The sequence below is a fragment of the Glycine soja genome, chromosome 18 (genome assembly GCF_004193775.1).
Source record: "Glycine soja cultivar W05 chromosome 18, ASM419377v2, whole genome shotgun sequence".
Lineage (NCBI taxonomy): Eukaryota > Viridiplantae > Streptophyta > Magnoliopsida > Fabales > Fabaceae > Glycine > Glycine soja.
Window position 1 is genome coordinate 47,170,175 of NC_041019.1, and position 72,089 is coordinate 47,242,263.

At 32.5% G+C, this 72,089-nt stretch overlaps 2 protein-coding genes and 1 long non-coding RNA gene across 4 annotated transcripts; 1 reads left to right on the top strand and 2 right to left on the bottom strand.

The window, feature by feature from the left end:
• Positions 1 to 13,458: 13,458 nt before the first annotated feature.
• LOC114397337 (sulfated surface glycoprotein 185-like) lies at positions 13,459 to 13,971 on the bottom strand. Its single transcript, XM_028359404.1, has one exon. The coding sequence runs from the start codon at positions 13,969 to 13,971 to the stop codon at positions 13,459 to 13,461; it is 513 nt and encodes a 170-aa protein (XP_028215205.1).
• A 3,394-nt stretch (positions 13,972 to 17,365) lies between these two features.
• LOC114397709 (glycerol-3-phosphate 2-O-acyltransferase 6-like) lies at positions 17,366 to 21,017 on the bottom strand. The gene is made up of 2 exons (XM_028359884.1): positions 20,236 to 21,017; positions 17,366 to 18,429 (listed from the first exon to the last, which is right to left on the bottom strand). The coding sequence occupies exons 1-2, from the start codon at positions 20,857 to 20,859 to the stop codon at positions 17,563 to 17,565; spliced, it is 1,491 nt and encodes a 496-aa protein (XP_028215685.1). The 5' UTR covers positions 20,860 to 21,017; the 3' UTR covers positions 17,366 to 17,562.
• Positions 21,018 to 26,049: 5,032 nt separating this feature from the next.
• Positions 26,050 to 33,245, top strand: LOC114395898. Of its 2 annotated transcripts, none has more exons than XR_003663143.1 (7): positions 26,050 to 26,265; positions 30,959 to 31,005; positions 31,194 to 31,271; positions 31,381 to 31,888; positions 31,971 to 32,243; positions 32,548 to 32,653; positions 32,779 to 33,245. It is a non-coding gene; the product is annotated as an uncharacterized LOC114395898 (long non-coding RNA). The 2 variants fall into 2 exon arrangements; XR_003663144.1 differs by having other exon boundaries at positions 32,783 to 33,245.
• Positions 33,246 to 72,089: the final 38,844 nt, after the last annotated feature.

A 72,089-nucleotide genomic window follows, 5' to 3' on the forward strand; every position in this document is an offset into this window, starting at 1 on the left:
ATAACTAAAAATATTTATAATATTATATACCATAAAATAATATATATTAAAATTTTCTAAGACATTATTATTATTATATATAATAAAATATTAGACATTATTATTATTATATATTAAAATAGTATATTATATTATTTGTTTCTTGCTTTTTGTCACTAGGTTCTTTATAAAATTTTCTATTATTTAAAGCTTTTAATAATGAAATTATTTTTAAAATTAATAATATTTATAGTCATTGATTATAATTAAAATTGTATTACCATTTTCACGTTCATTATCAAATTGATGGTTTCATTTTCTATATGATCTCTACTTCAAAGGATTGTAAATATCCACCAAATTTCTTTTCGGTGTGCTTTCTATCTTCTTCTTTGTTTCATTATTATAATATCAGTTCTTTCATTCTTTATTTTTATTTTTGTGTATGAAAAAAGATACTTAAATGTGTAATTAATCATAGTAAAAATTAAGAATTTAGCCATTTTAGATCGATAAAGTATAAGGTGGATCTATGTTCATAATTCATAAAAATACATTTGTTTAAATTTTTATTTTTAGTGTTATTTATATTTATATTTTGATTTTAAATCTAAGAGTTTCTTTGAATTATTTTTGTGAGATTGAATAAACATTTGAATCAACATCATGAATTATTTATCCAATACATTTTGTGAGAAATGACAAGTGAAAATTGAAGATTAGTAATAAATACAAATAGAATATAATAGTTAACAACATATTAAAGATTAGTAATAAATACAAATAATTGGTGACCGACATTTTTGATAAGTTAATAAATATGTAAACAATAATATTTAAGGTTTGAAACATATAACTATTTTTTGAAAATTAGTAAGCAACGAAAATAAAACTAAAACTAAGGGAAAATAAATAATAATAATAATAATAATAATAATAATAATTATTATTATTATTATTATTATTATTATTATTAAATCAAGATTATTCAATTGATGTTACGCCATAGTGAGGTTAATTAATTCAAACTTCAAAACTTTAAAAATATTACACAAAACTAATATATTAAAAAAAGTTAAATTATAGTTTTGAAAATAATTAATGACTATATCTATTTAATAGAATTCATACTATTTCAAAAAATTTAAGAAATATTTAAACTTTTATCATAAATGTACACTTAAATAAATAAATATTGTACATTATATATATATATATATATATATATATATATATATATTATTCTTTAATTTCTATGTTTCATATTGGTATTGCATTAATATCATTAATTGGAGAACATGTGCTCATTAAAAATATAATATTTAACATTATTTTTCAATTTTAATATTTATATATTTTTTTCACTACTAAAAATCTTTAAAATAGATAATTTTATTTATGTACATTTATTTTTCAAAAGATATTGGGTCCCATTATTATTTGAATGAACAAAAATTACAATAAATTTTAATATACTTAATTTTTAAGATAAAATTAACTCAATTAAAAATATAGTTAATTAAATTTCTCATTAATAATATAATTATGTTTAACATAATACAAAATATTTAAAAATTGTTGTTTTTGTTTATATAAATAAATAAACATAAAATGATATATATAGACACACACACACACGATTAAAAAAAAAAACCTTGCAACGCACGGGTTCAAAGTCTTGTTAATAGTGATATAAAGTGGAGACCTAAATCTCTCAATGTAGCATCATCATCATAACCTTCCAAGTAAAGGTGATATTTAGTCAAAACAAAAACAAGATAAACAGATACAAAGTGAGATACATCTCACAATAAATTTAAAATAAAGATATAAGATACATTTATAGATAATTTCATTCCACAACACAAGCATGCCTCATCCAAATCAAACATTCCATACACAAATTCACAGATGAAATGTGATGTAAATTAGATTCGTAGACTCGTATGCATGTGGTACCATTTTGGAAAATACTATGAATGTAACCTGGGAGTCCACGTAGTCGACAAATTGCCACATAACCCGACACTCTCACTCTCACCGAGATGAAACCGATGGTAACGCTTTAGGGTGTTTCAGCCTTGCAAGGATATTGTAACACATGTGATCAGCATGAACTTAAAGGAGATTCCAAATTGTTGCAACCCCAAGGTCAGAGTCATACATCAACTCATTCATGGCCTCCCCAGTTAGGTTTATAAAAGTTATTTACTTTAAAACACATACGCACAACATGATGCATGGTTCATAGACAATATGCACATGGTTTATTTTTGAATTTCCTAGGAGATTTCTATCCATGAGGATAGGTTCTCCTAACATATTTCACAACACATACGCATACCATGACATATTACTTTCACATATACTCGTGGGCATCATGCATTCGGTCACAATATCAATCATGAGCACATTCACTCGTTTACACAACAATATCATCACATCACTTCATTTGTTAAATCATAAGTATAAACATCATGCATTGTACTACTACTCATTATGATATCAATATTACATACTCATTTTTCCTCCTTTGTTACTATGACCTTCATAGAGTATAATAATCATGTCCAGAGTTGTACTAATCCTATTAAGTTGGTTCTCATCTCGTTAGAAAGATAAGACATTTATCTAAAATTTCTATGCTGACCTCAAAATCCCTTTCAATCGTTTAGAAACCTAAAATTAGGAAATATAGAAACTGACCGCATAATTTTGACAGCTTAACCTTTACTCACTAAAATTGCAATATCTGGAGTTATATAAATCCTTTTTGAGTGAAATCACTTAACTATATAAGACCTAGGGATATAACTCTTTTGAAAAACACAAAGTCTAATTCTATCATTTAAGTACACGTTTTGGTATTCTAAGTTAACAGTTTCTACCAGAAAATCAACATGTGCGTCCAATATCAATTATCAAATTCAATTTCAAGAACATCAACATGGCAAAACATAAAAAACATACAACAATTAAATTCACCCAAATCATAACAAAACAAAGTGTTTCAAGGTATTCACAACCCATCCAAGAAAATAAACTTACTATAATCATAAACCTAAGATCATTGTAAGCACCCCCTATATTGGCTTCGAGGTGCCAGGGCCTCCAGAATTCAAGGGAGAAAAAGAAGAAGGTACCAGAGAAGAAAGTGCTTCTATATTTCTCATTCATTCCTCTTGCTTTATTTACACTTCTATTTATAATACTTTCCTAATAACTGAATTTGTCCTTTTGCTATGCAGGAATATTACAAATAACAAATTTGTTATCTTTGTCCCCTAATGGCAGACAACTTATTCTCAACAAGATTACACTAATCGCACACAACCAATTTCCTTGAGGTATGCTGGTTTCGTGACCTTTCTCTTGGGCTTCTCTATTTGCACCCCTGCTTGCACCTTTGGTTCTTTCTCCTTGAGCATGTCTTCTGCTGCTATCTTTCATTCCTTATCACTTCCCTAACATTCCCTACCCCATCAAAAACACCTTGTCCTCAAGGTGCTGGGGCTACAACCATGGCTTGAAAATTCGAACCGGGATCCCAAATTAAAATGGGTAAAGGAATGAGTGAATGGAGGTTAGTGTTGCGGAAGTAGAGCCATTTTGTAGTGCCGATAGTAGCGTAAAAGGTGAGGAGGAAGGAGTGGTTGAGCTCCTTGTCCCCGACCTTGGCGGCGATCGTGACGAGGGAAAATAAGCAGAGGTCCGAGGGAAGGATGCGGCGGCTAGGGTACTCCTTGCAGATTTGGAAAAGAGTGGCCCAGCAGCGGTCGGAAGGCGCGTGGGGCTTGTTGTTAACAAGGAGAGGGATGACAGCAATGGTACGCGGAGCCGGCACCGATGTGGGATGCTGCTGCCTTAGTGCGGGGAGTGGAGGTGGAGTCGGTATGGTCGACGGAGGTGGCATGGGTGGCTGAGTCGGCATGATTGGCGGAGTCAGCATGGGTGTGTGTGCGAGGAGTGCCTTCAGAGAGGAAGAAGATGGAGTGGTAGTGGAAGAGGAAGGTGGCGGAAAGAGGTGGACTGGTGGGTGCTGTGGTCAAGCATGGTCAGAGTAAAGGGACAGACAGCCATGGGAGGCAGGGATGGCAAAAGAAAAAGAAGGTGAGTGGCTGGGTGGTGCGGGTTTTGGCAAATGATGAATGAGCTCATCGATTTTGTCAGTGAGTTGTTGAATAGTGTGAGTGAGATACAGTTGGTGAGTGGTGAGCTTGGTAAGAGCATCCTCCAGCCGATTGGAAGTAACTGTGGATCTCGTGGATTCCGCCATTGAAAAAAGAACGAGAGCACCAATGTTAGCATCCCCTATACTGGCTTCGAGGTGCCAGGGCCTCCAGAATTCAAGGGAGAAGAAGAAGAAGGTAGCAAAGAAGAAAGTGCTTCTATATTTCTCATTCATGCCTCTTGCTTTATTTACACTGCTATTTATAATACTTTCCTAATAACTGAATTTGTCCTTTTGCTATGCAGGAATATTACAAATAACAAATTTGTTATCTTTGTCCCCTAATGGCAGATAACTTATTCTCGGCAAGATTACACTAATCGCACACAACCAATTTCCTTGAGGTATGCTGGTTTCGTGACCTTTCTCTTGGGCTTCTCTATTTTCACCCCTGCTTGCACCTTTGGTTCTTTCTCCTTGAGTATGTCTTTTGTTGCTATCTTTCATTCCTTATCACTTCCCTAACAATCATACAATCTACTTTTGACTCATTACCACTCATACAACAAAAGAAAAAGAGAGAACCCACTCGCCCTAACCTCAAATGAAACAATTCGTCAGCAAGGAAAAAAAAGATGATATCAAGACCGCTCCCAAGAACATTTTGACGCAATAACTTCATCCACCACATTCTCCATGACAACTCTTACTATGACAAAGACTTGGTTGTGATTTAAAACACAATCTCAAGCTGATAAATTCCCCGAGTTTGAAAACTCAAAGGGAAACATAAAAATATTGACTGATCTTTGGTAAATATAAGGCTTGTTGGTTTCCTCTCTATATATGGGAAGAATGGGGTTCATAAGGTTATTTTGTCCAATGTGGGACTTAGAGTGCTTTTTAATGGTCAAGTGGCCTACTTTGGAGCTAATTTTCTCTAAGATAGAAGTTGATTTTAATTTCTAAGGTGTATGAATGAATTGTAGCTTTTTCAGCAAGCTTTCCAACAATGCAGAAAACATTTCAAACGGATAACTATAACTCAAGATATGACGTGGTCTATCCTGGGTTGTCATCATAAAACTAACACAAGACTTAGACAACCTTTTATGTATTTTAATTATAAGAAGTTAATCTAATACTCTTCTAACACCAAATACAATACAATATAATATAATAAAGACGATTACAACAACAACAACAACAACAACAACAACAATAATAATATACACAAAATACACACGTGTATAGGAACACATACACTATCACAATACAAGTACATGCTTCGGACAAAACTAATAGTATAAAATAATAATAACAAATATTTACAGAAAATATAACAGAATGATCCTAATAAGAGTTTTCCTTATGATATAATCCTAGTATTCAAAACATAGGGTGTTACAATTCTGCCTCCTATAAAATATTTTTGTCCTCAAAAATCATGATCAAACCACATGATCTTCCTAAACATCTATCTTCTTTTAAAATTTTCCTTAAATATCAAAATCTTATGGTCATAAAGGATTCTTCAAAGTTAGGCTCAAACTAAGTTGATGTATATCACGACTAGTTCTCCCCCACTCATTAGGCATCTAACGGTCTATGCAAGTCTATCATGCCTACGGTGGACATAACTCTAGACACTTGCAACGATCTTTCCTACTGCACCTACACATCACGTATTTCCTTCTTTACACTAGGTTTATATCTTAAACATAATTGTTGATTAAGGTGATTAACTTAACTCAAATATCAACTTAGGACATAGGTAATTGTAGGAAATCTACTTTTATCAATTATTGCTCTTCTAAGTGGCACTACCTCTACACTATCTCGGTTGCTACAAGGTTGGTATGTCTACTTATTTTTTATCAACCCCAACTTAAGGACATATGTGAGGGTTTGCCATAGGGTTCCTATTACATAGAAATTGACTAAGGTAACATCTCTCACTTGGCCTATCCTAGCTTAGTCTAAGGTCATCATCCCCTTATCTAAAAATAACAATATCCTTACTTCCATTCTCAAGCTAGATAATAAGTTAACTCATAATTGTATGATATTCTATTGACAACTCAATGGCATATGAAACATAAATAATAATAAGGGAAATATAATAACGTCATAAATTCCCAATTACAATAACTCAAAATTACTAAATCGCCAATATGAAGGCAACATACAATTTACACGTAGGAATTACATGAATTAAGCATTCCAAAGTTTGGAAGAATCGCATTCCCTTCAAACACACGCACATGCACGAAGGTGCACATAAAAGCAAGCAAAAAAAAAAAATCATGCACACCAAGCGGCACATACATAAATGCATGCATGAGTGCTCATGCATTCATTACAACAAAGAGAACCCTTATCCCTCTTACCCTTCGATCATATTGTTGGATCAAGTAGCCTCAGAATAATTAAGAAGGGGTTGAATTAATTATGAACGTGTCTTGAATAATTAAAAATTTATCCTTCTTAATTATTACTAGATTCAATTAGGCTTTACTACTAAGTTATGAGAAAGTAAAGAATATAAACAATAACTTAGACTAAAGTAAAGCGGAAATAAAAAGTGCACAATAGAAAATTAAAAAGTGTAGGGAAGAAGAAGGCAAACACAAGATTTATACTGGTTCGGCCACAACTCGTGCCTACATCCAGTCCCCAAGCAACCACTGGTTCTTAACATTTCCAATAACCTTGTAAAATTCTTTACAAGAAAAGATCCACAAGGGATGTATCCTCTCTTGTTCTCTTTGAACAACCAAGTAGATGTATCCTTTACTTGAAGCAAACCACAAAGGATGTACCCTCCCTTGTGTTCACTATTACAACCAAGAAGTTACCTGCTTCTTACACAAAATTCTCAGACGGTTAGTTCTTTGAATTCTTTTGGCAAGATGGAGAAGGAAAGAATCAAAAGAATTCTTAGAAGATTAGTTCTTTGAATTCTTTTGTCAAGATGGAGAAAGAATGAAGAAGAAGAATAGCACAAGTGTTTGGCCAATGAACTTTTCTTGAATAAAGAAAGTATTGAACAAAAACTCTTAGAAGAATGCTTTGAATGAATGAAAGAAATCTTTTTTGGATGAAAGGAATCTATCTTTTTTAATGCAAGGAATATGTTTTAGAATAAAAAGAATCTCTTTGAAATTCGTGCCATGATCACATATTTATAGTCATTTGATGGCTCAAGTTAAAGTTTGTGACTCTTGGCAATTTCTTTAAAACTAGTCACTTTAAAAGTTGTGACTCTTTTTGAAAACTAGTCACTTTAAAAATTGTGACTCTTAAAAAATCTTCAGAAACTAGTCACTTTAAGAATTGTGACTTTTGGTAATTTATTTTTTTCAAAATAAGTCACTGGTAATCGATTACCATCATAGTGTAATCGATTACACATTAATAGATGTGACTCTTCATGTTTAAATTTAAAAATCAAAACATTTTGAAACACTGGTAATCGATTACACAAGTTTGAAAATGTTTTATCACAAGTTGTGACTCTTGAAATTTGAAATCTCAATGTTAAAAAACATTGGTAATTGATTACATGCTCATAGTAATCGATTACTACTTTGTAAATCAATTTGAAAAGAATGTTGGCTACTGGTAATCGATTACTGTCTTCTAGTAATCGATTACCAGAGAGTAAAACTCTTGGTAAAAGATTTTTCTTTGAAAAATTCTCTTGAACAAAATTGTGCTATTCAATCTTTTCTTTTGAAAAAATCTTTTTATACTTATCTCGATACTTTTCTTGAAGTTCTTGCATATCTTGAGTCTTCTCTTGAATCTTTATTTGAATCTTCATTCTTCACTTGAATCTTGACTCTTCACTTGACTTTTGATTCTTGATTGAACGACTCTTTGATTCTTAAAACTTGTTTTGACTCTTGATTCTTGACTTGAGTCTTTGGCATCATCAAAATAAACTTGGAAAGCTTTGCTTCCACACATATGAATCACTCAACTTCCTGGCTGTTCTAAACAAATCATATCTAGATAGGATATCAAACACCAATACAACGACCATGGAATTATTTCAATAAAATGGGATACAAAAAAATCACCAAAATAAAACTTGGGGGAAAAGGACACATACATAGGGATACACTTATTCTACACTCTTCATCTAGAAAAAAAATACATGCATTTCATGTTCTAATGTATAAGAAAGGTACTTATGTGTGATAATCAAAGGAAACTTCCTTATATAAAGCACCAATAAAGAGTAATCCATAGTAAGCACAACAACGTTCCTACTTAAGGGCCATCAAATCAAACAAAAAAGGAATGCACCTCGATTTTCACTTGCCATAATGTCTTATTCACATCGCACAAATTATTGAGATGGCTAGTCTCAATATTTCACAATAGCGCAACAAGGATATATCGTATAGCGAATGACCAAAGCACTCAGCATACTTCAAACAATGGCAAACACTTGCATAGAGTACACATAGGAAAACATGGAAGATACATAACTCACAAGTAAAAAGGTTCAAATTTTCTATGATACCACTAAATGTAAAATCTTTGATTTTTTACTTCTCAGAGGCTCTCACACTACGACACTTAACGTGGTGACACTTCACGTAACATTCTTGTTGGTTAGAACCCTTCGTAGGTAGCCTTTTATGAAACCTTAAAAATCAACTTTGCTTGCTTTGAGGATCAATGATTGACGCCATAAACCAACACGAGACTTTTTCAGCATGCTTTCTTCTCACTCACATGCTTTCTGGACAACTTCCCAAAAGGTTACCCATCCCTTAACTACTCCAAGTCAAACACGCTTAACTATGAAGTTCTTAAGTGATGGGCTACCGAAAAGTAGATGCATCTTGTTGGTATAAGTAGTACCAATTAATTCCTTTAAATTATCCTCAACTGTACAGTCCCATATCTACACAGCCTCTAGATTCCTCTGACACTGGTGTGATTCGATCATGGTGTTACATGCCCACCAGCTTCTACCTGGTTTGTCCTCGAACCAGACCGTACTAGGACAAAGGTATGCTATGATACCATTTGTAATGCACCTAATTTTCAGTAGCCTATGACTTAAGAACTCCATAGTTAAGCGTGCTTGGCTTGGAGTAGTTATGAGATGAATGACCTTCTGGGAAGTTTCCCGGAAAGTGTGTGAGTGAGGTTGGTTTGTGTGGTTAGTCAATGATCCTGAAAGTATACATAGTTGATTTTCAAGGTCTCGAAAAGGGCTACCAACAGAGGGTTTTGATCGGTAAAGGATTCTGACCAGAAAGGATGTTGAGTAAAGTGTCATCGCATGAAGTGTCATAGTGTGAGCCATCGAAAAGTTGAAAATCAAGGATGATACACCAAACATTTGATTTTTTTCATTTGATTTGATTGAATGTCAAAATTTTAATTAGCATTAGAAGAGATTTATTTTCACCCATTGACATGCATACCTAGCTAATGTTGCTCATGCTTCTACATCTGATGTTGTAGAAGCAGCAACTTGGTATTGAAGATTTTCTACATGCCAGTATAAAGGACTTGTGGGAGAGGAGATATATGATTGATTGGACGGTTAAGAAAAAAGGAAAGGAAGGAAAGGTCACGGGTTTGATCCCTTTTCCTAACAAAAAATTAACAAAACTAATAATTAACATTTCTAAATTAATAAAGGGGCTTGTGGGGAGGCATTTAAGACTTAAGATGGGGGCCTTGACATTTTCTATTTTGTTTTCCATCCTCATTCGGTCGACTTCTTTCAAAAGCAAATTGTAAGAACTGTTCAACGCCTTCCTCATACGCAGGGCTAATGCGAGTTGCATTCATTCAGCTTTGATCCATCTAATTAATAACTCATTGATACTCACAAAGCTAGTGATTCCATGCATGAAAATCTCACTTTTTTCATTAAGGGTGTGACCCTATCCTATTCAGGAAGACATTTATTTATAGTAGACTTATACGTAAATGTTAACTTTATTTTCTTAGATTTGATGAAATTTCAGCCGCATTTCGCGTTTATCTCCAAGTACATCACATGAAAGCAGTGAGATGAATTCTACCACAATCAAGTATGCACCCAGAAAACAAAGTGAAATGCACTTACCAAAATTTCATCAAATTTAAGAAATGAAAGTTAACCTTTACGTATGAATCTACTATAAATAAATGACTTTTCCCAAACTGTCCAAACGGACAATTCAAGATTCAAAACAATGACTAATGCAAATTGTCCACAAGAATCATTGTATTGAATCTTAAACGGAAATCTAAGGTTTACTCATGATGAACATAACTTGTATATGAAACAATAGTATTAATCACATTCAACAAGTTATAAAAGCATTTGTAACAAAAAAAAACATCAAAAGTTTATGAAAAAAATTCATATCTGTAATGATGGTTACCGTAATGTTCAACAACGAATGTCATGATCACGATACAAATAGAAAAATAAAAAGTGCCTACGAATTCATTGAACATTGGAGATTAGATGTCTCCACCATTTGTGTATGCTAAGTGAGAGAATTAAATTAAAGATTTGAATTTATTGCAGCAAGTATAAGGAAGTATATTTTATTTTTTATTATTTAATCAATGATTTCAGAATGCTCGATAAGAAAACACGAATACAATATATGATGTATAGAAAATAAATTGTTTGACAACTTGCGAAAAATTATAATGAATCTTTCAATAGAGTTAATTTGAATCAATTATTCAATTGTGTTCAACCGATACATGTAAGCAATTGCTAGCATAGTATCAGGAAGCTAACCTAAGTATGCATCATAAAAGAAAGTAATTGCTAACAGATAACACCTGCTGCCAACTTAGTATACTAACACACTGTCCTATCATACTCTTAACAATAACACAAAAAAATTGAAACATAACATGACTTAGGATGCATATTAATATATCAGAGGGTCGATATTGCATATTCACTTAATGTTAATCAATAGTACTACTTAGCTAGATCAATCTTAAAACTGAAAAACAAGTAACAATTAATCAATTCATGTTTCTATAGTTTTTAAAGCCCACATGTGTGATGAATGTATCGATAACAAATCCCACATGTTCTCACAGCCACCCTCATAACACAAAAGAGATACGTTTAGCCAATTCAATTCATGAATTAGGAGTTTGTAGGTCACCTCGCTCACACTTCTAAATCAACAACACCCAAATATTAGTCAATACCACACTCCTCTACAACACTCCATCAAATCCTTTATACTCATAATATTGCTGTAACAATAATTATATTATGATTATATTTGGTAATGAAAAAAAAAAGAGATATTTTTCACCACAACACAGAACCAAACACACTAGGATAAAATGAATTTAATTTAACCTCTCATGTTAAATTCCAATTGAGAGAATTCTTCTTCATTTCTAGCATTACTCATATGGTCAAAATGACATAAAACTAAAAGAGAAATGATTAGATAACATAGGATCACTACTTGTCTATAGTTTCAATTGATTTTTACATAGCATCTATTCAAATTTCAATTTCTAAAAGATAATAATACCCAATTACATATCAAATAAAAATTACAATCATCTGGAACTACTTAGTAATTTCTCAAAGAAGCACTTAACATTCTAACTCTCAAATTAATTTCCTATAGCCTTGTGAGCTTAGAAGTCCAAATCAGGACCATAATAATGTGGGCCGCACTGCATGGAAAATTTTGTAGCAGCAAGCCAATAAATTGCCCATGTACTCAACAAATCAAATCAGTATTACTACTACTCCACAATAAGTACATACATGACACAACTGGTTAAGCATCACTGTAAAGTCCGTGGTGCTTTAACTAGCCACATCATCCATCCCCCAAATGCTACCATCAGGTTCTTTACGTAAAGGAAAATAAGCCAATTCTGGTGTCTCCTCAAGAATACTATTTGGACCTAATGGAACTGGATGACCTAACAGTGAGAATGTGTTCAGGCGGACGAAGACATAGAAAATGAAACGTGGAAAACGAGAAGGAGAACAAAGTAGACAGGCTAACCTTTCGTGCCTTAGTCTCAGCTGCAGAGTTGAGGATTTGAGGCTGTGGAGTTGAACGGCTGTCGCAGAGAGTGACGGTGAGAGTGAGAGTGAAGTCGAAAATAGAGAGAGTGAGAGTGAGACTGAAGCGCTGCGGACAGAGAGAATGAGAGTGAGAGTGAGAGTGAGCATGAAAAAAGATTATAAATAGAACAATACAAGGCAATGCAGTTTTACAAAAAAATTGTTGTTAACGAACTTTCGTTAACATCACGTTTTTGAAAAATCGTTGATAAACTTACGTTATTTATGATTATGCCATCATATTTTTGTTAACATTGGTTTTATAAAAAACTGATATTAACCTGATGATATTAAAAGTATATTTTTTAGTAGCGTTGTTTCAATGTTTAGAAGTGTTATTGAAGATGGCATTTTGTTAGTTTATTAGTTTGCAAGTAATCGTATTATTGTAGATTTGAATCAGTTTTGGTGTTTAGGAATGCTGAATGCTATTTTTCTGAGTTGTTAACTGAAACGGGAAAGGTGTTTGACATTAAATTTCTTCGTTTGTTTTGGTGGAATTTGTTTTTACATAACATGATTCAATATCACCTAGATCAAATCCTATTTTCCTAAGTTTTCTCACGTGAAAGCCTTTTATATTTAAGGATAAAAATCTTAGATATTGTTAGCACTCCCTAAACTACTGGCTTCGAGGCACCAGCAACCTCCTAAGGAGAAGAAGAAGACACAGGGAAGATGAGGTAATTTGTATATTTCTCATTGATTTCCTTGCTTGTTATTTACATATATATAGGCTTCCTAATAACAGAAAAGCTTCTGGAATGATTTGCAATAACAAAATTTGTCTCATAGTGCCTGGTGCCTTCCTTTGCTGAACGATCTCACCATTCTTCCTTTCTTTTGGGCTTTGCTTCCTCCTGTACCCCTGGTTTGCTATTTTGACCCCTGCCCCTGTTGTTATCTTTTGTTCCCTAACACTCCCTGCCCCATCAAAAACACCTTGTCCTCAAGGTGTTGGGGCTACAACCATGGCTCCAAAATTCAAACCGGGATCCCAAATTAAAATGGGTGAAGGAATGAGTGAAAGGTGGTTAGTGTTGCGGAAGTATAGCCATTTTACGGCGTCAATAGTAGCGTAAAAGGTGAAGATGAAGGAGTGGTCGAGCTCCGTGCCCCCGACCTTGGCGGCGATTGTGACGAGGGAAAATGAACAGAGATCCAAGGAAAGGATGCGATGACTGGGGTACTCCTTGCAGATTTGGAAAAGAGTTGCCTAACGGCAGTCGGAGGGCGCGTGGGGCTTGCTGTTAACAAGGAGGGGGATGACAACAATGGTAGGAGGGGCCGACACCGGTGTGGGATGTTGCTGCCTTAGTGCGGGGAGTGGAGGTGGAGGTGGCGTGGGCGGCGGAGTCGGAGTCGGAATGAGCGGCGGAGTCAACATGAGCGGTGGAGTCGGCATGGGTGTGTGTGCAAGGAGTGCCTTTGCAAAGGAAGAAGATGGGGTGGTAGTGGAAGAGGAAGGTGGCGGAAAGAGGTGGACTGGTGGGTGCTGTGGTCTAGCATGGTCGGAGTAAAGGGAGAGGTAGCCATGGGAGGCGGTGATGGCAGAAGAAGAAGGGAAGTGGCTAGGTGGTGCGGGTTGCGGCAGATGATGAATGAGAGCATCGATTTTGTGCATGAGTTGTTGAATAGTGTGAGTGAGATAAATTTTGTGAGTGGTGAGCTTGGTAAGAGCATCCTCCAGCTGATCCGAAGTAACTGTGGATCTCGTGGATTCCACCATTGAAGGAAGAAGAAGAAGTAACAAGAGCACCAATGTTAGCACTCCCTAAACTTCGAGGCACCAGCAACCTCCTAAGGAGAAGAAGAATACACAGGGAAGAAGAGGTAATTTGTATATTTCTCATTGATTTCCTTGCTTGTTATTTACATATATATATAGGCTTCCTAATAACATAAAAGCTTCTGGAATGATCTGCAATAACAGAATTTGTCTCATAGTGCCTGGTGCCTTCCTTTGCTGAACGATCTCACCATTCTTCCTTTCTTTTGGGCTTTGCTTCCTCTTGTATCCCTGGTTTGCTATTTTGACCCCTGCCCCTGCTGTTATCTTTTGTTCCCTAACAGATACGTGTTTTATCTTACTTAAAAGTCTAAATTTAGAAACTTATTAATAATGATTTTTTTAATTTTATCAAAAAAAAAATGCACCCTTTTGTTGAAAAGATTTCCAAGTAACTATTTGACGCCTTTGAACACATAGATCGTTTGATTATGTATAGGCAAAAATTTAATTGTTGGGAATAATGTATTAAAGTCAATTCATTTTTTTTTCCGCATTATCTACTGTATGATTATCAGTATTCTATTTCTTACAAAACTTCAATCTATTAGTCAAAATGACTACTATTTAACAATGAAGAGTCATCAAAATTTTAAAATAAGGTGATGACATGACACTTCAAAATAAGAATAGTTTCCAAATTTAAATGTTACAATAATTAAGCCTCATTTTAAGATGAATGATGATTCAAACTTGTGAGATGTGATGGTCTATCTTACATCTCTTGACCAGTCCCTTTGAATAAATCGAGAAGACTATAATATTAAGTGAACAACTAATTTTCTCATAAGTTTAAATTAATACTATCAAGTGTGTAGATTAACTTAAACTCCAATTCTGAGTAGACATTTGCATTAAATATTAAGAGAAGAAATTTCACTGTCCATCTCAAGTATAGGATTGTCTCTTGTAAAAAAATACCTGCGATCTCCTAAAAAAAATAAACAGGCAGAGGAGGGTTACAAAAGAATCAAACCTCTTAGCACTTTTTAAGAATGTACTTTGAGAAATAACAGTGTCCAAATTCGATTTTATTTGCCTCCAATTTGTGTCTGTTAGATAGATCCAAGTACAGAAACTAAGCATCCAATCAAACACCAGATGCTATCAGAAATTCTAGTCCGGCTTTGGCAATGTCCCAGTCTGGCACATCCACATACTTATTGAACTGTCTGAGTAGTTTCATTAGTCATTAAAGAGTACAGACAATGGCAAAATGGACCCTAATCCTCCAACTTTCTCTGAAGAAGAAAGGACCACAGCCTCTTATTTAGTTAAACATTATCTCATCCATAAATAGCCTCCCTATCAAGTTAGGTTCATCTTGCAATTGGCACACACATTTTTAGTACCACATCGTTGTATTTGGAAAGGCTTTTTCTCACTATATATATGATCTAAGATACTATATTTCACAGGCTTTAAAATGCTGTTGCAGTGTTATTATGATGTTTACTGTGAGTGCATTGATTCTACAGTTACCACTAATCAGACTCCACATGATTGTTTCTTTTATGCATATATGGTGCATTGCGACCACTTTACCCTTTCATCATGTTTTTTCTCAATTATCATACATGCCATAACATTTATCAAGATTAGTTCCTACCAAATTTGAAAACCCTCAAATTCTAAGCCTATGATGGGGAAATGCTGGTGTTTCTTGTTCTTGGGTCGGAGTGGGGATCCCTTTGATGTGACATATCAACTTGTAAAACAAATGAACATATATATTTATATTTCAGTTTTCATTTTCTCAACTTCATGCTAGAAATGGTTTCATGTTTTATAACGTTTAATTTATTTTGGGAATAACACATATTGTATCCTTAATAAAATTTCGTTCTTATGTTCAAATTGAGTGAAACATTTTAAGAAATGTAAATTAACTTATTTTTTAAAAAATATTTTTAGTAAAAAAAAAAGAATAAAATAACCCAGTATATGTACTTATAGCTTAATGATCCATAAAAGTAAGAAAGAAATTGTATAAATAATTATAAGACGCAGTGTTTTTGCTAAAATCTCGTGTGCAAGGACTCAGGATCCACTGTGAAAGAAGTAATCCACTACACATTACTCTTCTTTTCCATGCTTGAAGCAGCTAATGAGGTCACCCATGTTGTCTTTGACTCTTTGGAGCTCTCATACTCATTCATTTCCTCTTTTTACCTTGTACTAGATGTTGAATTTTGAACATAATAAACAAAGGCATGGGGACTCTGAAAGCTGAGTATTGGGTGCAGAATCAATGGGTTATGGGAGCCTCATGTATTTTTACATCATCATCTAAATGTAAATATATCATGTCTCTCTTTATCCATTGCCTCAACTGCATCACCCAGATTTTTCAGCATCTGCATCCCAGTGCCCTTTTTTTCCCCCACAAACTAATACTAAGTCATCAAAATGGGGGAATGACTTCTTGAACCAACCTTGAGCATTTTGATGTGACTGTGTTTCAGAAGTTAGGTTGTTGAGGCTACTTTAATCCAAATATTAATGACCGGGTGTTTGATGAGGCTTGAATAGTTAGCTAGTGGGAACAAAAGGAAAACAAGTTGCTAGAGAAAATCTAAAGATAATTTCAAAACACCTAATGGATTTTTGGTAAATGAAAACAAAAGTGGAGAGAAAACTTAATAATTTCACTAGTTAAATTTTTCTTCTTATGCACTAGTTTAATTTCATCCCCACATGTGAAGGTGGGAATGAGTTCCTCTACCCCCTCACTTGCAAATTTTCATTTTTAAATATCATTTGTATTTGACAATCATTTGTTATATTAAATATAAGAACTATTACCCTGATCGAATCTCACCGTAGTGTTGTCTGATTAGTCAAGCACATTTAGTTCATGAGGACATCAATGATCAATGTGCAATTGTGCACACATATATGTTAGCTCTGCTGCTGCTGGGATCCAAGACTTTGCTGGTGCTTTTATTGGACATTTTGTCTTATTTCTAAGTGAATTGAGTGCATTCTATTGCCTTGGTTGATTAGTCCCGTACCAATTTAGCTGAGAAAGACCCCTCTCCGTAATATAAGGATCACGTTAACTTGCTATGTCATATGTACATTTTCTACCATTAAGGCATATTTATCTTGGTTTAGACATGCTTGTCAGTGTTCTAGCTGGACTTGCCTGCAAGTTAATGATACTACAACAATATAACATTACTGCTTTATTGAAAATTAATGCACCTTATGATCCCATGTGCCACATGTCTATCTGTCCTACATCTTGCACACCTATCTCATATTCATACTGACACAGACTATATGGGTAAAAGTAATAAAACCTTTAAGGCAAAAACATGTAGTAACTAGATTTCAGGAATGACCCAATAACAGTCGTTATGATTTGTATATATCAGAATAACAAAATATACATAAACTGTAATTTTTGTTTTTTTACCAGCCACAATGATCAGATTTTATTTCTATCATAATTCTATGTGTTGTGGAAACACATTGGGCACCAATACAGAATAATCAAAAGGGGGCTTAATTTATCCCTCTCTCTTTTCAAGCCTTCTCCTTAGATGGAACTGTTCCATCTGTTCCTGCAAGCATTGCATATTTGCTCTTCCTAGTCAAATTGGTGCACTCAAATCCCAAAGTCCCTGCAAGAACCCTTTGAATGTAGTTTGCAACTTCGATCGCTGATTTCCCTCCACTGCATGTGAGCTCCTTGGGAAGCTGGTTCAAGAAAGTGATCTCATATGTTGGCATAGGATTCATGAACACAAAGTAGGGGTCCAACAACTTGTGTCCGCGAACCGTTGTTCCGTAAAACACGCTCTGCTTTGTGTTAATAGCAACTGGGACAATCCTATCAGTGAGTTCAGCAAAAAGTGCACTGAACCTCAAGAGGAAAGGCTCTCTACAAGTTGTGCCTTCAGGGCAAATCACCAAGTCCCCTTCCTCAAGTAGTCTCTTGATATTGGCAGCATCTTTCTCTCTTTCCCTTGAGAGTGCCACAGCCTTAATTGGTGAAATTATTTCAGTGAATTTGCTTATGCTATATGTGACACAGCTAATTTTTCTTCCAAGTGCAACTGCTGTAACAACAGGGTCTAATACTGTGCGGTGGTTACAAACAAATAGGACACCACTTTGACCCTTCTTTGGGGGCGGTGGAGGGGTACCCTTCACAATAACTCTGATTCCTAAGAGCTTGTAGTTGTACCAAGCAATTCTTTCAGGCAAAGGGATGTTAAGGTAGACCCTTAAGATGGAGAGTATGATGCCAATTGGCAGCCATAGGAAGGTCAAGAGGGCAGCTAGAGGAGTTGGCCTTTGAGCAAACCTACCCTCATGAAAAATAATTGGACTTAAAAGCTTGTTTCTTGGTAGTGGTTCACACTTAGTTCTTGGCACCATGTACCCTTCCTGCAAGGGAAAATACAGTTAGTGACTTGATTGGGCACATGAGAAATGATAATAAGTAGTAACACTGTTTGAGACACTTTATGATTTTTGGTTACCAAAATATTATTTTTTTTACTCCCTCAAGGGTGTGTATACACTTTGAGAAGGAGAAGAAAGACAAAAGGAGAAGAGAGAAAAAAAGAAGAAAAAGATAGAGAGAGCAGAAAGGTAAGGGTAAAAATTGAGATATGAGAAAAATTTATGATTGCTTGGTTAATGTCATGTGTGTCCCACTAAGAAAAAAAGAGTGGACCTGAGTTTTTCCCTTAGTGGAGCCCAACCGTATATATGTTAGAAAAAGTGTGCTGAGGACATTGCTCTTTGAAAAAGATATCGAAATTTGAAAGTAATCATTGGTAATGTTTTCATAATATTAAATTTTTTATGATGGTTTGACTCTTGAAATTATCACTATATTGAAATACTAAAGGGTATTGGATATCTTTGTACTCTCAAGATTTCATTATAGCTTTTTGCTAAAATTACTAAAGGGTTAAAATTATTCGCATGAATCCCAGATTTAAAGGGGGGGGGGGGGGGGGGGGAATCAGCAAGTACAATTGATTTTTTATTTTATTTTTTATATTAAGTTGAAAGGGAATGTCACAAGGATTGTGCTTACTGAATAAATGATGATAAGCTATGCAGGGTATGTGTTTGACACCTTTTCATATTTTTTACATGAGCTATGAACATGTCTTGGATTTTGTGTTAAAAGTGGTTTGTGCATGAGAGATTCATGGTAATCTATACTCCTCAATTTGGAAATTGAATTTGGTTTGTGCAGGCAAAATAACAAATGGGGAAACTCATAATTATTAGCGTTTAAAAGTAGTTAAGGGGTTATGACTTATGAGAAAAGAACCCAAGAACAGAAAAATGGAGGCATAGACAGCTCAAAACTGAGGCTGTTGTAAGTTGTGTCCATAAATTGGCTATAGAATGTAGGGGGACCACTTACACGTTAGTAAATATATGAAAAAAGAAGGAATAAAACCAAACAATAAGAGGGATTCACAAGTGCCACCAGAGATAGATACACGGAAACTGGAACAAAAAGAGAGGATGTGATAACATGTCACGCTCATTAAGGCTCTCACCAAACATGAATTCAATTTTAGATAAACTATAGTAGCATTTTTATTTTATTTCATTTAGAAAAATAAATAAATACTATAGCTCCATTGAGCTAAAAAAAAAGATGTCACAAAACCCAAAACTGGCTCCCTCTTCCAAAAATAAAGATGAACATATGGCACATGAAAACAACAAATAGAGTTAATATTTATGCAATCATGTGATTTCTTACATATTTCCTTGATACTTTCTAATCGTTTTCTTTCCTCGAGTACTCCACACTAGGTAATGCTGTATTATTATGTATTCATGTCTTCTGAGATTCATTACTTGCAACCTATCTTTGACACTTTTTAAGAATCATCAACACATAACACCAAGTTACTATCATGGTCTTATTTGGATAAACTAATAAAAAAAACATTTTTAAGTGAAAAAATATAAGATAAAATAAATTAATTTCTCTATGCCCCTTTTTAATTAACTTCTATATAAGCTTTCTGGTTTAACTTCATAAATTTAATCTTTGTTTATGTATGAAGTTAATTTTAAATGACAATATAAACTTAACTTAATTCCTTTTATCTTATGAGTTCTTATCCATTCAAGGCCCAAGAATATATAAAAACATAGGTTGACATCAATTCTAAACATATTTAACAGAAAGAAAAGAATGATTAATAGACCAACCTTGCAAATTGACATGAAGTCATAATCACTTTTACTATCACCTAGACCCAAGTCAGGTAAATTACCCTGAAACTCCTTCACCAGAGCCACTTTCTTATGCTCCCCAACAAGCACACCAGGCTTCTTAACAAACCCAGTGAACGTCCCCGATTTGGTGGCCTCAAGTTCAGTCCCAAGCACCTTGTCAGCCCCGAGAAACGCCTTAACAAACGGCTCCACCATCACCCTAGGACTAGCCGTGACAATGTAACGCTTCCCGAAAGAGTTGAACACTCTCCAACTCTCCGGGTGCACGTCTTCGGCGTAGAACTTGGGCAGCACCGAGCACGCGACCATCTCAACGTCCCTGACCTTCAGGCCCGCGAAGGCGATGAAGATCAGGGACTTGATGGCCGCGGTCTCGGAGAGGAATATGTACGTGAAGTACACGAAAGGGACGGAGGCAAGGAGGACAAGGCCACGGAGGAAGCTGCCGGCTTCGATGGCGACCAGCATGTAGTAAGGAAATGCGCTGGGGGACACCAGGAGGGTGCCGTCCAAGTCCGAGGCCACGGTTTGGTTAGACCGGTTCTCGGTGCTGCATTTGGAGACCGGTTCGAAGTGGCCAAAGGCTCCCATGACCATGGCAGGGAGAGGGTCAGGGGAGAAAGGGAGAGTGAGGTTTGGTTGGTGTGATGGTGGGGAAGAAGAGGGTTGCCAGCTTTGAAATGTTATGAGGAGAGAAGAGGGGGTTTTAAAAGGAGAGGGGGTCGTGTTGTTGAACCATTTTTTAGCATGAATCATAATGAAATATTATATGGGCTACAGTGATTATACTTTATATAGTTTTAAAAAGGGGAAGTTAAAAAGGGAGCTAGGACTTTATGTACCCTTTCTCTCTTATTTCTTCAATAGAAATTAATACCCATTAATTTATTGTCAAAACTTTGATATAGTTTCCTTTATGAGAGGAGTGTGGTAATATGGAGAAACAGTCTCAACATCATTGGGGTTAATCCCCCTCTCCATTTAGCTAAATAAAATATAAAACACCTTAACATTATTGAACAGTGCCAGTGATATGCAGAGACTATATATCAGTATGTTATATTTAGTATTCATTAAATAGTTGAGTTTCTAAACTTTATTGTGCTTTTGTTTTTTATTTTTGTATGAAAATATTTTGTTAGGAAAATTGAAATTGACGTAGATGGTTTTTTATATCTCAAAAAGATTAAATTTTGATTATTGATTAAGGAATATCTTCTGTATACACATAAGGAAGTAAGGATTATCAAAGTAACAGACTAATGAATATAAATTGTATTGTAAAATTTAACAAAGAGGGTACATTTATTTTGATATTCTTGTGGTTTTTTTCTTTCAAATAAAGTAAGGGAGTTAGGTTGTTATGAGGAGAATTGACAAATTTAAATTTTGGTTGAGACAATTGTATAAAAAAGTTTAATTATAATAATATTTAAGAAATTAGTTTGATAATACTTATAAATTAAAATTCCTAATTGATGACAAGGATATAAAGTATTCTTTATATCCTTGTCTACTATTATCATATTCTTAAATCAAATTAAGACTTGTAAATACTTATTTCTTAATTTTACAACACATATATATCAGTTTAAGATAAATTATTTAATATTTTAAATAATATATATATATATATATATATATATATATATATATATATATATATATAACATAACAATAAGATATTAATAATTCCATCAAAATTTTATATAAAACAATAAAAAAACTGAGTTTTAGTTCTAATAGGAACATTTGTTTGGAATACAAAAACTTCAAATTTATAAAAATGGAGTGGTGGTGGTTTCAAGTAATGAATGATAACTTTTAAAATTAAAGTAGTTGAAAATATAAAAAAGATAGAAAGTACAAGAATATTTATGTGAGAAAAATATTGGCCAAAAGAAAAACAATGCCCAAAAAGAACTTAATCTCATAATATCTCAAAATGGAAAACATTTAGTTTTCCTAAAACCAAAGAATATACATGTCTGAATTAATTTATGTCGGGGTTAAATTTTTTATAGTATTTAGCTTTTTGAAAATAATTATTTCTTTTTTTGGAAAAAGTTTAGGCATTATTAATATCAGATAAATATAAAGTTAACTAACACAAGCGTATGATATCAAAATAAAACGAATAGGACATACAATTGATTGCCGAGTACGTGCTAAAATGTAGTATAAATTATTATATCGCATGCTTTCACACGGCTACGATTAAAATTCTTTAAGATATCTATGTATTATGAATGGCTCTACATTTATTGTGTGGTGTAGGAGACCCATGTATTTTAATTGAGTCGATGTACTATTCTCAACGGCCGTCAAACTTTTTCTTGTCTATAATTACGTTTATTCAAAAGGGTATCGTCAACTAGAAGAAACTTACGTATCCCTCAAGTAGCGAAGATATTTCATTAAGTATATAGGTACTATTTTTTTTTAACGATAATATTTACTATTAGTGACGGGAGTGAAAACAAAAGAATTGAAAATTTCACAAGAAATCGTTATATTCACGGAATTTAAAGACTAACCCATGTCATATATTTTTTTTTTATTAACATGATATAAGTATGAAACATTTATTTTATTTGTCAATAATCAATCTTTATCAAAAAAATTTAATTAATCATCTTTAGAATCACTTTTCTTAATCATGATTTTTTATAATAAGATTTGAACTAAAATTTATTAAAGAAATCTAAAATCAGTTATATATACTCAAACTAACATAATATTAGTTAACTTGTTTCATATGAATTATGAAATTTATGATTGTTTTCATGAGAATAATGAAAAGAGTAATGCATAAGTAATGAAAGAGAATCATAAGTAACAAATATAATTGTTATCTCTATTATATAAAATTTATCTAAGTTACAAAATTTATATATAGTTTCGATGAACTCGTCTCGAGAGAAATATAAAAATACATTTAATAGTGATCAAAGTATGAAACAAAATTTGAAAAGTTGAATACACCATTGAAGTGGTTTATTTCGACAAAATCAACAATTCCAACGACTTTATTAAGACATGTGAGATTCGAAAGCGCTTAGATGATGCAGGATGTTTTCAAAATTTGAAATATCAGTTAAAACGGTTACAAAGAAGTTACATAAAGACATCAAATAATGTTAGATCTATGTATTTAAAAATATTGTTATATGTGTCGAAATCATAAAATTTCAGTATTAGTATTAGAAGTTTATAAATAAGATCTATAACTATCAATTTTTAGTGGATTAAATTGTATCACTTAACTTCTCAAACCAAAATCAACGCCTCACACCAAAATTAACGATTAGGACAGAAGGTCATCGTGTGTGCTTTTATTTTCATCTTTTATGAATTCATATTTCTTCATTTTACTGCATCTTTCTAAATCCTTTTTTTTTTCAATCCCTATTTCTTCTCAAAACTCTATTTTTAGTCATTATTAAAATTACTATCAAAGTATAATAATTATTAAAATTAAATTTTTAATCGAAAACCACTATCATAAAATTTACTTACAAACCATTATACGATATTACTATTATTATATGTATTAATTATATATGAATATTTTTATCAAAATTACTATTATTACATGTATTAAGTATCAAAAAATTATGTGATAAGTTAAAAACGATGAACTTCTTTGTTTAAATAAAAAAACTTACAATCGAGAATAAATTTTATGTTTTATCTTTAAATGTTTATTTGTTAATTTAGTAAAAATTACTCAATTTGTTATAATATATATATATATATATATTTTTTTTTAAAAAAAAAAAATAAGTAAAACTTTTACGAATAACATAAAATACTAATTGCGTGATTTGGTAGAGAAAGATAGCATTGGTAAAAAATGTCTGATGAGTTAATGGAAAGGGTAAAAGATTTATTTTTGTTGTATTTAGTGGTTGTGAGGAGGCGTGTGAGTAGTTGGAAGTCGATACCAACAGCTTCCTTACATTCAATTAGCCTACTTTTTAGTTTATTGACGCCGCCTTTGCGGCCTCATAAACATAAAGCTAGCGTCGTTAGGCTCGGCTTCGATTACTTTCAAGTCTTATTTGGCTAAGAATTTGGAGAAGACTTTAGCTACCAAGTTATTAAGTCAAATTTCACTTCCTTGAGAAAAAAATAAATAAATGAAATCATATAAGTTTTTTAATAATATACTATTTTTAGAGTAAAATATGTTTTTTATTTTTTTAATTTGATTTCAGTCTTCAATCTTTAACTTTAATTAATCTAGTATCTGAACTTTACAAAAAAAAAAAAAAAAAAGTCGTACTTGTCCTCACAATGAAAAAGCGTCGATTTTGAAAAATGAAAATTTATATTTTTCTACAGTTCAGAAATTAAACTGGTCAAAATTAAAGTACGAAGACTAATATTAATTTAACCAAAACAGAAATTAAAAATATATTTTACCTTTGTGTTATCATATCATCTATGAAAAATATTTAAAGGTAATGCCAATAATTAATTTTTGACAAAAATTTTAGTTGATCATCTTTATTATAGTCTTAATTTCTAATTACATTTTTTATCAATAAAAATTTAACTAAAACTTACAAGATTCGAGCATTCAAATTAATGTAATGTTGATTTTTTAATAAAAAAATAAAGTTTTAGTAATTTACATAATAAAAAACAACATTAAATATTAAAAATTTGTATTAATTATCAAATAAATTATTATTTTAATTATAAAAACATTAAACCACCGAAATTAAATTTTATATACTCCTTACTTTAATGTTAGGAAAACTTGTCATGTCTGTCTCGTCCTCTTTTATTTTAACTGAATTTTATTTCATATTTTTTTTAATCAATTATATGACTATTTTTCTTTCTCTTCACATGTACTTAATTATATTTTTCAATTTGAATTCCTAGGGTAAGGAGGTATATATATATATATGATGTTTACCAATGTATATTAACTATTTTAAAAATAAATATTTTAATTATTTATAACTATAATTTGTTCAAAATACATTTTTTGTTTGTTAAAAGGTTCCTTTTAGAGAAAGTATAAATAAGTTAGCAAATCTCTCCTTCCTTTACACAATATAGATATATCTAGTGACAGAGTTTTTTTTTTAATATAACATTCAAAAGAGCAAATCCAAACCATATATATATTATCAACATATTTAACGAGAAGAATAGCATAACAAATGCATATTATAGTATTTTTTATATGAAATGGATTGACAGAAAAGTTAAATGTTTATAAATTAATTTATCAAACATTAAAAATTTATTTTTTATTTGAACCACGGATTTTTTTCCTTTAAATTAGTTACATATATTGGTCTTAATTTTAACGTTCTTAATTATAGTTAGAAGTTTATCTCCATCCGTATCGACACAGCCTGTCGTACACAGATCTTTATTTCCGTATTGGCCTATTTTTATGTTTTAGGTAGCATTGCTAAAGGAATAATGTTTCTTTAATATATCCTAGGAGGATTTACACCTATATCATATATTGATAACAGAGGTATATAGCAAGTAAAGAAAAACCGAAATATTAAATATTAATTCAAGAAAAAGAAACAATTAAATAAAAGAGGTGAAGGTAGAAATTATAAGATATGTAATTAAAAATATATGATTGCAGAACGAAAATGATAATCCTCGCAACGTAACTAAATATAACATAAAAAAAACTAGTAATGTCATGTTTTTCAATTTAAATAAATATTAAAATAAAAATTTAAAAATTATTAGGGATATAGTCTTTGTCATTAAATTAAAATCATCATCAAAGCCTCGAACCACCACTCCCATTGTTACCCCAGACCTGCAACGTTTCCTTCTTTCTCTTTTTCTTCTAAAGGTTGAAGTGCACTCCTTTCCTCCCAAAAATCTGCATGCAACCCAAATGACACCTATAAAGAGCCAACAATTGGTTACCTAGCCTAACCTTTTTTCTCTTTCCTTGGTTACTTGCACAGAGAGCTTCTGCAAATAGAGTTCAAGGTTCTAATCCACAAGGTACCAAAATCAATCATATATATATATATATATATAGTTTGTCATTTAATTTATTGCATAAAATTTAATAGATGGATTCCTATTCTTTATTCGGGACTAAAACCATCTCAATTCTTAAGTCTATTTGCTAGCTTTTAATTTTTGTAAGAAGAAAAAAGAAAACGAGAAAGACCACAGCCACAGGGGTGCACTAACTCACATATATAAAAGATTGTCGGTCAAATTATAAAACTTGCACAATGCAAAGCACTTGATTCATGTCCAGTCTGATAAAACCTATTCTAAGACAGAGTTTTAGGGCATCTGTGATTCCCTTATCACTTTTGATTTTAAAAACTGTTCCCAATTATAATTAAGTCCATATTACTCTCAATCAATATTTCTTATCCAAAATCAATTAAATTTCGAAAATTATTTTCAAAATAAGTGTTTTAAAAAACCAAAGAAACAGAAATAGCTAGCTGAGAGATCGATGTTTTTCCATCTTCTTTTTCTGTTTTCATCTTGTTCAACCTCACATTCTATTTTGTGTTGCAGCACCACCCCCATCAGTTATCTGAGCGCAAACTTGTTTTTTTGTATTTTTAAAATTAAAAACAATTTTTAAAATAACAATCGAACACTCTCTTACTGATCATGTTGTCAATATAAATTAACAAAATAAAAAATAACCCTTTTAAAAAATATTTTGTTCCTGAACAGTCGCACAACCCAAATAATATAATGCCAGATATTAGTCTAAACCTTCTGTTAGGAAGCAGCAGAAGAAGAGAAAGGCACAGATAGGGAAAAGCTAGATTTTTTTTTTTTTTTTCTGTTCTTCCTCCTACAGTGCACAACCACATATATAGGCACTCGCAGGGCACAACCCGACAAACATAAACAAAGCGCAATAACCAAGTAACAGAAATGCTGGTCTATTCCCGACAGTACTAAGGAACACGCACTTGCAAATTCTAACAGCGCCAATCACACACAGTCCTGGAAACGCTGAGGGGCTGTTATTTTCCTTTTGGGCCTCTCGCTATGGGCTACCTTGGCCAAGCTTGGTCTAACCTTTCTATATTTCTTACCTTGTAAATCTACTGTGAAGAAAGAAATGAGCAAAATGTTCATATATAATGTAGCACAACCGTAAAGCCTAACCAAGCATAGATTGAAGGCCAAGTATTGTTTGAAAAAGGCATGTAAAGGAATATGAGCCTTATACTTCTTCGTTAAAAGCAAGAAAAAAAAATCAAGTTCCCCTGACCGAAACAAATAATATCTGTACAGAAAATGTGTATCTGTGTAGGTAACCAATGTAATAAAATCTCAAACAACAAGCCAACACCTTCATAGGGCTAGCACATAGTTGGATTCTCTACAACCATTACTGCTACAGCAAATCCATTTTACATCGATTTCAAAATGTATACTAGATCGATTTTAGAACTGATGTTGATCAGCATGATGTTAAATGTAGTCAATCTATTTAACATTGGTTCCAAACCAATGTAGAATCCAGAAAATCAATATTGGTTCCTCACAAACCTAATTATGAAGTGGGTTACGTACATGAATCGAGCCACATGGTACATCAGTTTATCCACAAAATACATGTTGAAAGTTTCACATGCTACATGTGTTTTTACTAGAACCGATGTAGAATCCATTTTTTTTTATAAAAAAACTTACATGTGATTTTGAGTTCATTGTCCCAAATTTTATATATGTAATTATGTATCTTTCTTTTTTATACATTGTGACCTATATGTTGTTAGTTTTAGGTTTGATAATCAATAAAATTATAATTAAAATGAAAGCTGACAAGACGAAGTGTTTAACGTCAAACCTCCCACAAAATAAGGATAAAAATCATAGTTAGTCAAGACTAAAGAAATAACTTCATTATTTATATAAAAAAAATGATACAAAAGAGTCTCCAAGTACATATAAACACTGCATCCAAATGATCAACACTAAGTCAAGCACAAAACTTATAAAATGACAAAGATATATACAAAATAAAAAAAGTGCATGCTCACTTGGCTAGATCTGTTGATGTATACTGTAATTCAGTTAGTTAGTAACTTATTTTGAAGTTAGTTTGACAACTATGAAGTTTGTTATAGTTACATGAGCAGTATGTATAAAAATAATAGTGATCATCAATGAGAAGTATGAGAATACAAAAGTTTTTTTTCCAGAATTCTAAATCCCCTCTATTTTCTCTCAATCAATTCCTTCATCATCTTCTCTTATTCTCTAACATAGAGTGACAATGAGTGCATAGTGTGAGTGCGTATGAGAACTTTATTGTTTCAACAAGATCAATTAAGGGCTAGATGAATTGACTAACTAGGACTAGTATTAATTTTTGGTGTGGGTTCAAGTATTGTTCGTGTGTGGATTATGAGTTTGTCGTTTGGGGGAGAAGTGGCGTGTGAATGAAAAGAGTACAATGGCAGAAAGTGAATGAGAAAGTAGGTGCTGGTGAGTGATAATTGATTACGTGTGACAACTAATAAATTGGAAACAAATGAAGAAATTGTATTACATTGAGCCCTTTAATGCACAAAATATGCTAGTAGGCCACTCCACTTTTCAAAATTGAAACACTACTTTCCAATATCACTACAGAGAAGAGGAAAGGAAAGGACTAAGTTATTTCTTCAGCACTTCACCATTTCTAAAACAACAGTAAGATATTAGTGAACAAATTACACTTTATTACTTTAGTCGGGTGTGTGTACTAGTGATCCAAATTTATAGTTTATTATACTTTCTCACTATTATTGTGTATTTTTCTCTAGTAGATTAGCAGCTTGGTCTATAAAATATTTTCACATGCAGTTTAGTCCTTGAATTTGATCATTAAAAGAGTTTTTTTTTATCATTGAAAGAGTCAAATCTCAATTTTTTAAAGTTGAATAATGTAGTCCTTTTATTGGTATAAATTTCATAAATTTAAGGCATGATTTAAACTATATTTAACTTAAAAAATTAAATTGCAAGTAGAAAGCTGTCGTAGGAATTAAGTTGGTAATTAATTTACTCTTTCTTTTTGTTTTCTTTTTTTCTCTGTATGCATGCATACAATACAAGTGATGACTTTTGAAACCATCCATCTTCCTGACAGTCTAAGACCACTTCCTTCTAAGATTTTATTTTCAGTTACAAGGTAAAAAATTGAATATAAGGACTTCAATCAAAATTTTGTTATTCATTTGAATTTTGAAGTCTTTCAATTCTTATTGCTACTTTTCTATTGGCCTGGATAAAGAAACTGTGATGGAGTGATGTGGCATTAGCATTCCAAAGTTTGGATTCTCTATGACTACATGAAATCCTAGAAATCAAACTAAACTCTAAATTTTGGACAATTAGGCGGTAAGTGTATGAGTAGGACCTGGTAGTTTGCTTTTTTAAATGCAGAGAATCCTGGTCTGGCCATTTCAACAATAGAAGCAATTGCTTTGGTAAGTTTCTTTTCAGGTACTATGTTGTATTGCCTAAAGACTGGAACAAGGTCCCTCACTCGTAGATTTTGGATAAGAATTTAATTGTTGAATAATGTGGAATTATTTTAGGAAATAGTTTTTAAAACATGAAAGTGAGAAGGGAATCAAACAAGCCTTTAATGTCTGTTTTTAGTCTAAGTGACATGGGGAAATTGTTCTTATTTAGGTTTTTTTACAGGGCAATTAAGGACCTTGTGTTGAAGCGATTTGCTTTGCTAATATACTCTAGTGCTCTGTCTTATTCAAGTAAAAGGCTTATCCAATTTACTAAAATAAAATCCAGATAAGGGGATTAGTGGAGATGATGTTGACTATCAAAGAGGAAAAATGCATTTGGAACTAATACAATCCTCAAAAATAGGGGAGAAGTTTCTAGGTACATTGCTTTGCTATGTTGATATTATTAATTCTCTCTAGTTGTTTTACAGAGGTTTCTATGAGAATCTTGGCAAGATTTGACTCTTATAATATTGATTATAGTAGATGTAGTGTCATTGGTACTTGTTTGAACGTGTGCATCAGTGGCTTTAATTTTTTTTGTTTGTTTTGTCTCATGTTTACTTTATTTATCAAGTTTTAAGGAGTTTGTGGTTAGGTTGTTTGACTGTTATGTACTAATCATTTGGTGACTTAAGCTTAGTTGTTGAAGTTTAGTTGGTTAGTTGTTATTTTCTCCGTCTTTCCGATTTAACTCAATTTATTTAAGCAATATCTTATGCAATTAATAAATGTGCATTTTGTCGTTTAAGAATATTCAACTCTCCTCTCCTTTAATATATCTCCAAAAATACTTGGAATAAAAATAAAGGTGTGATTAACATCATTATTTGCTAGTAGTAATTCTTATCAATCATAACAATAACAATGGGTTAGCAATCAAAAGGAGAAGGGTAATTGGTTAGATTGTTGTCATATTATTTATTTTTTCTATTAAAAATGGCAATGTCTATAAAATAATTTCTCTTAAGCTATGCACAAGTGACTATATGGAATAACTTATTTGTCCTTGAATTATTTATGTTCCTTTTCGCAATCTATAGTTTGAATATTAACTAGTCTAGTTCAAGTTTCAGCTTATGAAATTTAAGGATTAAAAGGTATTGATCAAAGAAATAAGATAAAACTAGTATTGTGATATGAAAATATTAAATATTTTCAGAAGTTTAAAATATTTAACATGTTTTATGCAGAAGAATCAACTACTGCTAGAGCAACATCAACAGCTAGCACAATTATGGTTTGGCTTTCACTATATTTGTTATGCACTTTGGTTTTGTTTTGAGCTGAAAACTATATTTCTTTCCTTGTATTTTTATTATTTTGTTTGACTATAATATGAAATTTTATATGCCTACTAAACTACATGCATTTGTTGCACTTATTCACTTTTCAACAGATTAGATTTTATAATTTTTTTTATGATAGACACTATCCTCATGGGCTATTTCCAGTGTTGAGGAGGTTGCTTCAATAGGCCTTGACATTCATTTTTTTCAACTTTATGTGGGTATTTTTTTCCTTAGTTATGCAAACGTTAATATTAATATCTCCTTTTATCCCTGAACAATCTTGTCTTAATACCTAATATGTTATTGTTATCTTCTTCTCTCAGGTGTTTAAAGATAGAAATGTAGTTGCTTAGCTTGTGAGAAGAGCTGAAAGAGTTGGTTTCAAGGCAATTGCCTTTACTATGGACATTGATATTCTTGGTCGTGGGGAGGTTGACATCAAAAATAGGTTGGCAACCATTTGGAAATTTCAATTGGAACAACCTTTCCACAAAACTTTACATGGTTCATCATGGTTGAATTGATAAATCTCCCACTTTAAGATATTTACTTCTTAGTTTAAAGGTGTGTTTTATAAATTTACATTGCCACCAAACTTGGTTTTGAAGAATTTTGAAGGATTGGATCTTGGAAAGCTAGACAAGGTGTGCGATTACATTGCTATTTTACATTATTTGTTTTGAAATTTTGAAATAATTGGATTTTTTTCATTATTGATCATATTATTGTTGTTACTATTACTATTTGTTGTCTGGAATTAAATTGCAAACTAGTGACTCTGGTCTTGCCTCTTATGTTGCTGGACAAATTGATCGGTCACTCAACTAGAAGGTGATATAGATCTTTCACACATATAATTTCCTAATCTGTGACACTAAATATGGAAGCAATAACATGTAAAACCTTGTTTCAGGATATCAAATGGCTTCAATCAATCACTTCATTGCCAATTTTAGTTAAGGGTGTACTTAGTGCTCAAGATAGTAAACCTATCAAATAGATGCACTTTGTTTCTTCCTTGTCCATTTATCTATTTAGAATTGTTTTCTCAGTCTTTAATCTTATCCCATATCTAATAAAGTAGCAAGGATAGCCATACAAGCTAGAGCTGCTTGAATCATTGTTTTCTAATCATGGAGCTCATCAACTTAACTGTGTCCCTGCAACTATTATGGCTTTGGAAGAGGTACTAGATCCAAACCATTTATGGAAATTTTATACTAATTGAAATAGACATGAACCACTTGCTATCATTCTTGCTAGTGGAACTAAAGTCTTATCCTTTATTTGATTTTATTTCATAATTCTTTATGCATTAAAACTTTAAAGTTGTTATATTTGAATCATTGCAAAATTCTTTTTCATTGTTTGCTTCCTTACTCATAATCATTGCATTTTCATCTTCTTTCTAATTTTTTGGGTCCTATTGAATAATGTCCTCTTTCAATTATTGAAACATATTGGAAATAATGGTTGCCTGACTTGAATAGGTAGTTAAAGTTGCATAAAGGAAAAATTCCAGAATTTTTGCATGGTGGAATTCGTCGAGGGACATATGTTTTTAATGCCCTAGCTCTTGAAGCAGCCGGTGTATTCGTAAGTACATAAAAGCTTGATTACCATTATAGCAAATTAAATTGTTGAATGCTTAACTTTAGTATATATGTGTTTGTTTGCCTTATGGAATATGCAAGGCAATATGTTCTTCTATTTCATTGTAGGCAGATGATCTATAATGATCTACCTAGCCCCACATTCCTCATTTTGTTACAGATGGTGAGGCTAGTGTGAGAAAAGTACTTCAAATGCTTCGTGATGAATTTGAACTAACAATGGTGCTAAGTGGTTGGCATTCGCTCAAGGTGATAACTCATAACCATGTTGTCATAGAGTGGGATCACCCAAGATTTGCTCCGAAGTTATAAGATGACAAGACTCCACCTTATTCTTCTATATTCTAAAATAGAAATTTTAGGATAACCTTTGTTCTTATTTCATGCTTCTATAGAAAACTTTGTTACAGTGAGTTAGGCATTAGTCATCCATTAGTAATTGCTACTTCTTTATTTGTTGTATAGAATAAGTTTCTACCTAGACTCATTTCGTTGCATTTGGGGCTAGGATTTGGTAAACTCTAGAAACATGATTGCAATAAAATGTACTTTTTTTTTCTTAGCAAAAGATTAAGTTTTATGGTCAACTATCTCCCATTTTTTTAATTTGTATTGATTAATCTTTTTCTATATCAAACTTTACAATTTGAAGATTACTATTATTATTATTTTAAGTTTTTGCACAAAAAAAAATAACATTGGTTGATCTAAAACTGATTTTTGGGAAAAACCAATGTTATAAAGGCACATTCAACATTGGTTTTTGTCAAAATCGATGTGATAAACACATTTAACATTGGTTTTTTTTGCAAAATCGATGTTGTATATTACTTTCAACATCGATTTATAATCGATGTAAAAAATACTTTAGAATACACAATTTTGATCATATTTTTACATCAATTTCAGTCATAACCGATATAGATAATGATTTTTAACATCAGTTTTAAACCGATGTGAAAAATACTTATTCTCAGCAATGGTTGTTTCAACATCAGTTCTAGAACCAATATTGAAACTCCTCTAAAATTGATATTATAATCCTTTTATGTAGTAATGTAAAATTCTGTCATTGTTTTATGAGAACTATTTTCCTATATATGAATCATATATCACTATTATATATGTGATCTTTATCAAAAAATAATAATTTGTCTGACACTTAGTAAAAATATTGCTAAAATTCTTTAGCAACATTTTTTATTAACTGTTGTCAAAAAAATATTGATAAAGATCATATATGTAGTAACGTATGCATGACATGTTTGAAAATCACATCAAAATTTCTTAAACCAAATAGTTATTACATTTTATATTCTTGTTTTGGCCAATCTTATCTCATTTAATGCTTACATTCTATATATAAGCTAATTAGATTTGTATATTTTGTGCATGCAATATGACTATATTTTTTTTCTCAAACACCACTTATATTGTTTTACTACTTATAATTTCATTTCTAGATTTTGTCAGCATAATTATATAAAATATTGTATAATTTAAATATCCTAGCGACAGAGGATTGTAAAGAGGGAGAAAAAAAATGAAAGATTTGACTCCGTTGTACGAGTAAGTGTTTTGAGTAACCATTTTTGTCATAATTCTTACTTGTGCTCTTATGATGCCATGAAACCATTCTTTCTTGTCATAATTCTTACTCAATTACACTTATTATATATAGCAACAAGCAACAACGCATAAGCAACTTCCACGTAAATTTTAGTAATGTGACCATTGGGCAAGAAAGCACTTTGATTAATTAGTCTAAAACCCGTGATGGTAGGAATAATGGACTGACATGGCAATGTTTGAAATTAGTCATAAGATCTAGATTCTTGCAACTTGGCTCCAAAACAACAAAAGTGGGTGTATAATAATTAATTGTTTCACAACACACCATCGTTAAGGAAATTCATCACCATATTAATTAGTGTTTCACCTACTGTATAGCAATGACTTCCAAAGAAGATTTCAAGAAATTGAACCATCAGGCCCTCTGTGTTTATAGCTAGCCACCACTTTGTATACCACTTCCATATCGCTTAGGCCAACTATATATTAAAGGCTCATTTTATACCTTTGCTAATCTTGAGAGACAGGATTTAAATATTTTGGCTAGCAAGCAGTTGTGTGTCAATTCGATTGAGGAGGCCGATGCAACATTGGTCCATATATTATTTCATAATGCAATAAGGATTTATTTGAAATTATTGATAGTATCAATTTTTTATGTTATTAATTAATTATAAACTGCTATACATTTTAAATTAATTATATATTGTTAATTTGAATGAAAATCATCATGCCTAAAATTATACTTAGAATTTGAGCTTATAAAAAATAATATTAGTGATTTAATTAATTGAAAATATAATTTTGTTACAATAACAATGTATCAAAATTAAATTTATGATGTAAACAGTGGCACCAATTATTCGAAAATTACTTTTTCAAGATCATCTAAGTGCATAAAAGAAAAACCAAAGACAAATATAACATTAGGAATGTTCATGATAAGACAAGTTAGGATGAATTTATTCCTGTGTCTACTTTGACTTCAAATTTTATTAGGGTAACTTATGAACCCAAACTCAACCTAAGATCCAACAATATATATATATATATATATATATATATATATATATATATATATATATATATATATGATAAGATTCAGTTAACTTGATTGATTAATATAATATATCAATCATAATATTATATATTTAAATTTTGGAATTAAAAAAGTATAAAAGTACAATTAAAGTAGATTTATAATATATCTCAAGAGAAATAATATCAATACAAATGTAATATCATACAAATTAAAGCATTACCTATTAAATCAAGAAATTGTTCTATTAATAGATATTGTTTAAAAAATATATAATTTTAAAAGAATATAGAACAGTAGACTAAATTGAGATGACCCAATATGTATAACTCCAACTCGTCTTCAAAATATATTAACTAATAATTATTTAAATCTAAACTCGTCAAAAGTGACTTTTAGCCAGCTGAATCAAATTAAAAAGACGTCATGAATACATTTAAATAGAATTTATATAGAAACAAGCTAGTGCATTTTCTATTTTGTTAAATGATATTTTTTGGGTTGAATTTCTCTTAATTTATATGTCTTGGGCTGAAAAATGATAATATTTTATAAGGTGTTTAAGCCATATTTAATTTTTAAGTGCTACTTATGTGTGTTTGATTTTCCTTTAAATAAAGTCTTAAATCTAAGTTTATACATGAAAACAATCTCACTAAACCGTCAGTGTTTTATTGATTTATAGTCTATACCATAAAAAAAATAATCAGCTTAAACCAATAGTAATTTCTGTTTTGAACATATCAACTTGTTTTTAAAAAAATTCTGCACATATCGAGGCTTCAAAGAAAAGAAGTATTGATAGAGTTTAAGAAATCTCTCAGTATCTGAGAATTAACTTTTCTTTCCTATTCTACTTAAGTCGTTGAATGACTCATACACGCGTTCCCTCCTCTTTCCCTATTTTAGTTTCTCTTACGTTACTAGGAGATGCAACGTTTTTGGCTTTGCTGGTCGGGCAGAGAGAAGAGGGTGATTGAACAAATTAAATTTAAATGGTATTATGAATCTGCCTACGAAAATCTAATAGAAGGTACTATATGAATCTGACATACATATATGCAGAGAAAAATAACATTTATTCATAGCACTTGCTTGACCAATTTAGTCACTTTTGCCGTGCTAAAATGAATATTACATTAATTTTGTGTGCCCCTCCCCCTCAGCCATTATTAATTCTTCTTCAAGAGTATAGACGATGCGCATGTTACATTTTGTAAGTGACCTAGCGGGATCTGAGGGATTTAAAGCAGAGACAACCAGCATCACATCAATAATTTTATGACACTATTGTATGGTAGTATAAGTATTATCGGTAAAAGTTACTAAAGCAGAGATAACCAGCATCAAATCAATAATTTTTATGACACTATTGTATAGTAGTATAAGTATTATCGGTAAAAGTTACTTCCTCCATCACATAATAATTGTCATATAATTTTTTTAAAAAATAATTGTCATTATTTGAACTTTATAATGTAATATTAGTTATTTTTTATTTATATCTCTTATAATATTAATGTTATAAGATAAAAAATGAATTAATGATAATATAATTAGTTTTATAAAATTATTATTATTTTTTATTTATTTATTGATTTTTCTTTTTTGTATAAAATAATTTAAGATGAGAATTATAATAGCACGGATGAGTAAAACACAGTAAAAATCACGATGAATACGCGAAATTAAATCCCCTCGAGTTTTAGTTATGAATTTCATAAAGTTCATTAAAGTTTACGTACTATGCACATATTAATTAAAGCAAATTTAAAAAGTTACCAAAAACTATAATGTTGGGTAATAATGTTATTAAAATATTATAAATACGATAAGTATCTATCTCCCCTCATAACCAAGACAATGATCATACTTTGATAAGATCCAATGACCCAATGAGTTCAAAAGTTTTCCCTTAAAATATAAGTAATCTTATCGTATAAAATCCAAATGGACCAATACTGTCTTGCCATATTAAGGGGCGAAACCTCCTAACTAGAAGATCTACATGTCAAAAAACTAGCATGATGAAGAAAGTGATCCGAGCTATTAGATAGAAGAATAATAGAAAAGCACATCAGACAGTGGCGGACCTATATATAGTTAAAAAATTGTAAATTTAGTTTCTCTATTTATCTCAAAATTATAAATTTGATCTCCTTTTAATTTAATTTACGAATTTAATTTTGCAGTTTTTGTAATTCCGTTATTTCAGTCTCAAATCTCAAGATTGGATGTTGACGATAACTTGTCAACTTGATCATTATGTACCACATTTTTATTAGACGTTGACCATTGTGTACCGTGCTTTCATTGGACAAAAGTGCAACATGTGATGATCAACATGCAATACATGATAGTCAACGTTGACAAGTTATAGTCAACGTCCAATTTTGAGATTGGAGACTAAAATAACAGAATTACAAAATGTCGAGAGATTAAATTTGTGAATTAGGAGGACCAAATTTACAATTTTATCTATATAGTTTATAGTTGAGAGTATGCAAATTCACTCCCTCAGTTTGATAAAGTTAGTAATATATATTTTAATTTTTTACACTCCTCTGCTTTTATATATCTAAATCTTTTATATTTTTACTTATAAGTTATGTAATTTATTTGTTTAGATATATTAAAATCAATTTAACTTGTTTTTAAAAAAATTGATTGAAATGTAATAAAAAATGCTAAAGTCCCATTATTGGGCATGCTGTAGGAATCAGACGATTTGCATTGCACCGACCTATATATGGGCCAATCTCTTGCACCTGCAATAGCCCGCTTCTATTTCTTGCTTGATTAATTTAACCATTTTTAAAATATGTTTATATATACCCTTGAAGATAAGCTAAACCATCCGATGTGAAACTTGAAACCTTTTGAAACACTTAAAAATACGACAATTTCACACATGCATATTTCAAAAGTATAAAATAACATTTGAGAGAGAAAAAAATCCTAGGTTCTCATTTTTGCATTATAAATATGTGTTAGATCTTATGTATCTAGTTATATGAATTGAAAACACTGACTTCTCATGTGTTAGCGATCTATAATCATATTACATCCTTATAATTCTTGTTATTATGATTTTGTATTAACAAATCATGTGCCCGATAAATATTCATTAGTGTTCTAAAATTTGTGTCATAAAAATAAGTTAAAACAAACCGATGGGGGACATGAAATCTTTTTAAATACTAAAAAACACAATACAAATAAGAAATTTCCATGCACACTTTAAATCCAAACAAGCTACTCTTGCACGACTGAGTATTACTTGGAATTTCGTAAAAGATTTCAAAGAAGTGTGTTTATATAGCTAAGATGTTTTTCATATACACTTAGCATTTTAAGGTGCAATTATTTTTATTATGTTTTAAATAGCTGTTATATGTTACTACTGATTAGGATTACGCTCACTCGCAGCTTTTGGAGTGTATATGTATAAGAGGTAGTCAATAGTTACTAAAACAACATATTTTATGCTTTATTTAAAAAAAATAATTTGATATGTATTTGTATAGATTTATAAGCCTAATGCACGAGGTTAATATTATTGTTTTATTTAAATATATATATATATATATATATATATATATATATATGTATGTATATAAATATTTTAAATCATTTTAAAAATATAAAATTATGTTATAATTATAATATAAAGTTAAGATTAACATAAGTTTGACATTAATATGTATGATATGAATATTTATATACTTTTTTATAAGTATATTTTTTAATTCCATATTATGTAAATATTATAATAGTATAGTATATTATGTATTATGCGATCTATGGGTGTTTAGTAATATTATTTTTAAATTATTTAAAGGTTTATATAAAATAAATGTTTTTCATTGCTATATTTCAGTAATTCAAATATTATATATTTTCTATTATTTAGTTAAGTTTATTTGTACACCTAATTTTGCATTAATATGTATGATATAAATATATATTTATATAATTTAAAATAAATTTGTAACTTTCCATATTATATAACTATTAAAGGAATATAGAAAAAAAAATAACTATTTTATATGCAATATTTTGACGTTTGTGAACTTTCTTGAGTGCTAAAATATATATGGAACATTTAGATCCAAGCTATGCTGCGTTTATGTCCTTTTCTTTTCCATGAGAATCGTAATCATCTTAATTTCCAACTTATTTTAACCTTTTATTACCTGAAATATTCTTATATAAATATTGAATAAAGCAAATAGTGTGGCTAACAGCTAGGCTGAGTTTTGAAGCTTCATTTGGATAGCCGAGTGATCAATAGCTAAATGCTTGACTTCTTTAATGCATGCAAGCTAACTAAATTGGCTCTTTATTTCTGTCTCTTTTGTAGATATCAAAGTCAAAACCCTAAAATCCGACAAGAAATATTTTATATTTTTCTTAATTGAATTATTTGTTTTGCATCATCTATATTAATATAAAAAAAATAGACTTTACGGCCAACATTTTCCAAGAGTTGGATATCCACATCAATCAACTGTCTCTTAGCCTGTATCTCTCTCTCTCCCACAAGAAACCGTTAACTTGAAAACTTTTACTTGCGCACAGTTTAGTAAACTTAAAAAAAAAAATAAAGAAAAAACTCACTAGGTTGGTCTAATAGTAAGAAATTTGAGTAGTTTCCACAAGATCATTAGTTTAAATTTTATGACTGCCATTATACACTAAAAAAAAAAACTCAAAAGAAATTGCTAGCAAGTTGTGGGTTTGGCCATTATCAAACTTATGTTGAAATGAACAGTACAATTAATTGAGACTATATAGTTAAACATAAACATCTCAGCATTGAAGGTATAGGTCTCTAACCCTAGCATATTAGTGAGGGTTGAGAATAGACACCATTTACCAACTCAACAGTCTAACAACTTTCATTCTTGTTAGTTGAAACCGTTTCTGCCAAACATAAAAATTTAGTCTATTAACATGTTCTTGTTTTTTTTTTTTTTTTTTTGAAGATCTTCTATTAACATGCATGTTCATAAACAGCTTCGAACTGTGTTGCTGAATGCATGGTACGTACAAGAAGGTCATATGTATGTTGCATAATGAAGTTGGCCTTAATTAACCGTCGAAGTATAGATTAAAATTTGAATGTGTAGGAAGCTTTTGGACTCATTTTTTTTATTTATTTAAAGTAGATAAATAGAGGTTTCGTTGTTTTCGTTTAAAATTAAACTAAACAAACAAATGAAACAAAATATGTAAAATTTATTTTGCAGATAAAAAAAAAACTTAGCTTTAATTCGATTAACTAAATTGTTGTTACTTTTCAACCGGCATTAATTCCTTAATACCACCACTAAGTTTAGGGTTATCAGTTTAGATGTCACTTTTTTCAACATCAATAGGTCCATACTCAGCTGTTATTACGGCCTGTCATAATCTTATAAATGAGTGCATATTATGCTCTAAGACTTAATTAATTCAAACCAAGGCTATGCCCATGACCCAGCACAACCCTGTCCTATATATGTTCTTCACCTATTTATTCGGTTTGATTAATTCTACAATCTCCTCATTAATATATATATATGTAAAGACAAATATCATAAAAAAGGAGTTGAATTGTAATTTTATAAATTTTTAAAACCTTTTTTATAATTAAACAAAGTTTTCGTCTGAAAGGAAAAAATTTGTAAAATAGATAACAAAATTTTGAAAATAAATTCAAATTCTAAGTCAGTTAAAGTAGAAAGAAGACAAATAAGGATCAGACACAAGAAGTTATACTGGTTCGTTTCTATCACTGAGATTACATCTAGTTCTTGGCAAACCACAAAGTTCTACCAACTTCACAATTTACAAGTATTATTTCACGACTACTTCTGTCTCTATAAATCAAATTCTACCCCAAGCTTGATCAAAAACTCAATATTCTTTGTCTATACCAAGTCACGGCTGGCTCTAAAAAAATCAGAAGAGATTTGTTGGTAGTTGTCACAACATGGACCACGACAGAACGACAATAAAAAAGATAAAAAGAGGTCTTCCAAAAAGGAAAACTGGGGGAGTCGCCACCAATGTTGATTTAAGGAAAACGTCAGGAAAATAAAAAAAAGGATAAAGAATGATCTACGGTTTGAGAAAAAGGATTCAAAAACCATTTACGCACGGGAAATGTGTTAGCACCCCCACGCATCCGTCATGAAGACGATAACCTTTAATCGAGTGTATTATACATAAAGTGACTTTTTAATTATTTATTTTCCTTTGAGAACATGAGTTAAGTTTGTTATATTTTTTTATTTATTTAGAAAAAGAAAGCGAATTTTTATTTTTAGGAAAAAAAGGGAATTTTATGTTTTTTTAATTTTTTAGGTCGACAAGGGGTTTGCCCTCTCTTCTATATATCCTCAAGTGCAATGAAGAAATTAGACTTACATAGTTCTTTGGGTAGAAAACAGTTTGTGTGATGGGTTGATTTTATTTTTTTAAAAAAATTGTTTTAATTGCGTGACAAATAGTCGTTAAGGCATTGAACCTTGAAACAACATTGAATTTTAAGAAAATAACGGAGAGAATCACTTAAGGCATTGGACCTTGAAGCAATCTCGAGTAATGTGTAAATTTTGTGGAGAAAAAGGAGAATTGAGTGATTATTTGTTTGTGCAGAAAAGGGAGAATCTCAAGTATATTTTGTAAAGTCAAGCAAGTCGGAGACCCAACATGGCTTTCATGAAATTTTACTCACATGTTATTAAAATACCACCAAGCAAGTTGGAGACCCAACATGGGGTGCACAGAATGTGAAAAAAAGACTTCGGGTTTGCGGTAAACTTTGTGAAGCCAAGCAAGTCGGAGACCCAACATGACATTCACTAAATTTACCCACATGTTTATTAAAATACCACCAAGCAAGTTGGAGACCCAGCATGGAGTGCACAGAATGTAAGCATGTACTAAAGAGTACTAACATAGAATTTCAAAATGATTAACGTAGCGTTAAGTAATTAATAAACGAGCACACACAAATAAATCGAATGAGAATAGAAAGGGATAAAATAGAAGTGAAGAATACACTTAGTAATTAAGGGTGTGGGGTTAAAACAATTTTTTTTCCAGAACATACAAGAAATTTTTTTTTATCAAAACATACAACTCCCCCCAACATTTACACAAACATACATAAACATTATTCACAGTGTAAATTCGAGTTGAGAGGACTTGAATTTACACTGTGATTTTTCAATTTTTTTTGAAAAACTAGTTGAGAATTTGGGTCCTGTCAACCCAAATTCCCAATGTGGTTTTTTGTTTTTTTTTTTAATTTTAAAAAAATTATTTTTTTGAAAAATATTTTTTCTAAATATAAATGAAGGAAATTAATAAAATTAGAGAAGATTATGAAGTAAAAGAAAATTAGTTAAAAATAGTATAATTGAAGAATATTTTTGAATTTATGAATGATGTGAAATGAAATACATTGGTAATAAAAAAACATTAATTTGCATAACTAGAACTTTTGGGATGATAGGGTACCTATTTTTTGAATGATCAACTAGCATGCAGATTGAACAACATTTTTGTTGATTTCTTTCTCTCTCATCCATATTAGTTTGTATTCTTGTAGATTTTGGTCGACCTTTTTTGTTTCTCCTCATGACTGGATTGACACATAATTGTGGTCCTTCATATGAAGGCCAATAATCATGATGACGCATGCCTGCTAACGGGACTTTGTAAACACTTGGCACGTAATCCAATGTGTACACTAGACTAACATATTGCAAGTAATCTATATTGATATGCTTACATGCAGTAATGACATGTGCACATGACATGTGTAGCTTTCGAGGCTTCCCACAATCACAAGTTCTTTGATCCAGCCTGATAGTGAATTTCCCCATTTGACGTCTCTCTCTCATATTCACTCTTTCCTCAGCTTGAAACTGAAATCTTTGGCAGTCAAACTGTTGAACGAAGTGAGTGTTGGACTTAGTTTCTTCTTCGGTGATGAACTTGGCCGCAATGAGTGCATAAACTTGTCCAGAGGCGACCATTGCATCAGCCTGAGTCCCACGGTCAACAAAATATTTGTTTAACTTCTCATACATGGCTCTGACCAAGGCAGTGATTGGAAAATTTCAAATTTTTTTTAGCATCAAGTTTAGTGACTCTGCCAAATTAATGGTCATGTGTCCCCACCGTTTCCCCTTATCCCATGCCAAGGTCCATTACTCCCTTGGTATTTGATCAAGCCAAGCAGTGTTGTGTGAGTTTTCTTCCCATTACTCCCGGTAGTGACAACAAAACTCTGGTTGAGTCATGACATACCCTGTAGTTTGAAAAAAATGTAAATCTGAATGTTAATTTAATGCTAAATAATAAAATATTCTGAATTAGAATATAATCAAAATATCTTACCTATACTCAAGACGCTTTTTCTTTCGTCCTCATTTTTTAACTATTTTTTTGTAATTTTGACCAATGTGCCGAATACATAACACATGTGATGAGTTGTCTGCTATCCACCTACTGTCATGTCGTCTATATGCACTTTTGATTGACTCATGCCTGCCAGAGATTAAGCATATACCATGTTATGGTGTCATGTGTGTCCTCAAGTTTTGCAAAAAAAAGTGTCAACAATTTGTTGTCTCACCTTTGACAATAGTAAATGCCAATGGAAATATGTTGCTAGCCCTATCTTGTGCAATTGCAATTAAAAGCGTCCCTTTGTATCTTCCATATAGCCATGTTCCATCGATTTTCACAATGGGCTTACAAAATGCAAATGCATCAATGCATGCCTTAAATGACCAAAAAAGTTGATGGAATATGACCTTGCTTGGAATTGGTTGGCTCGACTCATCTAATGCAGGAATAGTTTGAATTCTAACAATTGTGCTAGGGATGAAAAGTTGCAAAGCTTGTAGGTATTTGGGAAGTATGTTGTATGACTCTTCCCAATTACCATATACCTTCCCAAGGGCCCATTGTTTTGCTAGCCATGCTTTACGATATGTGATGGTGTATCCAAACACTTGTCTAACGAATGCGATGAATGTAGGAATGGTTAGTTGCTCGTTTTCTTTAACCATCGCAAGGATATTTTTTCCTACGAGTTTTAAATCCATCTTATTGTGATCTTGTGAAATGGTTGGCATGATGCATGTGTGAGGCGATTCTATCATTCTAGTTTCCCAAACTTTTAGATTTTTTCATTTAGACGCTCTAAGTTTCCGTTGGCACTCCTCAGCTAGGCAACATAAGACCCATGTATCCTTCACATACCTCTTGTGTTTGAAAGTGACATGGTTCTTAATGTGCCACATATTGATTGCGTGTTTGAGGTCTTCCAATTGAAGAAATCGTTGACCAACAAATAGCTCGCCATCCTGCAAGTCAGATTGTTGTTGCTGGTCCAAAAAATGCCTATAGTCGGGGTTGTCAGTAACTTGGTTGCCACTAACATCAACACTATTTGGATATGAACGATAGACATTTTCAATTGATGTTGGCTGGAAAAGGAATTGTATGTCATTATTGTCATTGTCGTTGATGTTGTTGTTGTCCGCCTAAATTTCGTCTTCGTCGTCACTGAAGTCACCAACTACTTCATTTGTCAACCCATTTTGAGCATGATAGTTATGTGACATTTCATTGCTTCGAGAGTGAGCAATATGGATTTCAGTAATTGGGTCGGCATTTAGGTGGAAGGGCTCATTTAGGTTCAAAAATTGGGGAGTTATCTCACAATAGTTTGACGATCCAATAAACAGTTATGTGTATGAGCTAATGTGGGTATCAAATTCGGTGGGTTCAAAATAGGGGATGTAATCATTTGTGGGCATGTATGGAATTGGTGTGTAAGAAGATGGGCCTTAATGGTAGGTTTAAGTATGGTAGCCAGTGTATGGTGTTTTGTGAATTTGTGGTGATTGAATGGTTGTTTTAACATTGGTGGTAGAAGAAGGTTGTTGTTTGTATTGTATGAACAACTAAAAGCCACTTAAGCATTGATGTCGGTTATAAAAATCGAACATGCCATCAATATCGTCATCGTCAATGGTGGTAATAGCCTGGTAATTGAACATGCGGAACCTAGCAGAGATGGGGTATCGATAAATGATTGCGGTTATGGTTTGACCTCGGTTTAAGCCCATCTTACGTTGGATTTTTGTTTTCAAGACATTGAAGGTCATGATTCTCTTCATTGAAACAAGTACATTCTTTTCAGCCTTAAACTCTACGCCATCATCACAGTCGACTACATAGGCATCATAGTTGACTACGACAGGGACATTTTCGTTTCTGTTTGCCATGGTGATAATATGTTGTGTTGTATGTGAATAAGGAATATGATTGAGAGTGAATTGAAACTTCTGTTGTGAAGTGTTTTCTGTGTGTAGAAGAATATCTTTAAAGACTAATTTATAATGTCGTTGTATGCGAATTTGTTACGGATAGATACAACGGTCATCGTCACACTGACAATTTTAACGGTAATGATTGCCTCTACTATGACATGAATAGTGCATCGATAGTTTTTGCAGTCAAAATTGCATCTAGAGTAACATGAATAGTGCACCAACAATTTTTGTGGTCAAAATTATGTCTACAGTAAGGTGAACAGTATACTGACGCGCCCAGTGACGTGAAAAGTGTCTCTGCAAGATTCTCTACGCGCACAGTAACGTGAACAATAATTGAATAGTATACTAATACGCACAGTGTGTCTGCAAGATTCTTGATGCGCATAATGACGTGCATAGTGACATGAACAATATTATTGACGCATACAGTGACATGTATAGTAACCCTGCAGGATTCCTAACATGAGAAGTGGCATGCACAGTTTTTTCACACCTATAAAAGCCATCTCAAACAGCTTATTCCATACCGCTTATTACACACACCTGCTCTTTTTTAATATCAACAAGTAAATCTTCAATCGTTTGATTATGCAAAGGGAGAATGGAGGCAGCAAGATTGTTAAGGAAACAAGATTGTCACCGAGCTTTAAAGATACAAAACATGGTAAGTACTAAACATGATATTATAACCTTTTATTATCGTGACAATTATAACAATGTAACATTTGTTTTACAGGGACAACCACCAATAATCATTTCCTATTGTCATTTGATGCCCCATCGTCATCCTTTAATTGAGTCGTTGCTTACTCATATTGGGTTTGCTGAAGTTGCGAAATTATGCCACTTCAAAATTGATCATCATCTAGTGATTGCACTTGTTGAGCGATGGAGACTAGAGACTCACACTTTTCATCTTCCTGTTGGAGAATGCACAATTACACTGGAGGATGTAGCACTACAACTTGGCATAAGGGTGGACGATAAACCAGTCACTGGTGCAACGTACTATGATTGGGAGGAAATGTGTGAACAATATTTGAGTGTGGTTATGTCAAAGGAAGAAACATTAGTAGGCTCTGCCATTAAGCTTAAGTTGTTGCAAGATAATATGCTGCCGCTTCCCGTGGAACCAACACAACAACAATTAGAAGCACATTGTAGAGTTTATTACATTTTGTGATAAATTGGTGGGGTTTTAATGCCAGACAAGACGGGAAATCAGGTTTATTTGATGTACCTCACTGTGTTGGATGATCTCGAACGAGTCAGGTGCTATAGTTGGGGCTCTTCTTGTCTAGCAACGCTATACAGGGAAATGTGTAGGGCCACTGACCCTGATGCCAAAACCATGGGTGACTGTGCGCCATTGTTGCAATCTTGGGCATGGTATAGCATACCCTTCATTGCAGCAAGAGTTATTCGGACACTATCCTATCCATTGGTTACAAGGTAATATGAATATCAAATTCATTGTTATATGATTAGGATATTATGTATTAAATTAATAATTTTTCATTTATTAGATGGAGTGGTGGTGGATTAAGCTTTACCGATACACCAAATGGAGATCTCATCGGTTATAGAATGAGATTAGACCATATGACAACTGAACAGGTAATAAATAAACTATGAGTTACGTAAAAATAATGTTGAGTTTTGTGTTTTTAATAATTAATTAATTATTCTTTTGTATTATTTCAGTTCTTGTGGAATCCATATCTTTACCTTTAGATGATTTGGAGTTGACAACTTTCTTAGACTCCTCCATATGGATAGCCAACACCCCTCGAATTTTTTTCTCGATAGTAGAATGGCAAAAAGTAGATAAAGTTAAACTTCAATTCCACCTCCAACAAGGCATACCAGGTCCCCCAAAAAAGCAAGGACAAACTTCACAAAATCGACGTGCGAGGTTAAACTGAGACAAATTGGGCTAAAAAACATGCAAAGTGGATAAGGTATTGGCAACAACGTCAATCAATGGTTTTATAGGGATAGCCGATTATAGGGCATGCAAAGCATTCTAAGGAATACATGGCATGGTATCAAAGTAATACTATTATTTTTTTTTAAATATACAACCGCCAAGTGGATCGTCAGTGAATTTTGAAATTGGTCAATCCTCAAGGGCAACAAACATCCTGCAACCAAAATGTAATCTTGAATACACACCAATTCCCTCCATGGCAGATTACCTTCCACCACACACACACTAATTCTCCCCCCATGACAGATTACGTTTTTCCTATTACTTTGAACATGGACTATACTCCACCAATTGTCCAACCAGATGATTTCCTAAGCAATGTTTTTGGAACTAATTATGGCATAGCAGCATCAGCTCCTGAATACATGCATAGCCTATAGAACAAAGTGCTTTACTCCACCAAGTTTCAATTTGATGTTTAGCCAAGATGTTGAAGAGAATAATCTATCATTGCATGATATACCAGATCAACGCCCATGTCTAAATACAGGGCATAATAGGAGACACCCTCCATGTGGAACAAGACACCATTATGGGGTTTAAGTAGTCAAATTTGTTGTATGATGAAAATATCATTCTCTAATTAACTTATGTTGAACTTTTTGACTTACATTATGTTCATGTTCCTTTAATTTTTCTTGCATTATTTTTTTTTGGCTCACTAACACTTTGATGTAACTATGGAAAGTATAGGGTGATATCGTTAACTCGTTGACAAGTGTACTAATTTGTCACAAATAGTAAAGTTAAAATGGAAGTCCAAGTGTCAAATCTATAGGGATTTTGGTTGTACTTAAGTGATGCAAACACAATTGTTAAGCAATTAGAAGAAGTAGAAGAGATAGAGAAATGTAAGTGTGAAATTTGGAGTAAGGAAAAGAAAGAGATAACAATAAAAATAAACAACAATTAAAATGCAAAAAGATGAAATCAGAATGTGATAACGTTGGGACCTAGCATGCCAAAACTACTTGTAATGCAATATTAATAATTTTCTCTATCTAATGAAATCCTTGTTTCCACCCACATCTACTAAGATGCTCTATCTTTGGTTTTTCGCACCAAGAGCCTAATTTATTTATTCCTTTCTCCCAAATTTCTTTGCAGAGATAAAAATAATAAACCACATTAAGATTTAAGATGCAAAAATTGGTCAAAACAAATGTCAATCTATTTTTAGCAATGAATTTATTTCGATACCCTTCCCCGGTTCTTTAGATAATAATCATTTTTAATGTATTACCCTCTAAACATTATATGGATGATCAGTTCATAATACCAAAAAAGCACAAAGAAGAAGAATAGAAACAAGATTGCATTAAATAGATAGTGGAAAAGAATTACATTACAAGAATTTGGCCTGCCAGGCTCCCAATAATGGGGTTTAGCCTCTTATAGCCATGAGAGGCTTTACAGTTCAAGGGCTAATGTGGATGGAAGAATGAGTAGGATGACTAGAAGAGAGAAAGGGAGGAATGACTAAGAAGGAGGGTTTTCCTAAGGGATAGGCTCAGGCTTTGGAGAGCTCTGAGACTCGGTGTGTCTTTTCCTTCTACTTCCTACTCCTTTTATAGGCCTAAGGTAGCTTACTTTTCACGCTGACTACGCGCTTAGCGCGGGTTTTTGCGCTAAGTGCGCCTTTGGACTTCCTCGTGGGCTTTCTTTGTGCTAAGCCTGGATTGCACGCTGAGCGAGACTGTGCACTAAGCCTGAACTTGCCCGCTATGCGAGAGTGCGCGCTAAGCCTGGATTATGCGTTGAGCGAGTTGTCCAATTCTTCTTCAAGGTTTTTTCTTCAGTTTTTGCATCAATTTTCCTCTAAAGCACTTGAAATCTTCTTCTTTTGACTTCTGCTAATAAAAAATTGCAAAGATGTTAATTTTTTCATTATTTCATTAAAAAAGATAGTAAAGTGAAGAAATTCTAATCAATTAGCCAAAATTGACTGTCAAATTAATTCAGATTTCACAGTTATCAACTCCCCCAAATTAAAGCATTTGTTTGTCCTCAAGCAAAAGACAAGTTCTGAGTATACCAACACATGTAACTGCGAATCCTTTCAAACCTTTCAATGACTGATCCTGAGCTTGCATTTGTCTTGCTCTTGTGGTAGAAGTATAAAGGAATGCACATGGAGATGAAAGAGGTTAGCAAATAAAACTTCATAAAGGTAGAATAACAACACTTCATTTCTCACAAGGCTAGTGTTTCCCTCAACGCACAAGTGTCTCGGAAAAAAATATTTCTAAGTTTAACAACTAAACTAATGTTCCCAATTTTGCACTTCTTCTCAGTTAAGACAATCATACATACATATTGTGGATCACTAAGGGCTTTTTAGGCTTGTAACGTGGTTGGGCTAACAATGAAATCATAATTTTTCTTTGGAAACAAAATTAGATTCTAAGAGAGCACCTACCTGATAACCCATGACTTATATTTCACAGCCCCCAACTTTCCTGCCTTCTATTCCTAACATCACACAAAATTTATTTGGAACTTAGTTGCTATCAGCTCTTTATTCGAACACAAGTTTTTTTTTCTCTATAGAAACAAAAACTGAACTGGTACTATGGCAACTTATCACACTTTACATTTGAGTGTGTGTTGTTGGTGATGTTCTTGGAATACAATTTTTCACCCAAAACCAAAAATCCTCCTCCCTAAATTAGGGGTAAATTTGTCTTGACCTATACTCTCCTACAACCTAAGATAAGGTGGTCATTAATTTCATTCATCTCAGATTATTCTTTTGAGACACTCGAGTAGAATGTACAACACCCTTCAGCTAATTAATGATCAATTAGTGGATGAAATCTACTATCGACAGTTATTCATAGATGCATGTCAGCAATATTTTTTTCAATCTCTACAATTGAAAAATGATGATGATGTTTACACAATGTTAATGTGCAATGAGCAATACTCGTGTAATGGCCCTATAGAATTATTATGTACCAGAAATAGAACACCGGATGATATACTCAACCTACCTCAATCCACTATTACTACTACTCATGATGCAATGTTGTATTACAATGGGAAGTAGAACATACCACGCCAAGGCAGGTTTTTGGGTTACTCCTTCATTGGAACAAACCCAATAAGATTTGGCACTCCTTCGAGATGTAGCATCGAGAAACTCAAGGATATCACCAAGCAAGTTGCACCTCTAGGGGTTCCCCCTTACAGAATTCACGAATCACAGGTGGTTAGACGATTGTTCTTTCGAAAGCTAGGTCATGCTAAATATTTAGAAAAATTAATCGAATATGAAATAACAAAGTTGAAAAATGATGAAGACGTGTTAAAGTTGTTAGTAGTATCCAACTACTGGAAACGATTCTACCCAATAGAAATTTTAGCTATTTTTAGCAAACCAGTAACTCAAATGGAAGAAGACATGTCTCTTGCACAATATCTTTCAATCTATCATTAGTTTCGTCATATTTGCGTTGCAATTGTATTTTTTAGTATGTTTCGTTATTCTCATCTCTTATCTTAGTCACCGTATTGTTTAAATTTATGTGTATTATATAAAGTGGATGTAGTAATAATTTATTCACTGTATTTTTTAATTTATTTTAATACTACTAATTAATTTTCTTATTTTTTTTAATTAACGTAAATAACAAAACAAAACCGCCAATGAGACATCAATTTAGCTTTACAATAATTCACAACATGTTCAAATATCTTAAACTTGCAATTTATTTAAATACCTACATCGTAACTAAAAAATTATATCATAATATTCTCTAATATTATTAATTTCCTTTATTCATATTTTTACAAAATATTTTTTAAAAATTAAAAATTTTTAAATTAAAAGAAAACCAACATTGAGAATTCGTTGGGGGGACCCAAATTCTCAACTGGTCTTGCAAAAAAAAAAAAAATTACAAAATCACAACCCGCATTTACACTATGAATAATGTTTATGTATGTTTGTGTAAATATTGGGGGGAGATGTATGTGTTGGTAAATTTTTTGCTTTTGTTGTATGTTACGGAAAAAAAATTTTAAAACATGGGGGAAATAAATAAGTGACAAAATATTTACAATATACTACATACTAACCAGACAATGATAAATATATAAAAAAAAAGAATAATAGAGTGAAACAGGAAAATGGTGAGTGTAAGTAGCAATTTTTTACTTAACTTGGGCTATGCCTGAAAGGAGTGGGGGTGTGCATATAAATGGTAGTGTGACTAGTGGTATTTATTTTTTGTACAATTAGTTTTTTTGAAAAAAATGGGTCAGGCCCAAAGTGAAAGAAGAAAACTATATATGTGAAAAAGGTGGTGTTAATAGCAATTTTATTTTGTTTTTTCTTGCATTTTATTATTGCTTTTTATTATAAAAAAAAGATGGACAACAAATATTTACAAAAAAAAATTCTAAGACTCTCACCAGTGGCCAAGGATTTGCCGACGAGTTGAAACGAATCAAGCAGAGGACCAAAAGAAAAAGGAGAAGGGAGGAAAGGAAGAGTGAAAGAAAGAAAAAAGAAAAGAGAAATAAATAAAGAAATGAGATGAAAGGAATAAAAGGATACTAGAGGTCTCTCCCCCTTTCCTCCTGACTATAGTGTTAAACGACACGATGCAATAAGCTTCTTTCACTTCCTCGAGATTCGTGCCTATTCGTCTTATTTTCTCCGTCTTCTCTATGTGTTTCTGTGTAATTTTTTTCTTATCTGTAATTGTGTTCATATCTCCTCCTTTTATAGTGTTCTTTCTCCTTCCGTCATTTATAATTCTTTCCCTAATTATTATTATTTTTTCCTATTTTATTTTTTGTTCTTCCTTTCCTTTTTTCCCCTAATTTTCTTTCTTTTCCTTTTTTTCTTTTTCTATTGTCTTTCTTTTTCCTCTTTTTTCTCTCTTTTTTTACTTTCTTTTTTCAGTTTTCTTTCTTTTCCTTTTTTTATTTTTTTATTTTCTTATTTTTCATTTTTTTGTTTTTTCGTCTTTTTTAAAATTTTGTTTGGAGAAAATTAGGGTTTGACAATTGCCCCTATTTACTTGTCTTTTATTGAAAATAAAAAATAAGTAAAGGCGATGACACTAATTTTGTTCGGGTGATCCTGCGAAAGATCAAAACATGAGAACGAAGAATCTTTGGGAAGATCATAACTAAGGACTTTGAATCTTTGAAACGTAAAAGCAAAGGACATTGAGTCCTATAAAATTAAAAATAGAGGACATTTAGTCCTATGAAACTAAAATAGAGGACATTGAGTCCTATGAAACTAAAGACAAAGGATGTTGAGTCCTATGAAATTAAAAGAAAGAGGATGTTGAGTCCTATGAAACTAAAAATGGACGACATTGAGTCCTACAAACTAAAAATGGAGGACGTTGAGTCCTATGAAACTAAAAAGGAGGATGTTGAGTCATTTGAAACTAAAAAAAGAGGACGTTGAGTCCTATGAAACTAAAAACGGTGGATGTTTAACCATATGAAACTAAAAAGGAGGATGTTGAGTCCTATGAAACTAGAAAGGAGGATGTTGAGCACTACGAAACTAAAAAGGAGAACGTTGAGTCCTATGAAAGTAAAAATGAAGGATGTTGAGTCCTATGAAATTAAAAACAAAGGACTTTGCATTCTATGAAACTAAAAAGGAGGACGTTGAGTCATACGAAAGTAAAAAGAAGGACGTTGAGTCCTATGAAACTAAAAACGGAGGACGTGGAGTCCTATGAAACTAAAATGGAGGACGTTGAGTCCTATGAAAGTAAAAATAGAGGACATTGAGTCCTATGAAACTAAAAAGGAGGACGTTGAGTCCTATGAAATTAAAAATAGAGGACTTTGAGTCCTATGAATTTAAAAGTAGAGGAAGTTGAGTCCTATGAAACATAAAAATAGAGAATGTTGAGTCTTATGAAACATAAAGTTGAAGACATTAAGTCTTATGAAATAGAAATCAAAGGACGTTGAGTCCTAGGAAGATAAAGACAGAGGAAATTGAATCCTATGAACATTCCAATGGGTACTGGTACACAAAGGCTCCAACTTGTAAGAAGGTGAGAGGTTGACTCTCTAAAAGGGTCATTCATCCCAAACTCAAAAGGGAAAACACTGAATCTCGGAAACTGGCATATGTAAAGAAGACTATACTATTAAAGCTTGGTTTGAAGCATACGAGTTTTGGAATGCATTATGATGAATGAAAAGAGGCATGCGAACTTCACTGTCAATGCAGGCTCTATACCCAACAATGCAATGCAAAAGGTTTTTAGTCATGAAAACTGCACAATGCTCATGGAATTCCTTTTTTTTTTGTTTCTTTTTTTAAACACAAATTGACTGTCTCTTTCTAAAGTATGTGTCGATTCATGCAACCTCATCCTATCTTTTGTTTGATTCAACTGCTTGGCCATTTTGGATAATGGCAGGGAGCCATTTGACATTTAATCAATCAACTGAAATATTGATTGCAGGGTTCATCCATTTCTTTTTGTTTAAAACTTCGATTGCTTTGCACAACAAGGAAATATAAGGCTTCGGGACCAACCGCATGAACCATTGATGAATAGCCATGGATTGTTACACTTTGGTATATGATAAAGTGAAACTTTCTTGATTTAAGATCATAGAGGGATGCCATGGGTCCATCGATCCCGTTGAAGCTTGATAATATGGGCTGATCCTGAAAGAATTTATGTAACAAAGGCTGCCCTTGGATTCGAAAGGAACCCCAGGGACTTTGTGTGAGCGACTGACATCAAATGTACCCCACTATCACAATTGCCTTTAGGCATCTTCTGCGAGATCTTGGTTGAATGAATTTTCTTCTCAAATGTGCAAGTGTGAACCTCATGATTCTTTTTTTCTTTTTTTTTTTACAATCACAAGTGTATGCATTTTCCATTCTAGAATCCAAACTCAAAAGCAAAATTAGTCATTCCTTGATCCACACGGGCTTTATTGGGCTTGTAACATGGCCAGGGGTTAAGAGGACTACGAAAGAAAAGGTCAGAAAGGCTCAAAGAGTGTTTAATGGTTACATAGAGTAAGAACCTTGAGCGCTTTGGTCGCACTTTTATTCATTTCAACTTTTCAGGTTGGACTCTACTTCATTTGTCTTATACATTGACCATCATTGCACTTTTGTGCCTTGTGAAATTTGGAGAAATTTTGTCTCTTTTTTGCTTCACTCGCCTTTGGCGGATTCTTTTTAACATCATTGGGGCCTAGCCTAAAGCTTAGCAAACCTCATGCTAGTTTGGCGATGGTTCCTACTTTGATTTTTTTGTTTTTGTTTTTTTTGTTTATACTTAAAAAAAATTATACTTTGGCTCGGAGTGGGTAGCAAGGGATAAATAAGTGTTTAGGATGAAGAAACACAACCATGTGTCATTTCAAATCTTGACTGGAAACTCTTACAATTTGAATTTTGGGATAAAACCTCTAATAGACACACTCTTGATTGTTTTCTTCTTTTTTTTTTTGGTTATTTTTTTTCTTATATATATACCCTAACTTTTGCGTAGGCTTCTCTTTTCGGGTTTTTAACCTACCGAGTGAGAACTTCTTATTTAGCCTTAGGTTCACTTGAAGCTTGTGCATGGTGCATGGGGTTTAGAGGTATCTGCTACAAATGTTTGTCACGCATTTGTAGTAAGAAGAAATGAAGGAAAAAAGAAATGAAAAAATGTGCAAGTTCTTGAAAGAGAATTTTCAAGGGACGAGAAATATTAAAAAAAAAAATCATTGACAGATTAAACTAAATGACTTTCACTCTTCACAAAACTTTTAAGAAAGATAAGATGAGGTTGCATGCATGTTTGTATTTAGTATTTATTAATTTGAAACACAGTCAATCAAATGTTCATTCAGTTTTACTCATTACTTATGACACCCCCACCAAACGTGTAGAATGTACAATTTCTGATTGGGCAGACTTGGAGATCAACTCTAGAGCACAGGTCACATGTGCAAACAAACCAGCGGCATACATGCATATTCTAGTGAAAGTTAAATCGTGAGAGAATGAAAGATGATGGCATTAAATTCATCCATATTATTAGCATTGCGATAGCATCAACATGAAAATCCTAATGGAATGTCCAGCAGCGAACCTTCAAACTGCCCCAAGCATCATGCATAGTATTGCTCGACGTCATCAGAATTCACAGGCAAAGGCAGCTCTTCACCATCCATGTTTGTGAGTGTCAATGTTCCATCCAAGAAAGCCTTCTTCACCATAAAAGGTCCTTCATAGTTTGGGGCCAATTTCCCTCGGAGATCTTTTTGAACATGTGACACCTTCAAAACAAGGTCATCCTCATTGAATTTATGTGAATGCGCCCTTTTGTCAAAAACGTTCTTCACTCTTCTTTACTCCCCATGACTCATAGCATCCAATCTATTTCCTTGAATAGGATTCAACTGGTCAAAACATGCCTAGGCCCATTCCACTTCCTCTAACTCTGCTTCCAACAAAACCCTCAAAGAAGGAATCTCTACTTTGAAGGAGAAGTCAGCTTCCATCCCATACTCCAATGAAAATAGGATTGCCCCAGTAGAAGTGCCCACAAAAGTTCGCTAATCGTGCAATGTAAACAACAACATTTTGTGCCAGTTTCTATATGTCACTGTCATCTTTTGAATGATCTTCTTGATATTCTTATTGGTGGCCTCAACTACACCGTTCATCTTAGGATGATGAGGTGTCAAATCATGGTGTTGGATCTTGAAATCCTCAGACAACTCCTTCATGATATTGTTCATGGTCATCATTGCTTCCATCATTGTTGTCATCTACCCCTTCATGATCTTCATCTTCTTTTGTCACTCATTATCTTAGTCTTGGCATGCTGCCGATATGGGTGTCGTAAAGTGCAATTTTTCTTTCTTAGCACAATGATTACTTTTAAAGGAAAAAATGTAATGAGCAATGAGTAACAATGCAACAAAACAAATGTGCATGAATTTATGTAAATGATAAGTTACTGAAGTATTGTGAGTTTTACACAGAAAGTTCAATAGAACATAAGATCGAATCAACTCAAATTTTCATTAAAAAGAATCACATCATGTCAAGGTCAAAATACAATTGGAAATACAACTCAGGCACATCAACAGCTCTTGATTACCCAAGTCATTAGCTTCATTCGCTGCCCCAAGTTTTGCAAGCTGGCTACTTCCAAACTTTTGACCTTGACTTGGTAAAACATTTTTCTTAAAATTGACGATCAAAATTTCTATTCTTAAAAGACTGCACTTGGTTCGACCCCGTGTTCCAAAGAATAGAAATTTTGATCGTCAATACTTTAACAATCTATCATAGAGGAGATATGATGAATGAGCAAGATATACTTATGCGATGCATGACATATATATTTATGAGATTGACACGAGACGCTCGAAAGACCACGTGTTGGGGTACCATGTTCACATGATTTTTTTTATGTTTTTTAGGAAAAAGGAGTTTATAACCCCCTATAATTTGTTTATAGCTATCACCATAGTACCCAACTCAAGTAACCAATAATGTAGTGCAAGCTTTCACGCTTCATCGTGGCTTTGGAGATACAGAGGAGAATGCAGGGCATGAGCAAATATATGTTAGGATCATACATGAGTGAACATAGCATGTGAATGATGATGATAGAATGTATAATGATTGTCTAACAATCATGCTAAATGGATATGTATGAAAGTGCAATGACTTATGCGAATGCAGTGAATGAATATGATAAATGATGAATACGAAAATGTTATGTCCATCACAATGCCATGAAGAGACACATGATGTGATCAAGGAAACAAGGTGGGGTGAGTCTGCTCTGTGTCCCTAAATCAGGAACCTAGCGAAAAAGGTCTAAAATTTCACTATCCAGTGACAACTTCCAAGGGTAGTTTCATGTAACCTCATTGGCCTCAAAAGATATCTTCCTCTTGAGTAACAACACTGCAGTGATAGGGACTACCGAAGACAATGCATCCCAAAAAGAAAAAAAGCTATAGATGAGGTTTCACTGTCATTAAGCAAGTTAGAGACCCAACATGACCACAGATTGACCTTCACTACCTATGGCTCACATGGACCCGGGCATAAGGCCTAATTCTCAAAGTGTGTTCAAAAATTATAGGTGACGTATGTGAACGAAGAAACCTAAAAACTACCCAACCCCACCTGCAAAACGACCAGAAAATTCCAAGGCAGATACAACAAATATAGCACATGTCGTCTACCCTAGGATTCAATGGCACAAGTTACTTCTAACTACGAAAGTGATAAGAAGACAAAAAGAAGTAACAACGTAGCAAAGGATATATACAAGCATAAGTAAAACAAAGAATAAAAGAAATAAGATCAAAGCAAAATCATGAAAAGAACCATAGTAGAATGAAACGACAACAAACGGGAGCACAACAAAATGATAAAAGAAAAAAGAAAAATAAATAAAGAAAAAATTCACGATAAAATTGCACACTCAATTAAATGGCTTAACTCTCTAATTTCTCCCGAGTGGAGTCACCATCTGTTGCCACGATGGGATGATGATATAAAAGATAAAAAGAGGTCTTCCAAAAGGGAAAGTTGGGGGAGTCGCCACCAACGTTTATTTAAGGAAAATGTTGGGAAAACAAAAAAGGATAAGGAATGATTTATAGTTTGCGAAAAAGGATTCGGGACTCGTTTACGCACGGGGAATGTGTTAGTACCCCACACTCCCGTCATGAAGGCGATAACCTTTAATTCAGTGTGATAAAATAAAGTGACATTTTAATTATTTATTTTCCCTTAAGAACATAAGTTATGTTTGTTATATTTTTTGTTTATTTAGAAAAAGAAAGTAAATTTTTATTTTTAGGAAAAAAAAGGGAATTTAATTTTAGGAAATAAAGTGACATATATTATTCATCAACTACTAAATAATAATCACAAGGCTTAGCATAATTAGTAGATAGTTGAATCTTTTAAACATGTTATTAAGAATTCGAGTTCATCACATGAGTGAAACAAACTTTATTTTTGGAGAAGTAATTATAACCCACTTGAATTAATTACTTGAAATGAACGTATAACAAGAATTCTACATTCTTTAGAAATTATTGATGGGGGTTGAACTAACCATAGTACAAAGTCATATTTGTTTGGTTAATAAAATTTAAAAGTTTATTTATGTTAGGTAGTTCACATTCATAATAATAGACACATAAAAGTTTTGTGTGTTAAATAACATTAAAATTACTAGTTTCAAAAATGGAATGTCTAAAGGTTAATTTATTTTATTTTTCTTGCATGTGAACTAATTCGATTGTTATGAGTCGAAGGCATTCCTTAGAGGTTTTTATGCCTCGAAAGGAATTAACTAGCCTCCCACAATTAGTTGAGTGATACCTTTGGTGGAAAAAAAAATCAAGTACCAAATAATCCATATAGAATGAAAAGGTAGGATTATATGCAATATAATTATTTGTACTTTGTTTTTCCCTCCTCACATGCATACACACATGATGGTTTTCATAAATACAAGAACAACTTCAAGAGGCCAACCTTCAAGAGGCCAACCTTCAGTTAAAAACAAGGTCAAATGAACTCATCGTTTATTATTATTTTTAAAAAAAAGTACATTTAAAAAGAACATAAATCGTATATGATATTTGTATACATATAGAAAAATGTATTTTTTTAGAAAAGATATATTTGTGTGAATGACTAAATGTCCAATAGAATATATATATATATATATATATATATATATATATATATATATATATATATATATATATATATATATATATATATATATATATAAAAGAAGAGATCAAATTACACTAGTGTAATTTAAGTAACTATTACATCATTTTATAATTTCATATAAAATATAATTTTTATCGATCTAACCATTAAATCATATTTAAATACTACAAATATTATAAGTGCTAAATTTTGTTAAAAATAAATAATAATAAAAGAATAATCAAATGATATGATTCATAGTTTATTTAGAAAAGAATATTCCCAATGCATGGTTATCATATGATCATATATACGTTCTTAGCCATCAATATTCACCATAGGAGGACATGAATTAATTTAATAATTAGGCCCCGCAAATTGAAACTCAGATATCTTGTCCATCATTTCCATGGAAGTGATCTAAGACAAATGGCCAAAGGGAATGTATAGAAAGCTCGTGTTGACAATTTGCATACATGGCTATCTCACGATAAACAATTGGAGGCAGACAGGCAGTGTGGGGCCGCAAGTCCAAGTATCTACATCACAGTCTAAAAAAAGGGTAAAGTGTCATAAGCAAATACCTAAATTTGCGGCAGTGCAATTAAGCACACAACAAAAAACTAAAAACGTCAACAACAGCTCATTAATTGGTTTTCAAATATTGATTAAAACTTAGGTAGTGTTTTTGGATAGAGAATGTTAATATTTTTTGTCCCTCCTCAATTATCCTGTATTTTTGTGTTTAGTCCTTCAAGTATTTGTTAATTGGTCTTGGTTTCCCAATAATATTTTCTTCCATTTTTTCATCCCCACTGCTTACTACCTCCGTTAAGTGGTAGTCTGTGTGCACTTGGCGAATCAATGGTTGAAACATGTTATTTTAATTGATGTGATTTTTCTGAAATTAAGAGATTAATTTTTATTTTCTTTATAAAATAAATTTAATGATTTTTTATTTGAAAATTTTAATTTTAATTATCTTTTTGAAAAGAGACAGATTGAGTGTTGGAAATACACTCATCCCTCTTTCCTCATTCTCCATGAAACGTTGAACATAAGCATGAAACCCTAGCGCTCAACCTTGACAGCAACAAATATTCATCTTCATAGTACTGATTGAGTGGAACGGAACTTCGGTGGACCCAAGGGAGCAGAAGGTGACAACTCGATTCTGCATTGAGGTGGGTGTTTCGTTTTCAAACCTAGTTGAGGCGTGCGTCATGTTTGTGTGATGTTGTGGTTTGTGTGTGTTTTAAATGTTTATTCTGTGTGATTGGCGTGCGTAGAGTTTTTGTGTTGTTGTGGTTGGTGAATGTAAAATGTGACTGGTTTCATAGTAAAAGGATGTGGGTAGGGTAAAAAAAATAAAGAAAGTTTTCCTAAAAGAAAGTCATTCGATTCTTTACCCTTTTGGTAATGAAAGGGAAAGCATTTGCATCGATGGGTGTTATTTTTGTTTGCTGGAATGAGTTGTCCCCTGTTTCACAGTAAAAACATGTGCAAGTTGATTTAGAAATTTTAAATTTAATAACAAATTATTTTTTAATAAAATATATTAAATAATTAATTTACTATTTTTGTATGTAGTTTTTGTTTGTCTGTTGCAAGGACATGTCATTTACTTTGGTTATACAACATGGGGGCTCCTTTGTGAAAGACAAAATTTTGGAATATAAGAAACAAGATGTTGATCCATATAAGAAAATGCAAGACATTGATACTTAGTCATATTTCGAAGGACTTGAACTTTTGAAAGAGTTGGGATACAATTGTAGCAACTATAGGTTGTGGTAGAAGCAAAAAGATGCTAGTTTTGAAGAAGGGATAAATGAGTTTTCTAATGACAATGATGCATTGGAGTTATGCAACTATGCCTTAACTAATGAGTTTTCTAATGACAATGATCTCCCATTTAATACTAAGGAATTAATAGTAGCTTTAGAGGTAGAGAGTGAGATTGATGGATGGGCTGAAGATATATTCTGAAAGTAATGGAGGGGATGAAGATGTTGAAACTCATGGATGGGTGAAGATTCTCAAACTGATGATGAAGCATTTTGTCCAAGTTCAACGGAACATATGTTGGGGAGAAAGAGAGAAAACCAGGAAAATGCATATACTAAAATGAGATGAATTGCATTATAGAATTGAATTACATAGAGGCTATTTATACAGCTCAAGTTCAGCCTCAATCACTGCCTTATTACACTCAACTAACTAAACAAACTACCAAACTTACATCTAATATTCTGAAATACAACTAACAACATAGTCACGAGTATGTGGATGGTCTCGAAAGTGAGTCTTTAACTAATTTGGGCAATGTTGACAATAATATACTATGGGGGCAGAATTTTGCATCTGATATTCCAAATATGGATGATGTAGGAGATGATATTGATGTTGACTATATGTCTGAGGAGTTGGATAGTGGGAATGATTCAGATTGCAATAACAACATAAAGCCTAAAAAATTGTTAACTTTAGAGCACATGAAATGTGCAATGATTTTCAGTTTAAGATTGACATGGAATTCAGTTCACTGACTCAATTCAAGGAGGCTATCATGGAATATTCGATGTTAAATGGTAAAAAGGTGACATTCATTTGGAATGATAAGAAAAGAGTTAGGGTTGTTTGCACACAAAAATGTGGGTTTTTTATGTTTGTGCAACAAAGATGGTAGAGTTGAAACATATAGCATTAATACTTTATTTGAAGGACATAAATGCCCGAGAGTCTTTGGTAACAAGAAGAATGCTAAGTCCAAATGGGTAGCAATGCAAATGCTAGACAAGTTGAAGTTGAATTCTAGTATGACAGTGAAGGAAGTTGATGATATTAGGAGCAGGTTTGCAACTAGTATTACATCAGCCACAACTTATAGGGCGCAAATTGCATTGGCCTTTGTGGAAGGGGATGCTGTAAAAAAAATACAATGTTGAGGGATTATGGTGAAGAGTTGAAAAAAGCAAGTAAGGGAAATAAATGTGTAATAACAGTTGAGAGACCAAGTCCTACTCTGCAACCAAGATTCGAAAGATTACATGTTTGTCTTGGTGGGTGAAAAATAACTTTTCAACAAATTTGCAGGCCCTTTATTGGTATTGATGGATGCCATCTTAAAAACAATTAAAACAAAAAAGTAATTTCACAAAATCTTAGAATTAACTAGTGTAATTTATTCATTCTTTATTTAAGGGCTGCCTTGAGGTATCTCCAAAGGCCCAAGCTTGATAATCACGATCAACCTGCTTAGGAAACATTTATAATGCTTTTAATTTATTAGGGTGGTGTAATAATGAAATAATGTAAAACTGAAATCTGACCAATTCAAGTTTATAACATAAACAAACTTTAAGACTAATTTGTTTCAAAACTTTTATTATTTATTGCTCCCTTCAGCTTTTTACAATTTTACTATTGTATAACTCAAATTAATGGTGAAAAGGAAACAAACCTTTTTGCTTGAATTTCCGAGAATGGAGAACTGAAAGGAACCAAGAAAGCCTAAAAAAGAAGCTAGGAAGAAGGTGCTAAAATGGGTACGTAAAGAAATCCAAACAGAATGGGTTTCCTTAAATTGAGGTCAAATAGTTTTAAATTAGAGTGTTGCTTTCATGCATTGTTACAGTAAAGATTTTCACATTGTAACCAAATAGAGATGACCTTAGATGTCACTTTTAAAGTAATTATTAGAAAAATCAATAATCTTTTGATACATATGACAATTTATAGTTGGATGATATTGTCAAATACATTTGCACTGTCAGCTGTTCTAATTAAATTCTTTAAATTGTAAATTAGTGGTCGAGCTCAACCACATTTATTTTGTTTAGACATCTGATGATTCACTTATGCATCATCTTCAAGCAGTATTGTAAATTAGTTTAATTACTAGGAATCCGCATTTTTGGTAGCTGAGATTTTATGATCTACAATTTCTACATTCAATGAGTAATGTGACTATTTTTCTTTTCTGTCTAGTTAATTTTTATTTGTTGCTTCCATTTGAGATGTTGTATCTATGAACTTATGTAACGTCACTTCTCCAGGTGGGCACAAAGGTGACAAAGATGGTTATGCAATTCAGAAAAGTCAGAAAAGATGGTTATCCATCGTAAGTATTAAGATGGTGTTGCAAAAAGAGGAAAGTCAGAAAAAAGTCATGACAACCAACAACCTAAACTTTTCTATCATGAACAGGCACTTTCAGATACATTAGACTAAGATACTTGAGCTAGGAGGAAAACTGCCCAAGTAAGCTAAATAAACAAATGCTTACAATGATATTATGAAATATTATTCCCTCAAGCTTTAAGCTTATTGCAAATAAACAAATAACAAAAATATAAGGCAAGCTCAATAAAGCATAGATAGAAAAACAACTAAATGGATGGAAAAAGTACAAAAGAGATCAAGACTGCTAGAAAGATAAGACAGTAAGATAGCTAGCATGATCATGAACCTGAAGAATTTATTAGAATATAATATACCAAGGAAGAAAAGACTTCCCGGGAAAGAGGCTCAGCATAAATTTCCTAACAAGCTAAAGGATGGAATTCATTCATCGAAGAACAAGGGATGGAATTCACTGATTTCCATTGCAAATTTGCATTAGGTACTAGGGATCTAATCTACAACATAGACAAGTTTGGGTATCTTAAGAAATGATTTTAGGACCCAACTTTGGTACCTAAAAATGTGGATATAATCTGTCTATAATGCACTTAAGAAAATAAATAACACACTAGCTAAATAAGGAAAGAATTAGAATCCTAGAAATGCTACAATAGTTCCTAAATCAGAATAAATTACAATAACTCCTAATTGAATCTAATCATTTTACCAGAATCAACAATAATCTTCACAAGCAATCTTACACAAGATTAGAGCTTCTCCAAGTTTAAGAATAGCATTTGGAAGCTTCAAATAAGAATATAATTTAGGACACCTGATAAACTTGGAAATTAAATCCAACAATTACGTGAGTCCAAAACAACATTAAGTCACCATTGAAATTATCATCAATGGAAAAAGAAATCACTGTTGGTATAATGTAGTTTTGGGAATTAAACTATCACTGAACTGATGGTCAATAGAAAGACAATGACCTGACAAATACCAACATTGAGGTATAAATTGGGCACAAGATATTCATATGAAAAATATATACCAGAATATCACATTTAATTTTTGTAGAAGCAAAGCTTCCAAGATTATTTTGATGATACCAAAGATTATTAAAGATTCATTCAAACAAGATTAAAAAATCAAGAAGATTCAAGTGAAAATTGAAGAGAAGACTCAAGATATGCAAGAGCCTCAAGAAAAGCATCAAAGTAAGTTAAAAATAATTTTTCAAAGAAAATATTGAACAGCACAAAATTGTCCAAGAGAATTTTTCAAGAAATATCTTTTACTAGAGTTTTTACTCTCTGGTAATCGATTACCATAAGGTAGTAATCGATTACCAGAAGCCCAAAATATTTTATAACTGATTTACAAAGTAGTAATCAATTACCATGGGCATGTAATGGTAATCGATTACCATTGTCTTGTAACGTTCAAAAATATTTTCAAAATAGTGCAATCGATTACACAATATTTGTAATCGATTATCAGTGATTTTTGAACGTTGGATTTCAAACCTCAACATGAAGAGTCACAACTTTTGATAAAATATAAACTGTGTAATCGATTAAACCATTATGGTAATCGATTACCGGTGACTGGTTTTGAAGAAATTGCCAAGAGTCACAACTTTTAACATGGTTTCTTCAAGAGCCATCAAATGACTATAAATATGTGACCATGGCACAAATTTCAAATAGAATTATTTTGAACATCTTTCTAAGAGTTTTTGTTCAACACTTGCTTTGTCAAGAAAAGTTCATTGGGCAAAAACTTGTGCTATTCTATTTTCTTCCTCTCCTCCATTCTTACAAAAAGCTTTTCAAGAGACCTACTATTGGTTGTAAAAGTTTTCAAGAGACGGTCTACTTGGTTGAATCACTAGACACAAAGGAGTAACGTCTTTTGGGGTTCATTGCAAGAAGTGAAATTTGCTTCTTGGTGTAATCACTGGACACAAAGGAGTAACGTCCTTTGGGGTTCATTGCAAGAAGTGGAATTTTCTTGGTGTAATCACTGAACACAAAGGAGTAACATCCTTTGGGGTTCATTGCAAGAGGTGGGATTGCCTCTTAGTGTAAACATTGAACACAAAGGAGGGAAGTCCTTTGTGGTTCATTGCTTGTTAAGGGATTTTACAAGATTAGTGGAAACGCTCAAGTGGAATTTGCTTGAGGACTGGACGTAGGCACGAGTTGTGGCTGAACCAGTATAAACCCGGTTTTGCATTCTCTCTTCCCTTAATCTCTTTTACTTTCTGTTGTGTTCATATTTCTTTAAAGTTACTTCTCCTTATTTATTATTCAAGTAACTTATAATTAAAGAAATGATTGAATCTAGGAAATATCTAAGAAAGGGGAATTTTCAATTAGGAATAGTCAACAAAATTTTAATTCAACTCCCCCCTCTTCTTAAAATTTCTGAGGCCACTTGTCCAACAATTTTGTTTTCCTATTCAAGAAAATGCAGAATTACCTTGCTGTTAAACCCTGTGAGTTGTCTAAATAGACTGGAAACTCAGCACCCCAAACAGACCTTGCAGTCACCACTACTTTCACAAACCAAACCCTTGCACCAGAAATATTGAAAAATAATTGTAGTGAGCACCAGTTCCCCAAAATCACATGCTACTCAATACAACATGGTAAAGACAACAAAGAGTCGCGAAACGTACCTTCGATGGAGAAAAACAAAGCGCGAACAAGAACCTTCGATGGAGAACAACAGAGCACAAAGAATAACCTTCGATGGAGAACAACAGTCGTGATTAGGTTGCAGAGACAAACATTTTAAAATATAGCGCGACTAGGTACAGCACAAGCAGTTGTGAAGAAGAAGAATAGTTGCAAAGAAGAAGAAGAACAGTTGCAAAGAAGAACAGGTGTGATGTACCTTTGGTGGAGACGAACAATTGCGAAGAAGAAGAAGCTTCGATGGAGAAGAATACAACACAAGCAAAATAGGGCTCGCAATCTAATATTTTAAAATGTAAGTACAACATCGATTATCAATACAAAACTGATGTTAACTAAATGATGTTAACATTAACATCAGTTTTCTACAAGAAACCGATGTTAACCTATCTTATGTTAACATCGGTTTTTTAGATAACCGATGTTAACGTCAGTACGTTAACATCGGTTATTCAAAAACCGATGTTACCAGTTTCATGTTAACATCGGTTCTTGAACAACTGATGTTACCAATTTAATGTTAACATCGGTATTTGAAAAGACGATGTTAACGTAAGCTAATTAACATCGGTTTTGTAAAAAACCGATGTTAGCAACTACATATTAATTACAATTATGCCACCGCGTTAACCTTAACCTCGGTTTTTCTCAAAACTGATGTTAAAGTGACGATGTTAAATGTACTTTTTATAGTAGTGAAATAGTGATGAACACATTCCTATACTATACTAGGCTAATAAAGAGAAACATAATTGCATCTCTTCATGATCAGTCTTGTGTTTTTACTTATCTTGATCAATTAGAAACTTCTTTACTTTTGTATGGCTTAATAGCAAAATTCCATATCGGCTTTAGCATGCATTCTATAATGTTGATCTTTCGAGTATTTTGAATCACTATCTTCAACATTGGGGGATGATTAAAGAGAAAAAAAGGACAACATATGCAGGACAGATGTATGGTTAGCAAAAATTACTTGGTCATTGTGGGAATGAAACTTTCGATTTTACAAGTGTATTGGAAAGGTCCTATATTTGTCTTCCTTTGTTTGATTTCCCTCAAATCTCTTGCCCCTTCTAGGTCAGGTAAGGTTTGCATTCAAACCTTTTTAATAAAAAAGATATATATTGTCTTCTAATTAATCACAAATTATCATATATGATAAATTTGTTGACTTTTATAATAACTATCTTAAAAATCATACTAATGATGATTTCTAATTGATTGATAGTGTAAAAAAATTTACATTTACGGTGTATAGTCATTAGACTCTAACAAAAATATAAACCTAATTGCAAATTTGGTCTCCCTATTTATCTCAGCTCACGAAGTTGGTCCCCTTGTAATTTAATTGACCAATTGAGTCCCACGTTTTTTTTTTTGCAATATGGTAATTTTAGTCCCCAACCCTAAATTTGGACGTTAGCTGTTAATTGTTTACGTTGACCATCATGTGTCGTACTTTTGTTGGACATTGATTATGTGACACTCTCTACCCCACACATATATGTACTAATAATAAAAGGAACAAGAAATTAGAATTAATTAAAAGTTTTTAAAACACATTTAAATAAAAGCATTTCAAAAGGATAAAAGGCTCATATTCGCTTCACTATTACCAAATAAAACTTGTCAGAAACATTTTTTGCTCAAAACATCATGTAATTAAACAAAACTCATGCCCCAACGTCACGTCCTATCAGAGCATTGTGTCCCGACGTCCTTCACCACAAGGTTCCTTAAATGGATTCACATAATCATCTGCTCCCACCAACACTATGTTCAAGATCATCACAAGATCCAAACACAAACAACACACAAGGAGTGAGTTATCACATTCCAGACTACTAGAGAGAAACAAGACAACATGTAGACATACGTATCATATAAATGAAATAGCACTTACTTAAACATAGCTCCCGTCATTCCACCACTTTGTCGCATAACATCACATGACAAGACAACACGTCTCATTCATTTTCACGTCATTCACGTACTCAAGGATCAAAACATAATCTCACTAAATCAATCAATATCGATCAATACACAAGCGTTATGCAACAGATACACTAAGACTCAATCCTATATGCAATGTGGTATCATGTCAGTGAAAAACCTCGTCGGGCGCCTAGGAGTATATGACAAGATGTTAGTCATTATTTATGACTAACTTTTGTACTTAATAGTCGCATGAAATTAGCATCTTTCCCCCAATTTATGGTTCTTTTTGTAGGAATTGTACATATTTTCATATTTAGTTTGATTTTACTCAGTAGATACTCCCAATTTTGTGAATTAATGTGAATCAACTTCAGTTTCAGGCTAAAAGAAGTAGGAGGTTCAAGCAGCTGGTGTCTCGCTAAGCGAGCCATATACGCTTAGCGAGTGACATCCACTAAGCAAGGCACACAGCTCGCTTAGCATGTTAGGAAACCCTAGAAGAGGATCAGTCAGAGATATACACGCTCAGCGTGCCACAAGCTCACCCAGCGAGTCGTTTGTCCTTTCTCACGTGTTGGACCTTGTGGCCTCAATAATCTTAAGAGGGATAGGCTTAGAATACAGAAGAAGCAACAACAATCAATTTAACAATGTTCTTTAAACATGCAAGACACAATTGATTGCAACAAAATAAATAAGATAAGGGAAGAGAGAATGCAAACACAGTTTTATACTGGTTCGGCCACAACCCGTGCCTACGTCCAGTACTCAAGCAACCCACTTGAGATTTCCACTATCTTTGTAAAATCCTTTACAAAGTCTGAACCACACAGGGACAACCCATCCCTTGTGTTCAGATGCTTTACAACAAGAGACTCACAGTCTCTTAACCAATCTCATTGAATAAGAAGAATAGAAGAAGAATTCTCTCTTCAAGAGAAGAATATTACAATGAAGATCATGTAAGAATCCTTATAGATTTTGCAAGTGTTTGGTCAAGGATTTCTTTTGAGAGAGCATTTGACAATGAAGTTCTTTTGGAATCTCTCTCATTGTCTTTTGAGAGGATAAGACATTTTGGACCAAAAATACTCTCTGTCTAAAATTCGTGCCCAAGTCACCTATTTATAGGCCTTTGATGACCATTCACAAATCTAATGAAAAGATGTGACTGTTGGCAGATTTTTTTGAAAACTTTCCACTGGTAATCGATTACAATGTTTGTGTAATCAATTACACAGTTATAATTTGAAGGGTTATGACTTTTGAATTTGAATTTCCAAAGTTTCGTTGCTGGTAATCGATTACAGACATATGGTAATCGATTACATGTTGAAAATTCAAATTCAAAACCTTTTTCAACAGCTATTTCTCAACCCTGTCTTCTGGTAATCGATTACACTTCCTGGTAATCGATTACCAGAGCCTTGCATGTCTTGAAAGCACATTGTTTTAAGGCAAGGCTTGGTCTTTAGTGAATCTTGAAACAAGGCTTTGTTTGTTGAAGCAATCTTGAATTATTCTTGAAGCAAATGCTTATCATTTGAAGCAGCCTTGTTAGATTCTTCTTTGACATCATCAAAATCATGTATACATACATTCACATTCTCCCCCTTTTTGATGATGACAAACATGTGATTTCTTCTCGACACCATCAAAGCTTGCATGATTTACATCTCCCTCTTTCTCAAGCAAATTCTTCTTGATATCATCAAAATCTTCATGATTTACATTCTCCCCCTTTTTGATGATGACAACCACCTGTAGGTTAGGAGCAACAACAAAGAAAATATCTATTTGCATATAGTTTACTCCCCCTTGGTTTTACAATGATTGCTTATATGAGACAATTGAAGATTTCATATTTTTCATATATAAAAAGTTGTCTCATAAAACAATAGATAATTTTTCTTACTATTTTATCTTTTATCTTTCTCTCCCCCTTTGTCAATATCAAAAACAAATCATGAATAGAAAGGAGAAAGATGTTACCACTTGTTGCAATGTATGAGAATAAGTGATACCAAAAGGCATTAAAACAATCATTCAATATTAATCAAGCAAAAACAAGTACAATAACACATCAATCAAACACAATCAAACACAATCAATCATCAAATATTTCAAATCAAATTAATTAAATTAACAATCAACTAACTATACACAATAATTTCTATTATTAAAAAAAATTCAAAATTCAAAATTCAAATTTCAAATTTTAAATTTTAAATTTTAAATTCCAACTTCCAACTTCAACTTTTAGTAACTTCCCCTTCCAACTTCCAACCTCCATTTTCAACTTTCAACTTCCAATAACTTTCATTTCCAACTTCCAACTTCCATTTTCAACTTTCAACTTCCAATAACTTTCATTTCCAACTTCCAACTTCCAGTAACTTTCACTTCCAACTTCCAACTTCCATTTTTAACTTTCAACTTCCAATAACTACTTCCAACTTCCAATTTCCAAATTTTAATTTTCAATTTTCAAATTTAACTTTTCAAATTTCAATTTTCAATTTCAAATTTCAATTTCAAAATTTCCTTTTCTAAATTTGAAATAGTTTTCTTAAAACATGAAACTAATTTGAAAAGTTTAATAGATTCTTTAAAAACAATCAAAAACTCAATCAGGAACAAACATCAAAGACAATACAATCAAACACACAATAAAAAATACAATCAATCAATCATCAAACACAGTCAATCAAATTCAATGACAATCATCAAGGACAGTCTAAACTCAAGTAGAAAACAAGCATCAAAAGTAATCAATCAAAGACAAGTGACCTGTTGGTATCATTTGATATTACTTGTTGGGGTTGTTGATCAAGTGGCCTTTGTTTGTTGTCTCCATATATCGCATATTCACTTTTCTTGGGGAGAAATGTGGCCTTCGTTTGTTGTCTCCATAAATCACATATTCATTTATCTTGGGGAGAAATATGAATAAACTTTGATGCATGCCATGTGTTTGGAGAAATTGCTATCAATGTATCGACTTTGTTCTTCTCCATTTTCATAGTCTTTCATCATGATACCCAAACTTATGATTTTCTTCTCTGAATCACTTGAATAATTTATGACATTATCTTCCCAAGTGATATATCCTTTCTTTTCTTTCTTCTCTTTGAAATTCATCTTGTCGGATTTTTCCATTCTTCTTTTAAACACAGGACAATTGAATCTCATGTGCCCAAGTTGATCGCACTTAGCATTTTGGGGCTAAAGAGGAATCTTCTTCTTTCTTCTTTCATCATCATCTTCTTTCTTCTCTAGTTTTTTTTATGTAGTTGCATTTCTCTCAACCATTGTAGGAATGAATGAATCAAATTCAATGGCTTCCCATATCTTTAGATCTATGGCTTCTATAAAGATCTGCATTCGAATTTTCCAATAATGATAACCCTCAACATAAGAGCCTATTGATAGAATTTTCCTCAGAAAATGGAAATTTGGTTGAGGCCATATCTATTCTTGAAGTTTTTAAACTTAATACAAGAATCCCGCTCTGATACCACTTGTTGGACCTTGTGGCCTCAATAATCTTAAGAGGGATAGGCTTAGAATACAGAAGAAGCAACAACAATCAATTTAACAATGTTCTTTAAACATGCAAGACACAATTGATTGCAACAAAATAAATAAGATAAGGGAAGAGAGAATGCAAACACAGTTTTATACTGGTTCGGCCACAACCCGTGCCTACGTCCAGTACTCAAGCAACCCACTTGAGATTTCCACTATCTTTGTAAAATCCTTTACAAAGTCTGAACCACACAGGGACAACCCATCCCTTGTGTTCAGATGCTTTACAACAAGAGACTCACAGTCTCTTAACCAATCTCATTGAATAAGAAGAATAGAAGAAGAATTCTCTCTTCAAGAGAAGAATATTACAATGAAGATCATGTAAGAATCCTTATAGATTTTGCAAGTGTTTGGTCAATGATTTCTTTTGAGAGAGCATTTGACAATGAAGTTCTTT

Bases quoted from the DNA above. Each gene is read 5' to 3' on its own strand.
- LOC114397337 (XM_028359404.1), bottom strand. From the start codon at position 13,971: ATGGTGGAATCCACGAGATCCACAGTTACTTCGGATCAGCTGGAGGAT.
- LOC114397709 (XM_028359884.1), bottom strand. From the start codon at position 20,859: ATGGTCATGGGAGCCTTTGGCCACTTCGAACCGGTCTCCAAATGCAGC. The intron at 18,430-20,235 runs GTTGGTCTATTA...TTTCCCTTGCAG, and splicing joins ACTTCATGTCAATTTGCAAG to GAAGGGTACATGGTGCCAAG.